At 41.7% G+C, this 71564-nt stretch overlaps 2 protein-coding genes across 5 annotated transcripts; one reads left to right on the top strand and one right to left on the bottom strand.

The window, feature by feature from the left end:
• Window positions 1-22067: 22067 nt before the first annotated feature.
• SMIM20 (small integral membrane protein 20) lies at window positions 22068-28046 on the bottom strand. 3 transcript variants are annotated; one of them, XM_064449249.1, is made up of 4 exons: window positions 27848-28046; window positions 27481-27671; window positions 23909-23965; window positions 22068-22591 (listed from the first exon to the last, which is right to left on the bottom strand). In XM_064449249.1, exons 1-3 carry the CDS (start codon window positions 27954-27956, stop codon window positions 23948-23950), a joined length of 318 nt encoding a protein of 105 aa, XP_064305319.1. In that variant the 5' UTR covers window positions 27957-28046; the 3' UTR covers window positions 22068-22591; window positions 23909-23947. The 3 variants fall into 3 exon arrangements, with proteins under 3 accessions (XP_064305319.1, XP_064305320.1, XP_064305321.1); XM_064449250.1 differs by having other exon boundaries at window positions 27481-27656; window positions 27848-28041; XM_064449251.1 differs by lacking the exon at window positions 27481-27671 and having other exon boundaries at window positions 27848-28012.
• Window positions 28047-28267: 221 nt separating this feature from the next.
• On the top strand, window positions 28268-69936 carry SEL1L3 (SEL1L family member 3). Of its 2 annotated transcripts, XM_064449246.1 has the most exons (24): window positions 28269-28828; window positions 32981-33548; window positions 35224-35350; window positions 38058-38179; window positions 39473-39588; window positions 41274-41329; window positions 42343-42475; window positions 43083-43215; window positions 43964-44110; window positions 44528-44739; window positions 46301-46480; window positions 47612-47731; window positions 51392-51532; window positions 53495-53557; window positions 55722-55898; window positions 57581-57708; window positions 58355-58438; window positions 60820-60910; window positions 61020-61104; window positions 63287-63396; window positions 64668-64795; window positions 66453-66555; window positions 66651-66723; window positions 68024-69936. In XM_064449246.1, exons 1-24 carry the CDS (start codon window positions 28757-28759, stop codon window positions 68188-68190), a joined length of 3336 nt encoding a protein of 1111 aa, XP_064305316.1. In that variant the 5' UTR covers window positions 28269-28756; the 3' UTR covers window positions 68191-69936. The 2 variants fall into 2 exon arrangements, with proteins under 2 accessions (XP_064305318.1, XP_064305316.1); XM_064449248.1 differs by lacking the exon at window positions 55722-55898 and having other exon boundaries at window positions 28268-28828.
• The last annotated feature ends 1628 nt before the right edge of the window (window positions 69937-71564 follow it).

The following is a 71564-nucleotide window of genomic DNA, read 5'->3' as shown; positions in this document are numbered from 1 at the left end:
TAGTGCACTGAACCAAATCACAGCTTGATGGGATCTGCTCCAGCCTCTTCTCTGAAGGGTAGACACTAATGAGATTGATCTTGTTGATTGCTAGCGTCAAAGACTTTTATTTTTCACTCATGAACTCTGTTGAACACAAACCCAGGCTTTCGAAACGTAGCTCAAATGTTTGCACCAGAGCCAGGGCATTGTCACATGCTCTGTCCTCCACCCCGTGATTTGTTGCTAGTTTGTGTCATCCTTAACCTGCTTCTGGTAGTTCGGCCAGAAGAGAAACAAATAAAGATGACAAGTGAGAAAACCAAGCTGCTCTCTGACATCCTTCCTTTAAAATGCTGTTGCCACTTGCTGATTGTGGAGAAGGGGCAGTCGTCTTGAGATAGAAATTGCTCATGAAATCCTGCTGTCATCTGTCAAAGGTAGATTTCAGTCAAGTTGGTCTGAATCCTTAGCAGCTCATGAGGAGAAAGGAAAATATGTCAAATCTTGATCTGTTGCAAGCTAAAGTTAGAAGAAATATATTTACATCTGACTTTTAAATGAAGCCCAGACTTTCCTGTCGCACAAAGCCAATGAAACAACACATATTATTCTTCTTTGCCTCACATTTACAAGACACCTACCGTTTTTATTATTTTGGCTGGCTGGATAATGAGGTTTCCTTTTTGCAAAAATATAAACATTTTATCCCAGGTTAAAAAAAAGAAAAATAAGGAAGAATTTTGGAATTGAATGAAGACCCTGAGAATTTTCACACAAGAAACTACAGAAATCAGACTCATACACCCTCCTCAAAAAGCCCAACACTTAAGAGACTTATCTACAATATTGGACAGATGAATTAATGTTCTTATTTTTTCTAATTCATCCTGAGAACTTAGAACTTGGTCTTGTACATCTCAAAGATCACCCAACTACCAGGTTACTGAACACTATGCAATGAACCCTCTTTTTTATCAGAAATGGCATGCTACACACAAGAAACTCCCCTAAGAGTTTCATCACAAGTACTGAATTTCCAGGAAGAGCTTTAGGTTTTAATTTTAACATCTCCAGCAAAGAAGTTCTTGACTAATTGTACACCTCTTCGTTTTCAGTATTATAACATCCACTCTACAGTTACTATAGCATTATATACTCAGTATATTCAGCAAGACATTAATGCAGAAGCATCTACACAGGCTTTCTATATTGCATTTCTTATCATGGTGCAAGTGCCTCTAAGCTTGCACAGTAAAGGGTGAATCATTAAATTGGTGGAAGGAAGGCATAGCGGAAAGGCATGAGAACTTGTGGGTTTGTGAGAAAGTGGAGGAAAAAAGATCCTCTCTATTTCACTAACTCTGGACCTTCACAAAAAAAAAAAAAAAAAGAACCACCCAACACAATGCTTGGGACTGTTCGCGCTGTGAGCAAACACTGAAATATGACAAGGCATCAAGGCATGTTGCGTTACATGATATGCAGGCAGCTGCTGTGATGGCAGTTTCAATCGACCAACTGGTGCAACGAAACAAATCTGAAATGTAAAAGCTAGATTTCCACCAAAATATTTCATTACTATTACATGCATGTAAGTCAGGGAACTCAGACTACTAATCCCCACAGCTACCCTAAGTCAGTCCTGGAGGACAAAGCAACAACGCAGCTGCACAGATAGGGTCTCAGAAGGTATTCTAGGTTTCAGTTTGCTGACTGGAGCATGCAAAATTTCTCTAACAATGTTTTGTTGGTGTATTTTCTTTGAAAATTGTTGAAGGGGGAAAATACCCATTGCTTTTCTGTGGAATGCAAGTATGAAATGACTGCACACCAACACATGAAGATAGCCAGATATAGCCAAATTTGTATGAACACCTACTAGTGGAAAGTCCCACCCTGTGCAACAGACCTCAACAACGTGCTTTAGGTTGGAGGAGGAATAGAGAGCTGAATCTTCTTCTGTCCTTGATTGCAATTTGGACACCAGTGAACTTTATGGAATATGCCACCCTTGAAACCTGGCCTGTGCTAAAAACAGTCCCATCCCTCCCTGAAGCCCCACCAGCCAGTCTGTCAGCACAGCGGGTGGGCTGCCGTAAGTCCTCGCAAGAGGTGCAGACACATTGTGCACAGCACCAGAGCCTTGCTTGCCCCATCTCAGCTGAAATACCCTGCAGGTCCCACACCATGGAGGGAGAATGACCTATCACCAAAAGTCACCAGCAAGGCAGGACAATGACATACATCCTAGCAAAATAAGAGAGCAAGCAGGAGGGCAGGTTTTGTCAGATGTAGCAAAGCACCTTGTCTTCATGAAGAGATCCATTCAAGCCACTTTTCAAATTTCCAGAGATGAAATCAACTGGGAATGAGGAGAAGCAGAACGGAAAGCGGCATCTGAAGCTGTCCATAAAACAGGGCAACATATGTCTGGATAACAGATTACCGGACATAAAGGGCACCTCACCAGCCTGCTTTCTCCCCATCTCTTCTGTCTTTCTCTCACACACTCACCCACTCTTCCTTGGGCTGGGTGCTTTCTTGAGCACCGAGGCAAGTCAGTTAAAACCAAATAAAACTATAAATATCACACATAGGAAGGAGACTGCCCTCCCAACACTGACAGCTGCTACTGCCAACCTGAACCATGCAGGGGCACTGAGTGTCGTCGCTCCGGGCCCTCCCTCCCGCCGCCTCCCAAGGTGGGGAGATGTCACGTCAGTCTCCCAGCGCAGCATACAAACTCCCCCTGAGCATGACAAGGCAAACTGTCATTTTCCACATTTTCCACCCTGGCTGCCGTTGTGGGTGGTCTGCTTGTATTTGCACAGCACTGGACACTGTGGAGTGTACAAACTGTTCCATATGGCACGGAGAGGGAAACATCCCGTGCAGAGAGAGCCATGCTAGCAATACGTTACGAAGCTGCATTTAGCAGTCACGTTACCATATAGAGCCCCTGGTCTGTATTCGACTTGGCACATCTGAACTATTGTAAGGAGAAATGAGAACAATCATACTTCTCAGTTCATGAAAATGCAGGAAGAGTTGCTACTAGCAAGTCTGTGTGCTTTATCTGAGGGTTTTACCTGTCGCCCTTTCCTTGATATTTGCCACATGTTTAACTGTTTCTTACAATCTTCATTTTTCGTTTAAATAGATTCTCCTCCTCCTTCCTCTTAACTTTCAAGGCCACGTACTTGTTTAATAGCTGATCTTCTCGTGCTAATTATTTGACTGCTATTTCTGAGACACTTTGTCAAGTTATTTACCTTGCTGAAGTGACATAAGTTCTTCCCCCTCCCCTCCTCTCCCTATCCGCCCCCTGTCTGTCTGGTTTCCCCCCTCTAGTCTAGCTGAAGTGACAAACTCTCTCCCCTAGCCAAACATTTGTTTTTACAAGGTATTTTTATACCATCACCTCTTCCCTGCATCTCCTCCGCCTACCCACCACAAACATATGCTGTGGTGGGAGGACATTCTGGTTTCACATCATTTGCAATGTTAAGGTGACAAATTTCCCCTCCTTCAAGTCTTTTTTTTTTTTTTCTTCAAGATCTGGTTTGTACAATGCAAATGGCAAAGGGCTAGTTCTCTTTGCCTTTTTTACCCTGAGCATGGAGATGTCTTTTTTTGCTTAGAACAAATCAGTGGAAAAGAAAGCAAAAAACCACTTGATTTATGTTATTTGAAACCTATTTGTGCTATAAAAAGATTCAAAAGTATACAGAATGAATATTGTCTAAGTTGATAGATTCCTTTTATTCATCCCAAGGAAGACGGGAATGATGAAGATTTCCAAGAAAGTAGGCAAATGTAACCACCCTACTGACTTCATTAGTCTATCACAGTCTGTTTTTCCCTGTATTAAAATGCACATGCAGTCACATTCACACAGTAAAAACAACCTCAAGTGCTCTAAGCATCAGGCTTGGAACCATGAAAAACATGACTGTGGCCTTCATCATACCCAATTAGGGATACGTGCACTCAGCAGTGATTCTGGTGTGGTGGAGAAATGCCTAAGCCAGCTTTAAATTAGGCAGGAACCATCTAGTTAAAACAGTACAGAGCCCAGACTGGGCTCAGCCACTCTAAATATTTACCCTACTCTGAGCTAGAGGTTGCAGGGGCATTGCATACTACCACGACTGGAGAACTTCCAGTACCTACATTCACCACTGCAAAGCTAGGACTGATGTGCTAAACATCCTGGTCATTCTAGCAGCATACATGCATGGAATAGGCCAAATTAAGACTGTTTATAAAGACTGAGTTTACGTGGCAGAATGGCTGAAAAATGTTTTTATACAGAGACTGTATCTATTCAGCACACACCATTAGACTTTTTTGAACCAGGATGAAGTCCTTTTCCCTGTCCCAGGACCAAACTGAATATTGTTCCAGGACGTCAGCTGCATTTTAATTCCCATTTTATGGAGAACTTTTAGTGCAACACACAACAATCAAAAAAAGCTATGCACCAGTAATGCATCTTTGTTAATCTAATCTTGTGATTTTGTCTAATATAAGAAGGGCAAAGAAAGAGAGATTTGAAAAACAAAGCAGGGTGGGTCAACTCACTGCCAGCAGCAGGGGGAACAAAAAGGGAAAGTACTAAACAGTGAAATTTATTTATACTGTGCGGCAACAGACTCCAGAGAACAAATTATTAGCAGAAGGAGCCAGTCACAGCACATGCAAGGCTTCCCTCAAACCAAACAGATACGGCTGTCACTGTGGGCAGCCAGAGAGCAGAGAGAATGAGACAGGAAAAAACCCTCTCCACAGACTGAAAACATTTTGTAGTTAGGGACTCAGAGCAGAAAGTGGGTAGGGCCTTTTGTTTCACTTTGGTTCTAGCAAGGTCATTTGGGGGAAATGTCCGCAGAAAACCACCAGGAGTGAGCTAAGCAAAGGAGATGGGAACAATGCAAGCTGCTCAGTAAAAAAGTACACAGGTTGGAAGGACACGAGCTGTTTGTCCATCCCAAGAATTTTCAGAGATTGCCCCCTTTTGCATGTTGTGGCAAAGTGAGTGGAGGACCACCAGACCACTGCAGAGGAGCCATCCATCAGAATTATCAGGGAATACATGGGAAAAGAAGAGCCACACACACACCCCCCCCATCATCTGGAGCTATCAATCTTCAGGGCTCTGCTGGAAACTGTTCAGGGCAGTGCAGTCCTGCTGGCTCCTAACCCATTGCCTAACCCCTGGCACATACCCAGAACCAGGTGATATTTATTTGGCATCACATTCTTTACTAGAAAAACGATATGAAATCCCTGCTTTAACACCTTGCTGTTAGCTAAAGACACAGTCCTCTTCTGTATGCCACTGAAGACTAACAAGTGACCTCTGGATCTCAAAATAAGCATCCAAAGATGTTGGTCCATCAGGAAAATATGCATATACATGGAAAGATTACTCCTCTCCCTTCTGGGTCACTGGACATTTCCCTGTATTATACATTAGCTGAACATTCACTCAGCAGGTAGACATGGCACAACCTACCTCAACCTATTTTCCCTAGTGATAATCTACTCAGTACTTTACTTTTTCCATTTCCCTCCCCTCAGAAGAAGCAGTAGAAGAGAGATGTATCTTTGTGACTTGTCTTTTGTCTTCAGTCCAAGTCTCAGATTTTTTCCCTCCTAAAAATAGAACAAATGTATCTTTACACTAAAGTGGCTGCAGTTCACGTGTACCCAGCTGAGCTAGCCATGCAGTGGCCTGCTCAGGTCCTGTTACCAACGTAGCTGTGTCAGCATTGGCTCAGCACCGGCTGCAGACCCCATCTTATGCAGCTAAGAAAATACTCAGCCAAGTAGCCATAGCTGTACCAAACTCATTGTAGGCTATATGAATGGCAGTATCCAAAACAGGCAGTAAAAAGCTGGCTCAAATATGTCTGCAAACACTGGCATTAGCCTACCTTTGTTAACACTTTCAAAATGTTCAGAAATTTTGAGTGAAAGATGCTGCATCAGCACAAAAGAATTCCCGCAGCAGTAAACACACTTGGCTGGACCACTGCCTTTTCTTGAGCTCTGATTTACTTCAAGTAAATACAGTCATTTATTGCATGTTTCACCTTCTCGTGGAACATCTGCTGCCTGTGAGGAGCCAAATAGCAGACTCTCAGTCCTCCTGAGATACCGCTGGCTAACAACACGCATAGCTTTCCTCAGAGGCCAGCATGTCACTGAACAGTTGGCTTACTATAAACCAGCGCACGCTGTAGGTGTTTCCAGCTGCCTCACGCTGCATTTGTGTCACAACCCGCGTTCCTAAGAAGCCTGTGCAGTCTGAGCCATGCTTTACACCTACCCTGGGAGCAGTACGTTTCTTATAAAGCAATTCTTTCCATCCACAAACCAGAAAAATAAGAGAAAAATCACTGGTTCTTGAGGGAAGGTCAGGAGTAGAGTGTGAAAGTAAGGGGGTTGAGTGCTAGTAACACTGCTCAGCTTACTAGGAGAACATCTCTTCAGGAATAGGGAAGGATATGAAGAAAATAAATAGAGGAAGATCATGAGGATAGGGCCAAAGTCAGATGACGCTGGATGGTCAAGACACACACAATGAACAAAATGCAAATGCTGACTGAAAAAGCACTGAGAAATTTAAATTTCATTCAAAACATAGTGAGCCAATGAAAACATTCAAAGGCAAAGTTAGATATGACAGAGGCCAAAGGAGTTTTTGCTGTAGGACTGTCAATAGACTGAATGGAAAGTAAAGAAAGTGGAACTGTGGCAGGATGTAGGCATTTGGCTGTGAGAAGCCCAGTCTCAGTTAGGCTGCTCACCATGGATCAGGCAGTGTTAGAGGTGAGGCCTGAGGGCATCATGAGGCTGCAAAAGAGGGAGAAGCTGGAGCAACCTTCGAGTGACATGAGGAAAAGGTAACACAATTTGCTCCTCCGAAATATGGGATAAGTTAAGGTAATGCCCAGATTCTGTACAATGTACTTTAGGAGAAGGTGAGCCTGACTCTTACCAGTTTAGACGTCTGCAGAGTCTGCTTACTTTCACTGTCTGCACAGAAACTGCTCTCAGTTTACACCAGTTTAAACCTTGTCCCCCTCCATACTCAGTGTTACCCATCTCAGTTTTAACCACATAATGGCTTCAAGCAACAGCACAAAGTCATGCTAATCCAGCCAAGAATTCCTCAGTGCTCCCTCCCACCCTGAGAAAAGTTTTGGATATCACACACGGGTAACAACAGATGGTGGCATATAGACCCCTGCACCAAACTAGTCAAAAAGCCCAGCGGCCAAGGCTTTCCCTACATATCTGAGAAGGTAGGCTCACCTCTATTCCCTGTTTCATTTTTTGAAAGTTTCAGGAGAAAGAGTTGGGGTTTGGTTTTTGTTTGCTTGTTTGCCTTAAAAAAAAAAATCTTTAGCCAAGCTGTTTTGTTTTATATTAACATGTTGTGTTTGTCTGGCCTATCCAGTTTAATATAGATACAAGTTTCTTTGTCCCTCCACCCAACTATCCCAGGAAGCTTGCCCACTTTAAAATGAAACAGGTTAGATATACCACTACTTTTTATTCAAGGCTGAACAGTGGGAGCTGCTTCCACAATGGCAAGATACGGCCAACTAAGCCAAACAATGTTATCTTGTATCTGGACAAGCGGCAGCTCCCCACGGTCACTGGGCTCTGCAGCTGCAGAGGTAGGGGTAGCTGCCCCTACCTCACACAAGGCCAACTTGACTGGAGTCGTTTGCCCCAGTGTAAGGCAGCAAATGGTTCTTGCACCTGTACCACGTTGCCTGCAAGAACACAACCAGCTCTAGGACTCACACTACCAAGCTGAGCTCCAAGGAAAGGGCACGAAGCAGGGCACGCTGAGGGAGCCAACATGCAGCAGAACATGCTGAAGTGTGATTCTGGCAAATGGGAAACTGAGGACTCTACAACTTTACATGTTCAAGAAAAAGCTTTTACCCCTTAAAACAGGCAGCATTCAGGAACTGACTTATCCAAAGAGAGGCTGACTCTCTAAATAAGTACATCACATGAAGCGTGAACACAAAGCCAGAAGTGGGCAGAAAGCAACTGTGGCCACTTATGTAGTCTGTACAAGTCTGGTGCATCAACAAATGTATAAAAGTGACAACAGCTTTTGGAGGAGAGAATTGGAGAAGGTGACCCAAAGGCAGGTAAGGTGATCTTGTCACTTGTACGCTCTACAGGCACATGGAAGACTACCAGGGACTAAAACTTGGCTCCTTTGCATCCCCGTGAGTGTCGTAAACACCTAACTATTGGCTAGTTTGGGGGAGGGAACACTCATTCCCACAACTTCGCACAACAAAACCTTCAAAAATTTGTTTCTATCCCCGTGTAAGGGACGGAACACCATTTTAAATCCCAGAATTTCAAGGAAAAGAACAATTGTTTACCACTCATGTTTGTAAAGAAAATAGTCCAGTTGCGTCAAAGTACGTAATCTACCCTTACAGTACAAAGGTAAAGAGTCTTCAAACTAAACCGTTGACCTACAAGCCAACGAGGGCTACATTTTAACCTTGCATTCGGAAAAATCTTGACCATAACTGTAGGGAGGCTCACTTGCCCCATCTACTGGTCAATGGAAAGACTGGATTTACACTACAATTAAAAGCATCAGCACCGAGGCCCCGATGCAGTCGAACTTTCAGGTTCTCATTTCTAACTTTAAACAGATCTGTAAATGCCATTGACGGTAGCATTTCAGTAAGCACATAAGCGCTTTGCCGAATGGGACCCTAAGGCTGATTGTATATCATGGCAGGAATAGGGTAATGACTTCTTTCATTCTGAAAATGCATTATTTTCACAGAAAATACTAGGACAGTGTGTTAACCATGAAAAAAATAGATATGCTTTATTTTGTTCTGAAGCAGTCTAAGGTCATTTAATACTATAAAATAGCAGCCAGCAGAACCAATGTCACAAAATGGCCATATGCATTGCAGCTCAGTAAAGTCATCACAAGGTTACCATGGCTTCTTAGGGATTTTTTTTAAGTAGTATTTGTTTCTATTTAAATATCTATTTAAAGAGCAAGTCCAAATTCCTAACAGCCTGTTAACATTATATTTCCCATCACTGTATGCAGGGCATCTGTCTCTCTGAAGTGGGTCTCTTTCTTCAGGGGACAGGCTGGTGTCTAGAGTGAAAATGTGAAGTTTGGGTTGAGTTGAAGAGGCCTTTTACCCTGCCCCAGGTAGGAGGACTTGTCAGATGTCTCGCTTTGAGCACATGTCTCACTCTCATCCATGTTCTTTGAGGGCAGCACCTGCATTCATTCTGTAACATCCCCCTGCTCCACAACTCCCACACTGGTTGCAGCTCTGACCAGATGTGCCCAGAGAAAAGTTGCAGCCAACAGAAAGGCCAGCAAAAAGCCTGGCAGCAAGCTGCCCACCAGTTAATCCAATATACCTGCAAGCTGATTCACCATGAGATCTTACACACAGCCATGCTCCCTCCACATGACCCCATCAAGCCTCTGACAGTTTGCTTAGACAGACACTCATTATGCAAGTAACTACACCTCCTGCATGACACACAAGTCTCCTGTCCAAAGAACTGACATGTCTTGTAAAGTCTAGGCAGAGATGGGACTAAACTATCAGCATGACTATCTAGGCCCAGGCATGAAAGTCACAGAGGAGTTATTGTCACAACGATGGCAGAGAATAATGACCATCATTCTCAGCAAGCAGAGCCCGACTTTGACTTCAGGAAGCACAGGTGGCAAAGCACAAGTGCAAACACCTATCTTAAGGAGCTATGACTCTAGTTACCCAGCAAACTCTGTGAGAATAAACCAGCCACAGCATGGAAGAGACCATAAAGGAGGAGGAGGAACAGCATCCCCACAGAGGCTCATTCATCTCAGGTGATAAACCTGAGAAGCAATTATGACTACTTCCAAATATATCATTTCTATAGCAGGCAAGGAAAGAAATCATTGGCAGTAGATCTAGACTTCCTGGTATACCAAGTAATGTGTTGCACATGCACTACTCTGAAGATCATCATGAAAGTTTTGCATAGTCTCCTCCCAGAAGTATATTTTGGGCTAAGTTATTAGTCTGAAGGGTATGGTCGACCATTTCTGAAATTGCTAGAGTCCAAGACTCTATAATAGATAAAACAACGGATTATAGTGTCTTGGAGCCCATGCCTGCACAGCCTCATAACTGCAGGCATTTCTAGCTGACACCCCTAGAGAGGTCACAAAAATGGCCACGAGATTTCTCAGATGAAGCATATAATAGCTAGCCCCTCAGTTACCGAGGGACTAGGGTAGAAGAAACACTGTCAGTGTCCAGAAGTGTCTGCAAGGAAAGCCCACTAAAGACAGGCCCTGAGGGCTACCTCCCAGAGCTCTCTGAGCATCACAAGCCTGCTGGGAGATTGCCTGCAGGCATGAACCACCTGGCATACTTGCATTAGACAGCCAGGGAAGCAAATAGCCGACAGCTGAGTTATCACTTAGGACAGTGCACAGAAATGTGAACTACAAGCAGTTCTGGGCACTGCCTGAAGTGTAAGCTGGCTTCCTCAAGGGCAGGTGCTTTGGGAGTCCTGTAGCTAAGCATGCTTGGCTTCCTCAGTAATTCCTCAGCTGTGTAGGACCAGTAGCACAACTTAAAAGTATTTCAGTTCTTCAGCCTATAAAATACTGAGTGATGGAAGAGGGGCCAGAATTTACACCTGAGAAAACAGGTGCCAACTGTGCCTGGGCTTGTGAATTCATATACAGCTCCCTGTGTATGAAGACCCACCCAGAGAAATGCACCTCCCAACAGCTCAGGCTTCCTCCCTCCTGTGAGGACGCATGGTGCTTAGCTCCCCAAGCAGCCGCCGCCAGAGCAAAAGCTTCAACCCTGTTGTGCTGGGGGGACCCACTAAGACCAGCTGGTTGGGTGGAAGCTGCTGGAAAAGGAGCCATTATAGGTAGTTGTGAAAGATGCTGAAAGGATGCCAGCCCAGTTTTACTAGCCACAGAGTAGTATCGTTCTCAAAAGCAGCCTCCACAGAAAAGAGTCAGGCTTCATTAATGCTCTAGTTCCCCATGGCAGACACCTTTGACAGGCCAAGATCTGACTTGTCAGGCTGGGAAAACCCACTCTGTTCCCTATGCAAGGCCAGATTTAGACATCTGACTTACATCACAAGCCCAAAGCTTATTATGTCAGTCCGAGCTGATAAATAATCCAGAAACTGGCAAAAGCAAATGTTTGGCAAGAGCTCAGAATATATACCAGGCTTTAACTGAAAGCTATGACTATGACTGCAGATAAACCATTCAGTCTTTGTTTTTCTATTGCCATCAATGTAAGTAACACAATCCTCCTCATCCGATAGCTCCCCAATCTCTGCCCCATTATCTGTGTTCAGAAACAGTCTTCAATTACTATTTGCATGGCACTCGACATTGAGGACCCTGTTGTTTTTTTTTAAACAAGGTGAATCAAACATCCTTGGTTTTGGTTGTGAATAATTCTATAATGAATTATGCTACTTATATACAATACCTTCGAGGGAGGAATTCTAGCACTGTTCTTCTCTGAAAGATTTTCTTGGTTATAGAATTTTTCTTCCCTTTTACCTTTTTCCTGGGAACAAAGTCTGCATTCTTCAGCTGTGACCACTGGCCTGAGTAAAAAAACTTTTGGTTTTTGATTTTTTAATAATAATGCACAAGAAAAACACAAAGACAGGGTTCCCTAGAGACTGAACCATGTATTTTATATCAAAAGGCAGCTTGCTTTCACCAGAAAATAAGCAGCACAGAAAATACTAAAACAGAAGTTTCATTTTACATTTAGGCACTTAGGAGTGGGCAATTATCTAATTGATTAGTGTCTGTTTTGGAGGTTCTTCTGGGGCGCAGGGGTAACTATATCTTTAGTCACAGACATTCTAAAATTCAGAACAAAAGGAATAGGCAAAGCACCTGATATATCACTTCTTGCTGCCACCACAAGCATTAAGAATATTCTTAAACATGCCACTCACCAGGAAATAAACATCAGAAGGAGCAGGAAATCACTGCTTTGCCACCACTCAGCTTTGACACTGGTACTTTCCACCTCCTTGCAGAAGTCTGGCAGCACCTTTCCAAGCACCACCTGTGTCAGGGCACACTGTAATGTCCCACGGGATCAGCCAGCTCGCTCTGACATAAAACTAGGCTCAGGTGCTGGAATCAGCCCAGGGGCCAAGTCCCAGCTGGCAAATCTAAAATGACTTCCAGCCCAAGGGAAATGACAGGAATGTTTGGAAAGGGTTTGCGTAGCAGGCTTCCAAATGGTAGTAGCCCTCCTTTAGAGAAATAGGAATACCAACTAGGCTGAAGATCAATAGGCAGTTTGGACTGTTTGAGGTGTGTTGGAGGGATGGTTCTCTTCTTGTCCCAGACTGAGCAGCCCCCGTTCTTTTGCTGGTGAGTAAAAGGAGTTCACACAAATGTGACGGTGGCTCTTGCTTTGCTGGGTGGAGAGAGGTGTGATTTTCAGTCGTGCCCCACTGCATGGCTGCCTTCCAGTTACCAAAGCCATCCTGCCAGTGAGGCTGCAAAAGGGAGCATGGCTGGCCAGTTCACCCAGAAATAGCTCCTCACCTCTCCTGAGGGCGCACACACCTCTTTGCCCATTCCATCCATATGCTCACTAGGCGGTAACTGCTGGTTACCACCCCCTCATCTGTGGTGAGAAAATTAAATATACAGCTCTGTAGCTTTTCTTTGCACTATGAACATGTAATAGAGTGTTAATTGGACATGCTCCTGCTCAGGTAAAGGTTGGCTGCACCATGACCCTCCACTTCCCTAAAAATACTGCAGGCTGAATGGAGTCTCCAGGCAAGACAGCTAAATCCAGTCAGTAGCATGTCTTGCCCAAGGAATGTCTTGGGTCCTTTCCTACGCATAATTCCTCTTCGAAAACTCCCTGTCACTTCCTACAACAGCAAATATATGGAGCAACATTGTACTAAATATAGTAATTCCGTAGATGCCCAGCCTCTGCAAATTTAAGTGGATGGGCCCTTCCTTCATTACTTTATATAAAGTATCACTGTGATGTTTTCTACCATGATACAAGATGCTAAATCCATTAGAATGATGAGGAAGACTTTCAACATAACAGCTGGCATTCGACTCAGAAATGCTTATATGAAGCTGACCATAAAGAATACACACTTAGAATATGCAGACAGTTTTAAGGGCTCTCCTCTGTCATGTTTCTGAGAGATAAGTTTAATGATAACAGGTTAGTCAACACATTAATTAACACAAGAGACCAGAGGGTACAACTGTTCCCATCCACGTAATATCAGCCAAGCAGACATCAATATTACCATACTGCTTGTATACAGTAGAGGTAACATTTCATCAGCTGTTTCATACCCAAAGGCAGCTATTCACCCAGAATGTAGTCTTGAAAATATCAGAAGATATTTTCAGGTAGCTGGGATCTGAAAATACCGCTCGGGATCTATTTCAGGGCAGACGGGCCATGAATGAAGAAGGTCCCTATACCATGAGTAGGAACTACAATATCTCCCTTATTTATCTCAAAACTGGCAGAGGAGACAAAATTGCTGAATCCTAAAAGAATGAAGTGGTAAGGAACCTCATACCTGTTGTAGATATTTGCCCCAAGAGGCCGGTAATCCTAAATGCTTCTTCAGAATGAAACTGTGTTTGTGATTAAGCATTTCTGTACTACCAGCAGAACACCTAACACAGACACTCCTAGATTTGGAGCTCTCTGCCTGAAAACGTAGACAGGAAAAATAATCTAGAAGATGAGAAATCTTCCAAAGGCTTAGGGCTAGAATTAGAACCTGGCTTTGAAGATTCACAACAGTCTTGACAGAGAGTAGCATGCAAATTTATGTTATCTTGGAAAACAGAAAATAACAGGAACAAAATACCTTTCCCTCTTCTGAGGCTCAGAGATGATCAGAACTTTAACTAGAACATGCCATCATGGGAAGATTCCTGGAAACGGGTGGGGTGAAGTGACTGACTGTAAACAGGGCATGAAATTGGATAAAATAAGTAAACTTCAGTATTTCTAAGATGCAACAGAGCATACAGATCATATTCCAAGTAGCTCCCAAAGGATGTGAGAGTTCACAAATAAATCACAAAGTACCATCAATATCATTCCACTAAAACCATTGGCACAATTGCAATATTGTGTTTTTACCTTTATCTGTATCTCTTCTGTGATTCCAAAAGATTGGAGCAAAGGAAAACTTCTTATCTTCTTGAAAGCACTCATTATCTGGATGTCATGCCTGCCTTGTCAGGAGCCTTTCTAAGTGATATGCACCCAATGACCTGTGGAAACCAGAACCAGGTGTAAATTCTTTTGCACCCCCCCGAAAATTTTGCTAATGACTGCAGATGTGACAATTCACTTAATCACATTTTGTCAATAAGGCTTGCTAACTGCCTTACTCTTCCACGAGTTTGATGAATGATGGGTTTTCTGACTAAATAAAACCAGCCTTGTGTTCTATGTTTATAGCAATTTTCTATTAGCCAGGCCTGGCTCTTATGAGCCAATAATTGATGACACAGAGATGGGATGAATATAAACTTCTGAGCTTCAGAAAGGAACTAACAGCAGCAAACATCTTCCCTTTCTGTCTGGGGATGCAGGTTGCTGTCATGATGTTTAGGTAGTAGGTGGTTTAGGTAGTTCTAACAGTCTTTCATTTTATATGTATTATGATGCATCCAGACAGAAAGAGTATAAGGATGTCCAGGTACTTCTGGGACTTCTTTTGGAAAACATCTACCTAGCTGCTGTTCTTTCCAGAAGAGCACACAAGAATCATGGCAAACTCTGAAGTAATGAAAAGTGGGGACAGAAATGAAAATTCCCGAAGTAGAACATATCAGAGTATTACCCTTGCTACTCAACTGGGTAACCAGCTTGTCAACATCACAAAAATTCAGGGGATAAATTCCATCTGGACTTTAGCAAAGCATTTGGAACGATGTCACATGGGAAACAATTAGTAGCTGCAAGAATAGCAAGCCAAGTATGGAAGTAGCTAAAGCAGAAATGACAAATGGGAAGTCATTGGCCTGGAGGGACTTTACTGGTGGTGTTCCTCAAAGAACTGTCCCAGGACAAACGTAGCGTAATTGTTTGGCACAAGAATAGCAGCACACTAATGAAATGTTCTGATTCAACAACTTGGGAGGCAATGTCAGTGCAAAAGAATAGCTGGAATAGTAGCTATGGAACAAAATTTAACTGTGCTAAGTGCAACAGGGAATAATAACCAGAGTTTTTGCTATGAACCAAAAGCTTGTCAGCTGAAAACACCTAGGAGGAATTCTGACATATATTAGTAGGATTGCCAGACTTCATATATGGGAATGCCTCCCTAAGATCCTCACAGCTCCTTACAGGCGCCTTCAGCTAGTGGTGCTGCTGGCATCATTGCTTTGATCCAGAGGCAGAGAGAGGTAGGCAGGGAGCAGGCAGCAGAGGCCACAAAATCACATAACTAACCTATATTAAAAACACACAGGAAATACAGGGAGAAGTAATACCCCACCAGTTCTCAATGTGGGACATGGGACTGTGGACCTAACTATGAGATATTCTGTGTTATATGGGACATCCAGCAAGGCTGTGTTAGCCACACACAGGATGACTACAAGAATAACTAGGGAAATGGAGCACATTTCAGAGGAAGCTACAAGCAGACAGTGAAGATTCTGTTACTAAGTTTACCTGCTTTCCAGGCTTCAGAGGACTCCTAATGGTGCTGTTCAGCCAGTAATGGCACAAGTTAAGAGTTCTTGTATGAACCTTCCTCTTATCTGTAGATGGGAGGAGATCTGGATCTAGCTGGCACCCCAAAAGTCACAGATAATAGACCAGGAAGCAAATGCTTCTGGTTAATATCCACAGTAGTTTCTCTTCATCCAGGGTGGAAGAATAAATACATTTCTAAATTGTGCCTGAGCCATCCAGTTCTGGGAGTGAATGGGTGGCTGAGGAGAAGGACTCCTTCCACAGGAATTTCTGCTGAAGCAATGGGTGTACCTTCCTCCTCTACCCTGATTGGTATTCCTGGTATTCACTGTACTGAATTACAGGAACAAGCTGATAGTGAAGGAGGCACCTTTCCCTGTGACCTGAAAGATACTTTTCAGCATGAGGTCCCTTCCAACCCAGGTTATTCTGTGATTTCTGACCTCTAAATGTAGGCTAGAGTGAAGGACAGTTTTATAATTTCTCCTTAGATGCTCTCTTCTCATGATAACCTCCTTGTCTTGACTAGGAACTTTCTTTAGAAATGTTTACCTCTGATCTGCTGGGGAAGAAACAGAAAAGAGGGAAAGAGGTGTCCCAGTTTGCTCTGTGAGCAGCAGAGCCTATGAAGGCTGTATTCCAATGGATTTATGTCCTATGCCCCTCATGCTCCTGCACATTCAACTGACCAGTATACCCTGTCTCCTCTTCATATCCACCGCCCTGCCTCCAAAGTGTTTCTCCAGAGCTACAGGAGGAACACTCTTCCCTGCAGTACCTCCAGTTCTTCCTCACCTCCTTTAACTGCCACCCAGCTTCCCCTGCTCAGTACTTGTACCACTCTCAGAAGACTTTTAGCTACTTTTTTGGCATGCAAAGGTCAGAAAGGAGGACCCATTATTACAGAAGACGAGGGAAGTGGCAAGTCAAAACCCTGAAAATTGCTGAGGCACCTGGGCCAGTAACAAAAGCTGACCAATTTTCTGTTTTTGTGCAACTGTAGTAACATTCATATTGGGTTGCATTTCAACTTATATGTTGAAGTTTATACTCAAATTTGGAGATCTTCTAAAAAAACATTAGTCTTGTGAAAAGCAGGTGAATTTTCTGTTTGACTCCCAAAATATAAAATTTCCATACGCAGAGCATAATATTTCAGCAATATAAAGTCCTGGGAAATTTCAGTTGTTTCCTTTTGGAAAAGATTCTTCAAAACATTTTTAGTTCTTGAAACCAAAATATCTGATTCCCACACAAATCCAGACCTATTTTTCCTAACCAAGAAGAAAACTTCTCAGACAAGAATCAGAAATGTTTTCTAGAGCATCAGAAAAACCCCCGCCCCTGTATTTTCCGTCATCATGCCTTGCAAGGAAGGGGAGCGCTGTTATTGCTATTTTACAGATGGAACTGAAGCTCTAAGGCTAGATTACTTACCTGCTGCCAGAGAAAAGCATGGTGGAATAGGGAACTGACCACAACAGTCCTAATTTCCAAGACAGTGTCTTAAACACTGCACCATTTTTCTTGCAAGGCCCACACAGTCTGCACTATGCACAAATATACCTTGGATCATAGCCTAATATGTGAAAATGAAAGCTTTAATATGCTTTGACCTGCACTTTGTTTTTTGCTCTCTCTTGTTATACATTGTCCACATGGAAACAGTGTATATTCAGCAGCACTTTCTCAGAAGCTGGAAAATAATTTCCTTCCACTAGCAAACACACTATTTGGGCTGTGCGGCACCACAAAAAAAGCCAATGCAGCTTTTCATTTACTGCTGTGTCTGCATGTTAACATGAAGAAGGTCAGTAGGAGTGTACACAGTACTGAGAAAATTAGTAGTTAATTATTGCTAGAGTGCAAGAAGGGAAAGTACGTGATTTATTTTGGTTTAGAAAACTGCAAATCACACGAACTGCTTCTTTTTCTGGACTGTTTTTTGTGGGAGGACATATGTACAGTAAAATTCGCGACAATCGGTTGAGGCTATTCAATACGCTTTGAGTATTGCAGAAAAAAAAAATCCCCTCTTATCAGCAGGAACAATCTCAATAAGCAAAGTACAATATTCAGCAAGAAAAATCCCATTTTTCTTGCTCATGCATATAAGCTGGCAACTTGCCGATATCTTTTGCCACACTCACTCCTCCTGAAGTGTTTGTGCTTGAGGGTTTCATTGCATCAACAGTCTGTAATGCTTCAAAACTAAGCTGCATTTAGACCAAAATGCCAGGTTTGCTCTTCATGGCACAAGTTTTAATAATTTCAAAACTTATCGGCATACAACAGCAGGCCTAACCAGATCTTTCTCTGTTGGGATGTCAAAGCACTGTTTAAAACTTTTCTCCAGTCCTCCGAAGGCTGAAGTTGTATTTGCTGTTCATATTCCAGCTAGAAAAAATATGCAAAATGCTCTCATATTACAGAATAGATATGCTAACTGTTCAAAAACATTCTAAGAAGGCATTTTTATCAAATGTTTTGTCCCAACCTTTCTATCAGAACAATCAGAACAGTTGGACCAAAACTAGCAAATCGGTTCCTGTGCAAAAGACAGACCAGTCCCTCCCAAGTACGAATAATTATATAAACTTATGCATAAATGCATCTTTGTGTGATTGTGTTGAAAAATAATAGTTGTTGCAGGCTACAAAAGTAGCAAAAACTCTGACTTCCAGAGCAAGTTAAGAGTCCCGGGGAACACAACTTGCTATACTCAATTTTACCTGTTACTGGGTAGCTAAGAGAAGGAGAGGCTTATGTCCAGTGTCCACGAGCAGAACAAAGCACTGTCACAAAGCCCAGAAAGCCAGCTGCAGCATTAGGACTTCCCACATGAGCCTCAGGCAAATTTCCAGGAAACTGGCAAATGCCAAAGCAATCAGAAAATTTCAGTGTAAATTCTGGAGAATTATTGTGGTATGCTCCTTGTTGACTTAACAGTTTTATCCAGACAGAATACCAAAAATTTGAAAAAGACATTCACTGTCCTAACACTTTAAAGACATGGCCAATTGGCCCACTTTATTAGATGGAACATGGCAAGTGAGAAGTGATGATCACTAAAACCAATGTACACCATTTTCAGAATTTGGATTCCCTTCAGTAGCATTCAACAGATATGCACTGCTGGAACATCTATACAGGCAATTACAAAACTTACCAAGATTATTTGCATTGGAATGAACTAGAGATCACGACAACAGACACACACAGTTCTATGCATGCTAAATAGCTGAGTTCATGTACTCAAATCACAGAATCATAGACTGGGTTGGAAGGAACCTTAACAATCGTCTAGTTCCAACCCCGCCCACCATGGGCAGGGACACCTTCCCCTAGACCAGGTTGCTCAAAGCCCCATCCAACCTGGCCTTGAACACTTCCAGGGAAATGTTTTGCAACATTTAAGTAATATGAAGGCAAAAGCCTCAGCACCTGCCAGCAACGGCCACTGTTCTGAAACCATCTAACATTTTTCCAGGCAAGATCCAGACTAACCAAATTGCTCAACTTCACAAAGTAAATGAGTAGCAGAGACTGTTTTATCAACTAACTCCAAACTAAGTAATCTAATATCCTCTGTCACATCATTTATCCTGAAACAGTGGTTTAATAATTGTTTCACATTACCATGATGTATGTTTTTTAAGCATTTGTGTCACCAAGTGACAGAGCAGCATTACTGAATTCCCAGTTTCTACTAAAACTCTTTGTTTTGCAGCTAGTTTTTATAGATGGAGTATCCACATTTAAGCAATGCTATATTTCCACTGGAAAGGTATTTTAGACAAAACAACACAGCTGAAACTGCCTGACGCATCAGTACAATGTTTCATTCAAGAAAAAACCCAAGGCTCCCTCATTTCTGCAGTCTCATGTTGAAGAAAGGTTTAAGTGATAAAAACTTCTTTGTTCTTCAGTTTAATTGATTCTTCTTTTCCTAGCAAACAGTGCATTAGCTTTGTGACAGTGTTGCTCTGTGCTATGTAGTGAAACTTTGGTCAACAGCCTTACAGCAAATGCATACGTTCACTCTGACTTCAGCCATCATGTGAAATCACCTGAGAACCGAAAGGAATCAAATATGGTCACATTTTCCTAGCAAGAAAACAAAACAAAATTATAATGCTTACAGCGCAAATAGAAGACTAAAAAAAAATATAAACTCAGAAAGGGAACATGTGTCTGAGTTGGAAGGGAATGACAATGACAGGTAGAAAAGGAACAGCACATAACAGAATGGCAGTTTGGAAAAGAACACTGTAAACATTGAGTCTCTCATCTGTCTTCTTAATAAAACCGTGTGATGTCAAAAAAAAAAAACCCACTAAACAAACAAACATCTGCTAGCTTTATAAATAACACTCACTGCACATACATTCTTCATAACATACATGATCATGCAATGGTCTTTACAATGTTGTATACCATAACGAAGTGCTAAAAATAAAACCAGAAAAGAAGACAGTATATTAAAGTTAAACGTACATGCTACACCTGTACTCAAGAACAATATTGGTCAGGTTACAGACTGTAACTATAGCTTCTAGACTGTTTCTTTCTTTTGAAATCTGAAAGTGGATACTTTATCCAGAACCTATTATTAAGGCCAAGCGCCGGGTCCTGCACTTGGGTCACAACCACCCCATGCAATGCTACAGGTTTGGGGAGGAGTGGCTGGAGAGCTGCCTGGCAGAAAATGGCCTGGGGGTGTTGGTCAGCAGCCAGATGAACATGAGCCAGCAGTGTGCCCAAGTGGCCAATGGCATCCTGGCTTGTATCAGGAATAGTGTGGCCAGCAGGAGCAGGGAGGTGATCGTGTCCCTGTACTCAGCACTGCTGAGGCCTGTGTTCAGTTTTGGGCCCCTCGCTACAAGGACATTGAGGTGCTGGAGCGTGTCCAGAGAAGGGCAACAAAGTTGGTGAAGGGTCTGGAGAGCAGGTCTTATGAGGAGTGGCTGAGGGAACTGGGATTGTTTAGTCTGGAGGAGGCTGAGGGGAGACCTCATCACTCTCTACAACTACCTGACAGGTTGTAGTGAGGCGGGTGTTGGTTTCTTCCCACGTAACAAGTGATGAGAGGAAATGGCTTCAAGCTGCATCAGGGGAGGTTTAGACTGGAGATTAGGAAAAATATCTCTACAGAAAGAGTGGTCAGGCATTGGAACAGGCTGCCCAGAGAGGTGGTAGAGTCACCATCCCTGGAGGTGTTCAAAAAACAGGTAGACATGGCACTTCAGGGCATGGTTTAGGAGGCATGGTGGTATTGGGCTGACAGTTGGACTTGATGATCTTAGAGGTCTTTTCCAACCTTAATGATTCTATGATAATACAGACATCCAATTCGGGTAAAGATTGTCAGCAGGGGCAATCCTTTACGCATTATGATCACCATGAAAAAGTGCTTTTTAAAAAAGATTCTTTAAAGTATCTGCTTTTCTGCCCCAACGGTGGGCACCAACCTCCTGTGCCAGGTGTACCAATCAAGGTTTTGGTAGCAAGGAAGGCAGGCTGCAGGAGTCACCCCATGCCAGGCACAGACTGTTCCAGCTGTCTCTGTGAAGAATCCAGGGAAAGACACAGCTCAGCCCAGCAGCCAAGTGGGTGGCACCTTTGTGAAAACACCAGACGAGCAGAGGAATGAAGGGGAAAAAAGTGAGGAATAGCAGTGTGAACACTGAAGTTGTTCAGAAAAGGAGGGGGAGGAGGTGCTCCAGGCACCAGAGCAGATATTGCCCTGCAGCGGACCACGCTGGAGCAGGTATTTGCACCGCAGCCTGGGGAAGGGCCCACACCAGAGCAGCTAGGTGTTTCCTGACGGAACTGCAGCTCCTGAAGAGCCATACAGGAGCAAGGGAAAAGTGTGAGAAGAAAGGGGCAGAAGAACCACCATTACAAACTGACCATAACCCCAATCCACCGCTCAGGGGACCAGCGGGAAAAGGAAATGGAGGACTCGGGAGTGAAGGTGATCCTGGAAAAAGGGAGGCAGTAGGAAGGTGTTAATTTAAATTTTGGTTTTGCTTCTCACTATCCAAATCTATTTTAACTGGCAATAAACTACATTAGTTTTCCCCAAGTTGAGTCTGTTTTGCCTGCAACAGTCACTGGTAAGCAATGTCCTTGTGTTTATCCAGACCAGCAAGCTTTGCCATCCTATTTTCTCCCCCTGTCCTGTTGAGGAGCAGGAGTGAAAGAATCGCTGTACAGGGCACCTGGCCAAGGTTGACCAACCACAACTACTTACAAAACAAATGAAAAAAATACGCATTGGTTTAAAAGGAAGAAATTTTAATGTACAAATTTACACTACGTTATGTTTTCTGCACAGATCTCTCCGTATATACTTCTATCATGTTTTCATAATAAAACCACAAAAATTAATTCTCAAAATAGGGAGGAAACTGCAGTGGTCTGCATGATTTATTCTAGCCATAATTTATTCTACAAGTGTTTACAGATTAACCACAAAAATACCTCTTCCCTTTTCTCAAGCAAATAAATATCTCACTGCTAAACTCAAGAATCATTCAGCGCTCTAACGGTCTGTGCGCTATGCCCCAGCATCCTCTGTCAAAACTAGCATGTTTTTATCTCTTGAGATTCCAACCAGTAGCATCTGTTGTTCCTCATGTGCCCACACAGCATATTCAGAATTCTTCTCCAGCGACACCCAAAGACACGCTTCAGTGAAAGAAGAAATGGCTGAAGATGTCCATCTTCAGTTTTGCCTTGCAATACACCCAGCCGGCAACTTTACTTTCTTCCAAATGGATCAGACCATACTTTTAACCCTACAAATCAAATATGAGAATACCAGCAGTTTGTAACTAGACTGTTGGAGAAAAAAAAAAATTGGTAGGCTACTCCAGCCTTGTGTACGAAACAACGGAAGAGCCTAACAATTTCTGTACTGAACACATAACTCTGCTTGAGCTTGCAAAAATATTTAGAAACACAACCTCATCTTGATTTTAAGCTTCAGATAATGGAAAAACCTATCACACCTATAGGTAAGGTGTTCTAATATTGTTGAAACAACCATCTAGAATTGTACCTTGCACTTGAACTTGTCTAGATCTCACTTTCAACTAGTGGATCTCACAACTTCTCAGCAGCAGCTAGATTTAGATGAAAAAGTTATACTGAGGAGAACTGGTCATCAAGTACCTGCTTCTTGGATAAATGAGCCAGTCCAGTCCTTTTTAATGGTTAATAAAAAAGGCAGGTTTACCAGACTTCTGTTTCATTATAACCTTCCTACTCCTCTTCAGCATATCACCGCTTTCCTGGAAAGTAATTCCTGCTCCGGTGATTTAATCGAAATGTGTGTTAAGGACATGGCTTTAATCCTATTTGGTTTTCCCCTCCTGCTGATGTTAGGCTTTTCTAAAAATATAAACGGTAACTCGTTCCACATACTCAGATATGGATTGTTTCATCAAGACAAGCACTCTCACATCTTTAATGAGAAGTGCCAACCTTCCATAATGAACAGCCAGTTCTGTTACCTATGAAACAATGAACTATCAAGGATGGTCTGCCATACTTCAATTTTTAATCCCCTCGTATGCTTTTCCACACCTTCTACTGGCAACAACAGGAATCAAAAAGCTATTAGCACTTCTTTCCAAATGTTCCTTTATGTGTAGTGGATTTCTGCCTTACCGCTCCACCCATGAGGCTGGAAGGTACTAACAAAGCGCTCTCAAACTGTCAGCTGAGTGTAAAGCAGTATTCCACAAAACCGGGGTGCAATAGTGGAAATTTTTTTTTTTTCACAGCTGGAGCTTGGCCCACCCCTGGTTCTTGTTTGCTCCGAGCTGGTTCATAAGTTAATTTCTCATGTGGAAACTGCATGCCTTTAAGAAGGTGTGAAGATAACAGAATCTCTGCAACTTATTTGGCCAGTTAAGTCACGTTAAAACAAGTTTCATTAAATCCATAATTTTCAAGTGAAGAGTTAGCCTGAAAAAAATTTTCATGGTAAGTTTATTACATATGTATTCTTTGAATGTATTCAATGTGTTATTCAAATCCATATGAATATTCAGGTCTTACTTCAAGAAGGTCTTTGAAACAATCAATGCAAATACATGAATCAAGTATACCTGCAGGCTGAATATCCTCTTGAACAATACCAGCTCGGTTTACTGACTGTTCTTTCTCTGGAAAACAGGACAGAAAGGACACTACTAAAAAAAAAGAAAATACCAGACATCTCAATTGCACCCAGTAAAATAATATTGAAAGTTTTATTCATTCTGGATGCTACACAGTAAAATTCTGGTGAGTATCCACCTACACAATGCAAATGTAGTATTCACACTTCACTGAGAAACTAACAGCTAGTCTGTTTTGAGAGATTACGAACAACGAGATAATCATCTTAAAGTAATGACTACTGTTTAATCAAAGATGCCAAAATACCTGCCATGATCCCATCTCTTAAGGAATGACTTGTGCTTTTAGGAGCTATCACTCATATGCTCCACATAAAACTCTTCAAAACATTTATTCTTTCCAGAATCAGTGATCTGCATTTTCAGGCCCTGAAAGGTCTTGCATCTTACCACAAATAGACTTCATGACAGCATCTGTAAAATGACTGCTTGTAAACTTTGTGCAATGAAGTATCAGAGGGATACTTTCCATACAATGGGCCTGTCTCAGGCTTTTCTTTTCTGCTGGAAAGATTCAACTGCTTCCAGGAAGAGAAATGGACAAAATGACATTATTTCCCCTTATTAAATGCCCGTCCCTTCCCCCCCACTTCCAGTTAAGTGTTTTACCACTGTGATACTTTGAAGCAGGAAGTCAAAGCTCAGCTGGATTAGCATTTTGCCCATACCTCTGAATTTTTCAAGCCTTTAAAAAATTGTAAGGTGCACATTCTCAGGGGAAACTCAGAACTAAGCTCACCTTAAAACTGAAACTTTTCAACATCCTATCCCACTGAGAATGCACAGGCACTATGTGTTATTAGGCTGTCTAGATATAAGCCTAACGGTACCAGAGGCTAGCAGGCATATCACAATAATTCATTCTACTTGCAAGGGAATGGAAGCTAGAAGCAGATCCAGCTTCTCCAGTTCTGTTCACTGAGCATGGTTAAGTGCCACTCCATCCTTTTTAGCAGACAAAATCTCAGGGAACTGTCTAATTTCGAAGGAAAAGGTACAAAACCCAGACAGAGAAAACAGAATAAATTAGGACAAGGAATCAGACTTATTCTAGGACATGGAAGAGAAAGATACTTAATCTTAGGTGGAGATTAAGATCAGAAGAGAGGTAGAGACCAAACAGGAATCAATCGAGAGATCTCGGAACCCACTTGAGGAGAACAGAAAGAGCTGTTAACTGGTCAGGCAAAAAACGGGTGCAGAGAAGTAACAGATGAGAAATATAGAGATAGGACATGGAACAGACAATAGGGAGACTGGGCTGGGGCCTCGAAACAACTTGGAAAACAGGTAAGCCAAAAAAGGGGCAATGAGGAAGAGACATCTTGATGGGAGGACAACCACATCACACAAGGGGGTAAGAGCTGAGTCTCACAGTTCAGCAAAATCACAAAATCTACTGTGAAAATGCCCCAATATCACCCCAAACAGCAGCTGTCAACGTACCATTTTAATTAATCCAAGTGGAACAGGTCTGTGCTGAAGACCTCAAAGTTTTAACACTGCCACTAAATTATGTATTTCATATGAGTAAACAGTCCTTTTTAAAGCTAGTTACAGATAGGAAAATATTAGAAGCATCAAGGCCACAAATTGAGATACTAAAAACCTATAAAATGATAGCACTTCTGCATGAAATTAAGTTAAATCCCTGTGTGCACAATTTATGGTACATATCAACAATTTGATTACATACAGTTTTGTCAAGTAGCTTCCATTTTATTTGTTAAACTGCTAGGAACTCCTCTGAAGATGTGTGAGAAATGTGCAGAAGCGTCTTCCTCCTAAATGTATTGCACCTCATTTGTGCAGAATTTAGGATATACACAAGAAAAACAAGACTGAAGGAAGAAAAGACAGCATTTCACATTTACATAATTGAATGTCACTCTAGAGAACTGAAAACACCCTTGCCTTTTGCAGGACTACTATGAGATCCTAATCAAAATATGCAACTTCAGACCCAGCGTCCCCAAACACAGAACTACTGAGAATTCACCCAGAGCTCAAGCCAACGGGGGGCATGAGCTTCTACAGAAGTTGCCATACAGCTTATGAGGCTGTACTCTTGAAACAAAAATCAAAATCCCTTGTACCTCAAAAGTTAAAACACTTCCGCTCTAGTACCACAGCTGTGAAATTCCATATTCATATCTGAAATATTATGACAACAAATGCTTGCACTTCCCTCATACTGCAGCAATGAGCGTCGAGAAAAGCACATAGGAAATCAATACAGGTGGGATCAAAGGAGAGTTTGAGCAGCATGCAATAAGTAAAGTTTAGAATCAGGTATTAAATAGCAAGTTTAAGGACTTGCTGACTGCACACTGCTCATCTTATGTGCTAAAGGGAGATTTAAAAAAAAATCCCTAACCTGCTGGGGAACATTAGCTCATGTATTTCACAAGTACCAAAGTGTATGCTGTCCACTAGTTCTGTTCTTCCCTTAAGGCTGAATCACACTTCTAACATTATATTTTTGGAAAGTACACCGTAAGCAAAAATGTCTTAAGAATCAGGTTTTAAAATGGAAACACAGAGTAGAAAACCTATCTTTGTGGGCTGTTTTCAACTTCATAAACATAGCTGCCTTAAATAAAAACTTGCTTGCAAGTTAAATTCTACTTCAGCTTTCATGCAAGGCTAAAGTCCCTCCAAGATGATCAACAACTTTATCACTCTTTTTTTTTTTCCTCCCAGAAATCTCTTCAGTTGTCTCAGAAGATTAACCACATGCATCCTCAGGTTATCACAAACAGCTCGCTCAGCTTTTAGAAGCTAAAGCAAGGGGACAAGACTGGTTGCACCAACTTTTCCACACTTCCTTCGGCAGTAATTAACAGAAGTTTAGGAGTAACAGGTGCTCCTTCTACCATCCCCACAGCATGGAGCGCCCACCTGGAGCTGCTGAGGCTTCACACCTGAAGCTTCAGGTGCCATTGAGTGCTTGAGAGCTCCCTGGTTACACTCAGTTGTGGGCTTTGGCAGGTTTTCTGTGTTCTTGGCAGGAAAGTGGGGTTTTTCTCAGAGAAAAATTTTTCAGCAAAAACTCTGCAGATGGAGTCCAGCTCTAGCAAATCATCGCAATTGGTAAGTAATCTGTTACCATGCTTTAAGTTAAAACTTTTCAATTGTGGCTCAAAAACACCTCGAACAGCTTATGGAATCACAGAATGGTTTGGGTTGGAAGGGACCTTTAAAGGTCATCTAGGCCAACTCCCTGCCGTGAGCAAGAACATTTTCAACTAGATCAGGTTGCTCCAAGCCCCACCCAACCTGACCTTGAATATTTCCAGCTATGGGGCATCAACCACCTCTTCAGACAACCTCTGCCAGTGCTTCACCACCCCCATTGCAAAAAACTTCTTCCTAATATCCAGTCTGAATCTACCCTCTTTCAGTTTAAAGCCATTACTCCTTATCCTATCACAACACACCCTTGTAAAAAGTCCCTCTCCAGCTTTGCTGCAGGCCCCCTTCAGGTACTGGAAGACTACCTTAAGGTCTCCGCAGAGACTTCTCTTCTCCAGCCTGACCAACCCCAACTCTCTCAGCATTTGCTCACAGGAGAGGTGCTCCAGCCCTCGGATCGTAACTTCTTTTAACTGCAGCTGAATCCTATTCGCTGCAGAGGACAACTCGCCGGTGCTCTTAACCACGTGCGGGCCGATAACTCGAACAAAGAGTACTACGAGCTTTAATATTCCTTTTTTTAAGCCTCTCCGGCGAGCAGGCCTCCCGGAGCGGCCCACCCGGAGGAGCCCCCGCAGGCCCCCAGCCCGCGCTGGGCCGGGCTGCCCGCATCCCCACCCCCCTGCCGGGCACACACCCGCCCGCCCCGGCCTACCCCGGGCAGGGACTCACTGTACTCCTCCGGCAGCAGGAGCGGCCGGAAATAGATGGGGTAAAAAGCCGCCCCCACCACGACCACGAAGCCACCGAAGATGCCGAGCGTGCGGGGCAGCCCCGCCATCACCGCCCGTGACCGCGGACCGGAAGCTGTCCGGCTCCCGCTTCCGGGAGGCACCTGCAGGCTCCGCCCCTTCCGGCCTGCCCCGGCGGGGCGGCGGTGGGCAGCGCCCCCTCGCGGGGCGGCGGGACGGACCCCCGGCTCCCGCCCGGTCCCCCCCGGTGATGAACGGGGATGGCGCCGTCACGCGCCCGCCGCCTGTCATTGTGCCGCGCCTGACCGGGCGAACGGCGGCGTCTCCCAGGCAGCCCCGCAGGCGATAGCAGTGAGGAGGCCCGGCCCAGCTCCGTCACGCCTCACCGCCCTAAACCCACCCCGTGGCCGCACCTCGCCCGCCGGCGGGACCGGGGACCTGCCCCGGCAGGGGACCGCACCGGCAGCCCGGGCGGGGGGAGCCACCGCGGGATCCCCGCGCCGCGCCGCCGGGAGGGAGGGAGCGACTCTGCGGCGGGGACCCGCCCGGGGCGCGCCGCTAGCGGTGTCCCGTCTGGTATCTCCTTTATTGGGGTGCCCGGCGCAGAGGGGGGTGGCTCTGGGGTGCCTCACAGCACGGCCGGGGGCGGCACCCCCCGGGGGCTCGGCCGTCGCCTGGCCCGGCCCCTCCGCTCCCCTCAGCACCTGTGGCGGCGGCGCCCGGCCCTGCCCTGCCCTGCCCTGCCCTGCCCGGCCCGGCCCGGCGCGGCGCGGCTCGGCCCTGCCCGGGCGGCGGCCCCTCCTCCAGGAAGCCGGATCTGCCGCATCCCCGTCGGCGGGGACGGCCGCGCATTCCCGGCCGCGCTGGGCAGCGCCGCCCCCGCCGCAGGATGCGGCCCCCGGCTGAGCCCCCGGTCGCGCCCCGCCGCCGCCCCCCTCTGCTCCTCCTCCTCTTCCTCACGGTGAGTGGCGGCCCCGCACCTGCCCCTGCCCTGCCCGCCCTCGCGGCGGAAGGCGTTGGCCGCGGCGGGGCTCCGCGCTCGGCCGGGCCGGGGCCGGGGCCGCGCTGCGCGGGCGGGGCGGGAGGCGCAGCTCCCGGCAGGGTGCCGGGCCCGGGGGCCGGGGGTGCCTGGCCGGGCCCGGGGCCGCCTCCCGCAGCCCCCCCGGCGCTGTCCGGCCTGCTCCGGCCCCCCCTCCCCAGCCCCTAGAGCTGCGCTGCCCCGTCGAGCTGGGGGACGTCAGGTGTTAAGTCAAAGCGTGGACGAGCTTTCCGTCCTGGGCGACGTTACGTTTCTGGGGTTGAGAGAAGGGGGGTGCCCTTGACATCTGCCCACAGGTGCAGGTGCGAGCACGGTGCGGCGCTGCCTTACAGAAGCAACAGCGTTCCAGGGGCATCGGCTAAACTACTTTGTTTTATGCTGCTAAACACGAACTCCGGTTAAAGTGTTTCTATACCCGTACGATATTGATGCTGACTGGGAGCTGATCGACACCCTTGTTGGCGTGTCTCCTTTTCACACATCTTGAAATCTAGCATGACGTGGCAGGCGTTCACAGGTAAAGGGTTATCTTCAGATTTTGTGCAAACAGGTGCAGTCTTGTAGGGTTATGTGGGATTTCTGCAGGGGTGAACTCAGGGAGGGTCCTGCTGAGATCTTATTCCAGCGAGGGTGAAAGAACAGTTTCTCATCATTTCTGTAATACTATGCTACTGAAAATTTGTGCCTTCCTACCAATTGTGATTGCCTCCCACAGTGATTTTTATCCCAACATCTGAAGGGATGACCTGGGCAAACTCAGCTTCAGCAGGTTTTAAAAAAAGATCTTGATCTTGATCAAGAAAAACCCTTTACAGCCGTTGTGGCCAAGTTGCCCCACACAGTGAAGCCTCTGTCGTTCTTGTTGAACTCTGCCCAGTTTATGGTAACGTTTTGAATCCAGCATAGCTGGCCTCTTTACTGTGCTGGGAAACTTTTATATTTAAATCTCGTAATCACAGTCATTGCATAATCCTTTCATCCTCTCTGTAGTCAGAGATGATGCACAATTAACTCTGCCTTGTCTGAGATAACAGGGAAGGAAGAGCTAGGGTTCCTCACTGAGTAGGAACGTTTAGATAATAGGCACGCTCGGCAGAGCGCTTGGGAGCACTCTGTAGAGGCAGCCAAGCAGTAACAGAGGCTCAGCCACAGCCTGCAAAAGTTTACGGTCTGCGGTCTCTGCCACAGCTGCATCAGTGTGGGGTCGCTCTGGGGCCTTTGTACCGTGCTCCATACGGATGAGCCTCCTGAGGGGTTTGTTAGGTGTGGTGTAACAGCAGACCCAAACATGCTTCATGCATTTTTGCAGCAGGTATCTGGGTATTAACCCAGGCACGAAAGAATACAAAAAGATGTTTCTTGAGTAACTCTGGGAGCCATTTAGCAGAACAGGCACCAAGCAGTAAGACCAGCATGGGTGAAGCTAACCTTACACATCAGCAGTCACGGTACGTCGTGCTTAAGTGCTCTAGAAACATCATGGAGTTGGTTCTACAAGGAACTGTCTTTGGGTTGCGGAGCTTACTTCCTGGGATCCCCACCACAAAACTTGCCATTCAGTGGGACTCAGATGGCCACATTCATACAGCAATGCGTCTTTGTTAGTGAACTGTGCCAGACGCAAGCTGTCTTTGCTGGAGGCCAGCTCCCGTGTCTCTGTGTTGGACAAAGCCCCGAGAAATTTGGGGGCTCGCTGTCTGTATTTTGACAGTAAATGTGTGTATGTGGTAAGCACACAGCGGGACCACAACGCTTTGTAGCGTCTGCCTGTTAGGTTTCTACATTTTGGGACTACCCCATGGCATTAATTTCATAACATATCACCATCTTCCCCATGACACAGCCACCGTATCACAAGGATTAAGCTGTTCACAAGTACTCTTTGTTGTAAGATTAAAAATATGTAAGAAATATGAATGATAACCATCAAGTAGAAGAGGTTTAGAATAATTTGTGATTCCTGCCATATGCTTTTAATGCTGTTAGAAGTATCTATAACCAAAGAATAATTATGTAGGAAACATAAAAGAATAGTATCTTTGTCAGGTCAAGCTCTGAAAAATATTCAAATTAATATTAAAATTAAGGTTCTCTCATCCACTTTTGTATCAGTATTCGTGCCTGTGTGTTATTACATGATATGGTGGTAACTTTTCCAATGGACGCCAGCCTCCTATTGCTATTCCTTTTGTAGCCCCTTCCGTACACACCATTTTTAAAATATCCATTTTATGGAATGGGAAATGAGGCAGAGAGGAAGGCTGTCACTCTGAAGAGACTACTTGTTATAGAAAGGCTGGATACTGACGTTGTGGAGTGTTTTGCATTTTTATAGCATTTTATTTGTTCAAAGTGTGTCTCTTGGTGCTTACACAGGTGTTCATGAGTGTTCAGTATCACTGCACATCTGGCTTCCGGTGCCTGTTGTTGGACACAAGACGATTAAAAAGTACTTGGTGGTTGCTGTGGAAAGTGGTTTAAGTGACAAGTTCAGAGAGACCTAGAACACTAAATAAATCTAGTTAACTGGAGATACCCAGCTACTAGCTTTCTCGTCCAAAAGTTCCCTCATTTGGTTATGGCTTACAGCTTCTGCCTTAAATGAAGTCAAGGTCTTGGGTTAAATAGTCTCCCCTCATGCACAGTTGTGTTGCACTTGCAACCCTAGAGCTCTTTTGTGCCTTTAGGGAGGCAGGGATCTGGGGGAAAAATAGCATTTGATCACATAGTTAAATCCAAAATCCTCATCTATAGGAACACAGAAGTAGCATAGGTAAACTTAGTTCTGATTTTTTCTGATATTTACACCTTCACGGGTTTTGCTGGCTTGATGCTTTTTCAGTGTAGCTCTCAAGGAGTGTCAACGTATTCTTATAAAATTAAAAGCAAAATAGCTTGTCATTAGGAGCTCTTACTGATCCCAATACGGAATTGTGGGCAAGGTCTTGTCCTTGAGGTGCATGACATGTAATTCCAGTAATTAGAAATGTACTTACAGCTTGGCTGAAGCTTTTAAATATTTTGAGAATCACAGTGAAAAAGCCATCAATCCAAGGTAGAAATCCAAGATAAATTTCAGTTTGATTTGTTTAAGCCTAGCAAAGTTAAAGGTCACCCAAAAGAGATCCTCTCAATCTAAGCAACCCTAACAACCAGCTTCCCTGGTAATCGTAAGTGACAATTCTGAATATTTTAGATAGATCAGGGGACCTGGCAGAAGTGGTGGCTGGCCGCCTGAGCTGAGTAATCCTCAGTATCCTTGGCAGTGCATCAAGCCAGTTGCTGGCTGCAGAGCAGAAAGAAAAGAAGCTGTTTGAAGCCTTAGAGACAAGAACTTCAGCACAGAGGATAATCCTGGTGTATGTCCAAGCACTTACTCAAAATGTATTATACATAGCTAGAGAGAGCAAAAACTGAGCAAATGCTGCCTGTTGGTCTTGCTGCTCAGCTTTGTGAGTCTGTCTTCAGGACAGGAATGTTTATGTACTAAGCTCCTAAATATTTTATAAACATGAATTCATTCTCAGGAAATCATTGCGAGCTGCCTTAGTTGTTATTCTGCTCTTCAGGTACCTCAATAAGAGGTAACAAAATTAGCTAACTTTAAAAAGATACAGAAACATCAGGCTGTGGCAGCACAAGCAAACAACAATACACAGAATAAATGCTGGTACATTTTAGTATATACGCTTCAGGCTTGATCCTAGGAGGGTGTGTAAATAGCATGACGTGTAAGTCAGTATCTTAGACCGGATTCCAGTTGCGGAAGGGCCGAAGGATAAGCCCTGTAAATACAGTATGTTTGTAGACACGTATGTAACACTGAGAACTTGAGGTAGGGGAGTTATTGCCATTGTTACCAAACCTTGTTACCATTGTCACCAAACCTTGATGGTAGCTCTTCAGTAATCCACATCTACTTGCTGTGTGAGAGTGTCCTGGTATTTTGGAGTTCTAATATGGTACATAAACCTGCTTATGCAGTGTTTTGTTATTGCTGTGAGTGTATTAGTAATCACGTAAACTTAGATTCTCTGGTTAATGTGTTTTGGGTTTTGGGTTTTTTTTTTCCAGAATTTTGTGCCATCCTTTGGAAAGGAGACATCACGGACAACGGCAGTTGCTCCACAATTTGAACGAAACATGGATTATGTGGACTTTATTCATTTAAACATTTTAGAAAAGAAAGTTCTTAACAATTCTGAGGTTTCAGTTCAGTATTTATGTTCTAAGCCTTGTATCGTCAACTTGGAAGCAGTAGCTTCCTCCGAGTTCAGGACTGGTGTACCAGTGTATAGAAGGAGATGGAAGGATGAGAAAAACCTTTATGTTAGCAGAACTCGACAAGTACATTTGAAATTTCCAAGCATCATGGTTTACAGAGATGATTATATAATCAGAAACTCAATAATAGTGCACAGTGTGGTATTATATGCATGGATTAGTCACAAATCAGTTAGTCACTATGATGTTGAGCAGAATGAAGATTACCAGGATGCGGTTGCCAAGAATTACACTTTTTTAGAAGCAGTTCCACCTTTTGAACGCCCATATAAGGACCACAAAGTTTGTCTTCAGTGGGGTGCTGACTATTTGTGGATGCTCCAGGCAAACAGGATACCTCAATGCCCTCATGAAAGTGGTAGGTGTAATGTCATTTTTTTCCCCAAGGAAACTAAGAGGACCCAAATAATATCTTTGGTAAGCTGGTAAAAAATGCATACCTGCAGCAAATGGTAAATGTTATGTAGAATAATTTACTTGGCAAACATTGTTGAATATGTAAGCTTTGTGACTGTGGGGTTAGAGTTGCAAATGACTGAGGCCATCATGTCCTTCAGAGCTGGCTTGTTTCATCACAGCCAGGCTGGAGATTTGCAGCAGCATGGCCTTCTAGATTCTGAGTATATTCAAACAACTTGATTTAAAACCCACTGATGTCAGCGGACATCGTTTCTTTGTCTTCAGAGAGAAGTGTTCAGTCCCTTACTGCGTTACTTCAGGGTCAGTCCTGCCGTTCTTACACACACAGTTGGATGACCATCCGTGGGATGACAGTTGGACTTGATGATCCTAGAGGTCTTTTCCAATGTTAATGATTCTATGATTCTTCATAATTCTCACACAGGTGGTCTACTTCTGCTTAGGATGATGGTCACACACTCAGAACCATATTTTTAAGTCTTTATAGTGCAACAAACTTTATAGTACTTCTTCCCCCACCCCCCCACCCCCAAGCCTTTATGGAAAAGCACTTCTGTTTTAAAAATTAATAGTTTTAAATTTAAAAAATGCATCTTGCCAACTGTATAAATTCCTGAAACTCACAACTCTGCTTTCTAGATTTTTCTGGCAGTTCCAGGTTTTCTTCTGTCTGCCTATCTCTAGCTTTACACCTGCTGACAATGCTTTTTGTCCTCAGTATATACTCAAAGCAGAACCTAAAAGGAAAAACGTTATTTGCTTCTAAAGGGTTGTCTCCTAGAAAATCCCATCATGGTATTTGTGACATTTATTTTCACTAAATTGGCAGTGATGTTGCCACCTTCAGGGGCTCTCTGAAATACTTGTTGGAGACAGCATGTGATCTCTGGCAACAGTGTGAAACATGTGTTATCTAATTCTATTATAGAGGAAAACAGTATAACAAGAAAGAGGAGGAAATAATGTTTTATTAAAATTTTTTTTAAAATAAGCCTGTAACAATTTGTTTGGGGTTTGGTTTTGGGGTGTTTTTTTTTTGTTTCTCTTTTGTGGTTGTCGTTTTTTGTTTTGGGGGTTTCTTTAGGAAAGCTGATGGTATGTCATGGCCTTGAAGATCGTTTTCCTGTTTCTTGGGAGGGGCAGCTTTATCAGATTTATTACAGGATTATGCATATCAGTTAAGAACGGAATTGGTATCTATGCGTACATACAGTGTAAACTGGAAAGCTGAAAATGGAAAGCAAGTCCAAGAGCTGTGGAATAATGTCACGAAGGCATAACCAAAGACAGCATGAGAGTTAGGCAAATAACATTAATGAAGATTTCTTCCTTACTAACTGGTTCTTTAAGTATCTTAGATTTAAATGAGTCTGTTCTTTCCCTGCTTCTAATACCAGCTGGAACTGGACTCCACTGCACTTTCTGTGGGTTATTTGGTCCAAGACTAACACATTTAATAACAGTAAGTGAACTTGTGTTTAAGGACTTACTGAAGGTTTGTGTTAATTTTTAATCTGTTGCATGATTCAAATGTTTGACTCTACAAGTATGAGCTAATTGATTAGTTATCAATGCTTGTTGTCTGGCAGATTAAGAAAGATTGTATTTTGCAGATGGTGTCCAGATTCTCAACTTTATATATGCTTCCAGTGGGGAGAAAACAGGGATCGTGAAGAAATTTGAACAATTTGAAAACAGAGAACTTGAGACAGTAAGACTACATCAGATTGATTATCCCATGTAAGTATAGGCAAATAACTGAAGCGGGCTGTAATTGATTATAGAAGGCCACAGAATGTACTTAAATTCTTAGGCTATACCACAAACTAAAGGAATACTACCCACTAATTTGAGAAAAGGCTTAAAAGGAAACTAGTTAGCAATGCCTTCTGTTCTCTGATTTCAGTTTGGGAGAGGGTTAAGCTGAACCTCAGAAAGAGACAGTACATATTAGTGCAGTGCTGTGTAAGAGATACCAATAGTCAGTGTAATTGAGCAGGTTAGGTAGAGTTAGGAGGGTAAGTTAGCTGTTACGTGCTGTCATGATCAGGCTGCTGTCTCATAACTAGCTAGCCTGGGGTTTTCTGCGTTAGAAAGGGATCTGCATTTCAAACGTCATTTGCAGACCAGGTGTAGAGCAGAGTTTCTTGCAAGGGCAAGCAGTGTGGAGCAGCTTTTTCCCTATAAATTCACACTGTAGTTTATTTTGCAGCTGACAAGTCCTTACTGATAGAGTGCCCTGCCTAGGGGGACTTAAGCTTACACTGTTTCCTTTCATCATCCCTGTGTAAACTCTTCTAGTTGGATCGGAGTAAAACTGCTTAGCCCCTACACACGATTCAGTTACAGAGGAATCACTCTGGGAAGATCATCTTTCTCTACCTTCTGCCCCTTCCAAAACTGTCACAATTCAGCAGTCATATTTTGCAACTTTAGAGGAAAAGTATATATAGAGATATATAAATATATCTCCCTTCCACCAGATGCTGTTTCCCCACCAACATTATTACAGAAGCAGGAAATGATTGCAGGAACTGGAACTTGCCTGGTGGTTTGTGTTTGGCCTGTGACCACAAGAGGAGTGCCAAAGAAGACTTGCCAGATAGCACAGGTTGCATACAAATTACTAGCCCTCAGACTATAGCTCTGAAGTCATAAGTACAGAGCAATATTTAGCCCCTGGCCTCTTCAGGACAGGCAACAGCCTGGTTTGCACAGCCTGCTGCCCTTTGCACACCAGCACAGCTGCCTTCTGCTTCTGGCACTGAGGCACCCAAGCTGTGGTTGAGAATATATGGCATGAATTTGTGCAGCTCTTTACCTGCTCCACACAGTTTGACCCTCTCTTGCCATTGGGTGGTGTCTCTTGTGTTAACATAAAGTGTTGCCTGTGTGTTGTAGTTGTGTGACAGCCTGGGGTAGCTCTGTTAAGAAAAGGAAGAGAGTTTACCTTCAGTTCTCTGTATGTGCGTGGTGGTTCCTTGCTGCACCAAAAGGCCAACAGAAGCAGATGGATCTGACTGAAGTTACTCATTTGACTTCAGTCAGGGGTTTGTAAAGAAAGAGGACTGGAGATAGACAACTGTCATTTGAGGTAGCGACCAGTGGACAGCCTGCAGCAAGGATAGGCTGGGACCACAAGGTCCCAAGAAATTTGTCCAGAACAGTTCTGTGCTCAGACTGGCAATCAAGGGTTAAATTGAGACTGTGGCATTTAAGTTTGCTGTATTGCCAGAGATGAAAGATGAAAGGAGTAATACATAAGCAGTGGACGCACAGTGGATGCCTGTAGGTCATAATAATCAATATACAGGTGATTGTGGTTTACAAACCCTTCTATCTCACCCTTGTACCATCTCTGGAGGATATGGTGTTACTAAGTATTTAAGGTGTAGACTATTTCAGAAAACTTCACTACCCTTGCATTTTTTTTAAGCAGGATAACAGGTGTTAGGCTTTCGGAGCTGTATTGGTTTAGTTTATGAAAAGATACAAGGTACTGTATGTTCAGCAACTTCTGGAGAGAGAAGCAAGGCAAGGTGACCCAATTCTAAAGTATTAAAAACAAATATTCACATTTTTTTTCTTAATTACAGAAATACAAAACCGGAATAATATCTCCTTTTAAAAGTCTCTAAGAAAAGAGAACTTCTTTATCAGATGTGATAAAGGTGCATTGGAAGTACGGTTTTCAAAGGTGTTCAGCACTGGCCTAAGTGCTATGGAAATGTTATGGAAATAAATGGTCTCTCCAGTGCTCTGTTAGGGGCACTGAAGCAGTTTTAGTCTGGCACAGAGGAACTCGTTAAGATTAGATACTGTGGATTAAATTCTGCTTTTAGTGCCTCGGCCAGCTTTGTGCAGAAGTTTCTAAGTAGGCAGTGTTGTTTTTTATTTTGCACTGCTCCATAGTTTGCACAGGCTCCACCTTTATTTATCCTGTGATAGCTCCATGACAGCTGTTCATACCTATCTGTACTACCCAGAGGCTGGATTCTTTTTAACTGCTTCTTTCAAGCACATTTTCACAGTTGGCATTTAATATAGAAGACACAGCTTAGTTTTTACTGGCTTCCACACTCAACATTAGAAGACCATGCATTTGGGGATTTTGTACTGTAGCATGCCTGTGGGAGGTTGGCTCCAAGTTGTCTCAGTCATGTTTTCAGTTCTCTGTTGATGTGGGATCTGGCAGTAGCTCTGACCCACCATTCTGGAATTGATTCAGATAACACTCCCTTACTCTCTTCTCATGTGTTACCACAAAAGTGCATGGTTGAGAGGGGATCACAGATCCAAGACTCTTAAGTACTGTTGCTCTGAAGGTTTTCACTGCAGAGGATGTGTTCCATTCTGAAGATTACATGTGTGAAATGCATGCTTTTCAAATTATATAGGGACATTTCTCATCAGAAGTGGATTTTTTTGTTTATTTTTGCTCATACAGGTTCACCGTTTCAATCTGGCTATATTTACTCCATCACTGTGAAAAGGATCTTTGCGGTATACTCTACTTTATTGATGCAAAAGAAATGTATGGTACTCCCGCTGTATTTCTAAATGAGGAAGGTAAGGGATATTATTAATGGCCTCCAGAAGGGGTCTAATACAGTCCTTATAGGTTTGTGTCTAGAAATAATGTTTATAAATATATTATCAGACCTATTTTGTGAAACTTATCCCTTGCAAAATGCTTCTTTTTTGACTACAGTGTCTTAATTGGAAAGTAGCTACTAAATTAATAGGGTAAAACTGAAGTAGTTGCATAGCATCTAGTCTTGGCTAACTTCAGAAAATGTCTGCTTTGTCAGGAGAATAGGCTGAATTTTACAAGTCAGGAATATACACTGGGATTAAACAGTTTTATCTCAATGAACAACCTTTGTTATTGAAGTATTGTTTTAATATTGTGCTCAATTCTTACATACATACTACATGAAAAATTTTGAAATTTTTTGAAAATTTGAATAGTCCAAATGTTTCAAAGTCTTGCCTATATTGCAGTGTTCAAGAAGCACAGTCTTTTTCCCTGAGCTTCAGCCTCTGATAGAGAATGAAATCAGCAGCTGTGGGGCTGGCTGGTAGGCTCACAGAGGACATGTGAGCAGAGTTTTAAAAGTACACACCTGGCTTTCCCATAAGTCATTATATTTTTTCCCCTTCTTTGCAAGTTTCACATCTAATCTTTTCCTCTCTGTTATTTTTGTTATTTCTATTTTCTATTCTATTTCTATTTTCTATTCTTTTTCTATTTTCTCTGTCTTGTAACTAAAACAACTGGAAGTTATCAGCTTGATATGAGATACTCTTGGAGAGGTTTTAGGGCCAGTTTTATTCCCAGTGTTAGACTAGATTATCATAATAGCCTGTTCTGGTCTTAAGAGCTCAGACCACAAGCCTAGCTTCTGCAGGTCTAAGCAGTGGAAGGCAGAGTCATCTTGTACTTGGTCATTGCACTCTCAAGTGCTAGCAGTTGAGTGTTGACTAGATAACTGTTTTCTGCTGTTCCCCTCTGCTGTTTGCTGCAAGTCATGTCTGCTCTGGTGTATGAGACCAACCCTGGCACGCTCCCTGTTTGCCTTATGTTTAGTGTGTTTATCCCTCAGACAGTTGGTTTTGAGTCTATGGTTTCATGTAGGAGCCTGGGCATTAGCATCTGAGATGTGTAACTGAAATGTGGAGCATGTTTCCCCAGGATTCTGTGAGAGCTGATATATGGCTTGGTGAGTGCCCAGATCTCTGTTGGTCATGAGGAGGAAGAAGACGACAGAATCACTGTGAATAATACATTAGGAAGCCCATTCTTAATGTTGATATTTCTGTGGCGTTTATTTCCTTTTTCTTCTGTTGTTGCTCTGTCAGGTTGCGTGCATATTCAGATGCACCTCATGAGAGGAGATGACCTTGCAGTGAAAACTAGCTTCAGCCTTCCTCTGAAGCAGTGGTTTCGACTGGATCTCTCTTTTAAGGGTGGACAGGTATGCATGCTACTGAATTACAGGATCAATGCTGAGATTTGTCTGATTTGATTATGCGCCTGACAAACCCATTAATAGCTGAGGCTGAGAGAAATACTGTAATCTGTACATGGACACATAGCAAAACAATGAAAAATCTAAAACTAGAAATTGTCTGGGGATGTTCAGACCATTCGACTTTGGGAAATCAATGCAGATGCTTATGATAAAAGCGTAGAATTACTGTGTATTCAGTGGCTATCTTGGCACACAGTTGCTCTCGAGAGACTTCATTGACTGTATACGCAACCAGGGCTCCTGGCTTAGATACCTTACCTAGACACCTTAAGTTACATGGTGTGAATAGCTCTGAGGGACTTTGCACTTGGAGGCTTAGGGGTTTTTACCATTTCAATATGAAAATTTAAGTGCCTGGGCTTCTGTACAGTAGCATGCCTCTTGCCTAGGTGTGATAGCTAACAGGAGGCATGTGCAGTTTCTAAGTTTTGCATACTTGACAAAGTGGCATAGGATTGACTACCATTAAAAGACAAAAAATATTGTAGTATCCCTCTGTAGCTCAGGGGAGACCTTATCGTCCTTTACAACTACCTGAAACGAGGTTGTAGAGAGGTGGGGGTCGGTTTCTTCTCCCAAGCAACAAGTTGGTAGGGTGAGAGGAAATGGCCTCAAGCTGCACCAGGGGGAGTTTAGGTTGGATATTAGGAAAAATTTATTCACTGAAAGGGTTATCAAGCATTGGAACAGGCTGCCCACGGAGGTGGTTGAGTCTCCATCCCTGGAGGTATTTAAAAGACATGTAGATGTGGCACTTAGGGCCATGGTTTAGTAGTGGACTTGGCAGTGTTAGGTTTACATTTGGACTCAATGATCTTAAAGGTCTTTTCCAACCTAAATGATTCTATGATTATTTCAATTCCATTGATTTAGATACATTTAGTCCAGCATGATTTGAGACAAAATATATGAATTAGAGAAGGCTGGAAAATTAAGGCATCAGGAAATCAAGAGCCAGACTTTAAGAGCATCTGAAGATGCAGATGAACCCCTAAAAATACCTATGCACTTGAGAAAATTTTGCACGGTTGTTTTGTGAGTCCTTAAGCAACTTTTTACAATACAGACATGTATAAAAATCTTATCTTGTCTTCCTTCTTGGGCATCTGAATTCCTGTAGCCATTCTGGCACTGAAAGTCTACTGAAAGTACATCTCCTGTAGAAATAGGAGTTGAACCCAGATTATTTTTTTTTATCATGGCCTGTTACATTAGCTTTATGGCCATTTTTCACCTGTAAGCTACAATTTATTGAGGAGACCGATATTCTCTTCATTTAGCATCTCTGCTATATAAAAGCAAAACAGCCTTTCACACTTTGGAAGAATAAAAGCTTCAGCAAAGTACAGATGTCTTGTAACTGAACACAGGAATGAAATAGCTGAGGTAGGCAACATCTGTGCTATTTTTGCTATTTTTCATCGCTCGTGGTTGGCCAGGACAGACCTGTGCCAATGCTTTCCATTAAACTCTACTGACATATATCGGATACATGACAGCATCCTCTTCAGTGCAGAGGAGATGTAACAAGTTGCAGCTGTAATCTTCTGAATTATGAGTTTAAATGGCTTAATAAATGTACCTTGTAATATTTTATTTATTATAATTAATATTTTGTGTTCTTTTAGATAGAAGTAAGCCATGTTGGGAAGAATTTGAAAAGACATCATCATCAGTCTTTTATGTAAGCAGCATTTTCCCCTTTGCTAAGTAATATGCATGTATGTGTTCAGATATGGAAAATGGAGAAGGAGAGCACAAGTTTGTAATCGAGATTCCAAATGATTTTCAGAATGTCTGTGGTCTTTTTCCACTCTATGCTTTCAAAACCAGTTTGCATTACAGTGCTTACATTGAGCATGAGCTGAATGATTTTGTTAATGCCGTGAGCTAGTTGAGTTAACATGCTGCATGATCTAGTACTAGAGTCTCATAACCCTCACTAAAAACCGTTAGGAAGGTCAGTGGCAATAGGATAAGTCTTCAGATGAAGTCTTGGCCTTACTGAAGTCAAGGGAGGTTTTGCTGTTTTTGTGAGAGAGCTAGGATTTCACCGGTGAAATTATCTGCTTTGCTTAGGTAGAGAGCGAAATTTCTACCAAAAATGTTATTGCTTCATCCTTTATTCTAAGAAACTGAATAATTTTTTAAAATGGATCTTTAATTATTCTCTTTCACTGTAATTGAAGATTGACTCTTTCTTGTGCAAATAATGAAAAAAAACCCAACCTTTTAATATGGAAACTATGTAACAGTAAATTGCATGGCAGACTTCAGTGTTGTACCTTCTCTGATATGATTTACAAACCAGAAATTGTAAATTTGTAGATAGTAACTGTAGGAGAGAGATAACTTAGATTTTTATATGCCAACTTCAGAAAAGTGCAAGGGAAAAGTGGAACTGAAATCTTTGAGGTTGTGTAATGATATATAAAACACCAGAAGATACCTACAGGTCAGAAAAATAAAACACCCTGCAGGTTTAATATGTTTGTAGACAAGGGAATTGTTAAATTTACCCCAGAATTTATCACACTAAATTGCAGAGTAGATTTTGAGAGTAAACAGATGAGAAAAGAAGGTGATGCTGGCAATGAGTTTGAGGCTGTCAGTTATGGAAATTCTGAGGTACAAATTTCTTTTTTTCTTTCAAAGTACCTCTTGATAGCCAGCTTACTCCCTTTTCATGTTCTCAAGTTTTAGGGAAGATTTATATTACGATGACACTGCTGGATACTTTGTTCTTGGAGGAAGTGGATATGTAAATGGTATTGAAGCATTCTTTGGACCTGTGAAATACTATCGTCTCAATGTGTTGGAAACAGAACAGGTAAACAAAAGCAGTATTTGGAAATCTTTAAATATTAGCAGCCAGCTGTGGCTGTACTTTTTTTTTTTTAACTGAATCTCTTACCATGTGATAAATTTGCTATACAGCATAATAGTACTTAGTGATTTATAACCAAAATATGTTAATTTTCTGTTGAAATCTAGGACTGTTAGTTACCACTTCAAATTCCAAAAGATAAGATTTTTAGAAGTGGGTATGTAAAACAAGGTTCCTAAATCTATATTTATGTAAGGACGTATTTTCCATGTTGCCTTGTTTCCCATAGTTTTTGATTGTACAATATTGAACACATTTGATTAATTTATGTTTTTGTTGAAATAGGTGGCAAAAGTCGCATAGGCTTGGTCAATTTTGGAAGTTCATCAAGTTCATCCATGGTTTCTTGGATTGTGCTGACTGTTTAAAGTCATGGTATATAGTGGCCAGCATCAGGTTGTCTGGCACATTAACATGATGTGCCAGATAAGCTGATTGTAGTAAACAATCTGTTTCCTTTTGTAATTTGCCTTCAAGTCTTCTTTCTAGCCAAGCATAGACGGTAACAGATACTGTAGATGCCATTTATCTATCATTTGCCTTTTTACAGATTTCTAACCCTCTTCATGACGAAGAAACAGTGGAACAAATTGAACTCTACTACGAGAGATGCATGGACGTTCAAGAAATAGTTTATGAGTACCAATACATTGTAAGGCAAGGAGAGAAAGCACAAAAAAATTGTAAGTGTTGATCTATAAGATATGAATTTTAAACTGTCATCTTTGGAGACCTGTTTTCTTTCCTTTTACCAGAATCTAGATAATGATCCTCAAAAGCAAACTTAAATTCAGCCATGACAAGAAAAAAGCAATTTGAAGAGCTGAGCCTTGTTACTGGTAGCTAAAACTGTGGGTTTGCTCCTGCAGAGAGTTTTGTGCCAGGGAATACGAACTTAAATCGTGTTCTTGATATTTCTTCTCTAGTAAGACAGGTGCATACAGGGGCAAAGAAACACTTTCAAGCTTACATGTAAGCTATTCAATTGCCTTTCTTCCGTTTCATTCCCAAATGACCCTAAAGGCACATGTATTTGAAGCTCTTTCCCAAAAATGGGTGGGTTTTCCTAGAACGTCTCTGCCACACTTGCCTGATGTGCAATAATTGACAGGTTTATACCAAAGCAACCACTTTAATGAAAGAATAACAACATAGCTTAAATGGGTGCTGAAAACTAGCTTATGTATCCATTCAGAATTCGATTGCATGCATTGTGACCAGAGTACGGAAGAGAGTAGAAGAAATCTTATATATTTGTAAGTGGCCTCTGTTAGCTCTGTTAGTTTTTAGCACTACTTTGTGTGAAGGATGTGCTCATCTTGTCCATGAATTTTTAGTGTACCCTAGAAACATCTTTTTTTTTCTACCAGAAGCTTGTTTTAAAGATCAGTCAAGTCAGTTTTTGTGTCTTAAATATATTGTTTTCTCTAGGTTACTATGAAAACTATTATTTGGAGCTGGTTCACAAATATGGAGAAAAATCCAAATGTGATGCCTTCATGTGGGGAAAAGAGCTCAGGGAAAAGTACCACACTTTGTTCAGACTGTTACAAGAGATGGATTTCAGTGCTCCAGATGGTAATCATTTTACTTTATTGCTCTTAAATAACTCCACAATATATGTTTTGTAAGTTAGTGTGCTTTGACTTCAGTTCATGTTTTATACATTTTTTTTCAGATCAGCTAACTTAGTAAAGGAGTGTCATATCTTATAGGTTGTGCTGCAAATGAAGGATGGCTTATTACGTAAGAAGGAAATAGAGATATCCCTGCATTTTTAGTGGTTAGTTACATTGAGACGATCTTTTGGATTTTTATTCACCTTTCCTATTCAATAGTACCTTGTATCTCTAGGAATTTTTGTTGTCTGCATTGAGAATACCATTCAGCATAAGAAATAACAGATTCTGGCTCAGTCCCATTAAATAAAGGAGGGGAAGTCAATTCCTGATTTTAACTCTTGTGATAACTGTGCATCCTATGTTTTATTTTTAGTGTTAGAAGATGAAAGTGATGCAGTTCTAGAAGTGGGCCAGAGGATATTTGAGAAGGTTACAAAGGGTCTGTCCAGCGCTGATGGCCTCAGCAATATAGGCTCCTCTGTCCCTCTCTTGGTGGATTCCAGTTGTTGTGGATACCATAAGGCTTCCTATTTCCTTGCAGTTATATTTGAAACAGGGCTCGGTGTGTCTGTGGATCGTACAAAGGTATTGCGTTTAATATGTTTGGTTATGTCTGTGAAATTAATTACCTTTTAAACGCAATTTATAAATGGGATATATTAATGATCAATTGAATTTAAAAAAAGTTAAATGGCCTCCAGATCCAGGCCCTGGTTGAAGGGATTCCAAAATACAGCTACTCCTAAATAGCCTGATGGCAGTGAAGTCTTTATGAAGTCCTTATGGTAGGAATTGTTATCCTGCTCACCCAAAACTAGGAAATCAGTGCTTTAGTAAGACCTAAAAATGGTGGTAAAGTGAACAGCATGGAACATACTGCTTTTCCCAGTCACTGAGGAGGTTGGATGAGGTAATAACCCTCAAGTCACCCACAGTCATTTTTAGATGGCTATGAAAAAAGTCTCGAGTCAGGCAAATCTGAAGTGGAAAGGTTGTGCAGCACAGTCAGGAAAGAAGTCCCATTTTACAGTATGCAAAAGCGTGGTACTGAGTATATTATAGTCAAACGATTAAAGGTAACCAAAGTAGAACAGTTTTCTTCTGGGAAAAAAAAAACCTGGCCGTGCTTCAGCTGAGCAACTGCAGAGCATGTGAACTGACCTTTTAGGTAGGTTGCAAATAACTGGAGTGTTTCCATGCGATTCCATTGCAAGGTCAAATAAAGGGGAGGTGTTTATATATCACGGGAAGGGGGCTATACTGAACTTGCCAACAGATATTTAATTGTGATATAATAGTGTAATATAAAATGCTCCTAAAGAACAGCAGATCTACCTACTGTGGTTACCGGATACTAAATCAGAAGAACCCCTGAGAGGCCATTCTGAGACCAGCTCACTCCTGCTTCTCAAACACAAGAAACCATAGATAGAAGCCTTTTTTATACTCTAGTTATGGAGTATATCTAGTGCTAGTTATGGAGGCTAAGTAATTTCAGTATTGTATCTACTTTAGATAGTGTAGGAGATAATTCAATATCCAGTGCAGATAGGACACCACTGGGTTTTTTTTACTGTGCAGGTGAAAAATAATAGTAGTGCTGAAAATTATTTTGAAATGTGCAGCACCTAGACTATTTGTTGCACCGACGAATGTGTATCTTAAGGGAGCTTTGTGCTGAAACCCTTGTCAGCCACAAGTCCCATCCTTCTCATCCCGTCAAATCCATAGGGTAAGATTTTCAAGTGCCGGTTGTTAACTTCCATATGTTTCCACTGAATTCAGTGCAAAAACTCCAGCTGACATCAGTGAGTCAGTTAAATCACTGCTAAGTGTAAAAAGCGTCACAGTATATTTAACACTATAATAAAGTGGCATTAAAAATTGCTGCACACTTAGTGGTGGCAGAATAAGTGCACTACTTGAAAAGTATTTAGTGTCTCTAGTTTTTCTTTCAAATCTTTCTGTACATGTAGAAGACATTTTAACTACTTTAGGGCTGTGCTTGATTCTATAACTGTGTTTACATAGTATAGCTAGTATATCAGCTACCACTATGAACACTCGATTCCCTGTAAATCTCCATCAAAGTGCTAAACTTTTGAGATGTGCAGTGAATTCACTTGACTCTGTTGATTTTTGCCAGGGACTGCTGTATAGTTTGGTTGGCGCTCAGGGGAATGAGAGACTTGCTATGATGAATCTTGGCTATAAACATTACCAAGGCATTAATAACTATCCACTTGATTTGGAGCTGTCCTATGCTTATTACAGTAATATTGCAATAAAGACATCGTTGGATCAACACACTATAAAAGGAGAACAGGTAAAAGAATTACAAGTGTATCTGAATTTGTTTTCTGTGCAAATGATTTTTCATATATTAATACTAATTATGTGGCCAGAACATTTTTGTCTTGATTTACAAATATTAGCTCATCTGATTGATGTCCCTGCCTATGGCAGGGGTGTTGGACTAAATGATCTTTAAAGGTCCTTTCCAACCCAAACCGTTCTATGATTCTATGATTGCTACAAAATCCCCCAAATTATATATAGGTATCATTACTCAATTTCTTAGCAAGGGGGAAACCGAATCAAAGTTAGGCTCACATCCTCATAATTGTCCACATGCCTATTTTTCAGTAAAGTCTAAGTCTTATTCTTGGGCCCTAATTCCTCACTCAGAGTTTTAGTTACTAATATAATTAGATGTGTTTATTAAGCAACTGATCTGCTGTTTCAGTAGCCAAACATCATGAAGTTCATGCAAAAGATGAATTGTCCTCTCCATACATATACCTTTTCTATAATAAAATGGAAAGATTTAGCTGTTAACTTTATCTCACCAGATAGGTATTTACAGTAAAATGATGTTAGAATGAGCTGCCTAAAGAGGAGGCAACACAATTTTATCTGTAAAGAATACTCAAGGTAGGCCAGTACCAGGATCCTGGCTTATCAGAAAGAACAATTATTGTACAAAAAATAGAGAGATTTTGATTGCTGAAGAACTAAAAATCAGTAGACAGTCACCTAGATAAGAGTGCTGTAGGGCAGGTCTTCATCAAGCTTTCTGACAGCTTTCTTTTAAGAGAGGTTTCTGTAGATGATACTAAAAAGCATTAAAAGCTTAAAGGCACTTCTTTGCCATTATTAAGTGCATTTAAAACTACAAAGGTGGGGGGAGGGTTCAGTTGTTGACATCTTGGCATATCTTTCCAGTGTAGAGTGGACTTAAGAGTTTTGTGCTCTAACAAAGCAGTAAATGGTTTTTACAGTTCATGTGAGGATGGTTCTTAATGCACTGGCCAGCAGAGGGGTGGTGAGAATTTTAAAACCCAGAACTGATCACAAATCTTTAGGAATAAGTAGGAAATGGGCAACATTTTTGTTTTTGTGGCAGATGTACGAATTCATTGTGTAATAATTTTTTTTCTGTTCGTCTACTCTTTAGGCATTTGTTGAAACTATAAGGCTGATGGATGATGAACTGCTAAAAGCTCAAACAAGAGAAAATGGTGATGTCTTTATGTGGTTAAAACACGAAGCAACAAGAGGAAATGCAGCTGCACAGGTATAAAGTAACACATTTCCCCTTTCTTGGTTTTATACACACATTATGTATTTACATCTATAGATTATGCAGGAAAGTTGTGGAGGAGAGTGAAGCAGACAGACATTTTATCTTTCCACCCAGGACTGGCTCTTTTTTATGAGCTTTTCCTCTTTTTTATTAATTTTATGAACTATTTCCCATGTTTCTGTCTGATAATATCCAGTGACCATGCAAAAAGCTATAACAATGATGCAAGTCAAAAGGGAAGCAGAGTTGTCTAGACTTAGCAACCACCTTCTCTGATCATTTTTCCCTGGGTTTGTATTTGGCACGGTGCAGTTATTGCTGCTGCTCTGAGACCAGCAGCAATATGTTGTAATACTGAGCCATTTGCATGCATCAAATCTGCCTTTATCACTTACCTCTGCACTTAAATCAAGCCAGGCTTCTGTGGTACTGACAGCTGTGAAAAATAACCCTGCTGTAGATTTAATATCAGTACATTTCACTACTGGGAAGCCCTCTGAATATTCCTGGTGACCAATTCTTTTCAAACTGTTGAGGACATATAACTAGTTTCTTTACATATTTAAAATCCATTTAAGACTGCGGAAGTCTGCTCCTGCACTAACATATGTTTGGACTCAATGATCTTAAAGGTCTTTTCCAACATAAATGTTTCTGTGATTTCACAGAATCACAGAATCCCAGGTTGGAAGGGACCTCAGGGATCATCTAGTCCAACCTTCCTAGGAAGAGCAGAGTCTAAACAAGATGGCCCAGCACCCTGTCCAGACAACTCTTGAAGGTGTCCAATGTGGCCGAGTCACCACTTCCCTGGGGAGATTATTCCAAGGGTTGACTGTCCTCAGTGTGAAAAATTTCCCTCTGGTGTCCAATCGGAATCTCCCCAAGAGAAATTTGTGTCCATTCCCCCTTGCCCTCCCCATGTGACTCCTTGTAAAAAGGGAGTCTCCATCTTCCTTGTAGCCACCCCTTAAGTGCTGGTACATGGTGATGAGATCCCCTCTGAGCCTCCTTTTCTCAAGGCTGAACAAACCCAGTTCTCCCAGCCTAGCCTCCTATGGCAGCTTCCCAGTCCTCTGATCTTGGTGGCCCTTCTCTGGACCCCTTCCAGCCTGTCCACATCCTTTTTGTACAGCGGGGACCAAAACTGTACACAGTCCTCCCGGTGTGGCCTGACAAGCGATGAGTAGAGCGGGATAATGACTTCTTTCTCTCTGCTGGTGATGCCCTTTTTGATGCAACCCAGCATCGTGCTGGCCGCCTTGGCCGCAGCAGCACGCTGTTCGCTCATGTTGAGCTCCCTGTCCACCAGGACCCCCAGGTCCCTTTCCACAGAGCTGCTCTCCAGCCAGGTGGATCCCAGTCTGTGCTGCTCTCCTGGATTATGTTTTCCCGGGTGCATGACCTTACACTTGTCCTTGTTGAACTTCATAAGGTTCTTGCTGGCCCACTCCTCCAGCCTATCCAGATCTCCCTGCAGAGCAGCTCTCCCTTCTGGAGTGTCTACTTCCCCACTCAACTTGGTGTCATCTGCAGACTTCATCAGGCTACACTTGATGCCGGTATCCAGATCACTTATAAAGATGTTGAATAACATTGGGCCCAGTATTGATCCCTGGGGGACTCCACTAGTGACAGGTTGCCAGTTTGAGAAAGAGCTATTTACCACCACCCTCTGAGTGCGGCCTGTCAGCCAGTTCCCCACCCACTTCACAGACCACTTGTCTAGGCCATAACACATTAATTTCTCCAGGAGGAGGCTGTGGGGGACCATATCAAAGGCCTTGGAGAAGTCCAGGTAAACAATGTCCACCACCCACCCCATGTCAACCAGGCAAGTCACTTTGTCATAGAAGGCCACCGGGTTAGTCAAGCACGATCTGCCTTTAGTGAAGCCATGTTGCCTTTTCCCAATCATGTGCTTCAATTGACTTGTGATGGCCCCCAGGAGGATTCGTTCCATAACTTTCCCAGGGCTTGAAGTAAGGCTGATGGGCCTATAGTTACCTGGGTCCTCCTTCGAGCCCTTCTTGTAGATAGGGGTAACATTTGCCTTCCTCCAGTCCTCTGGGACATCCCCCATTCTCCATACCTTCTCGCAGATTATGGAGAGTGGCCTTGCGATGATGTCAGCCAGCTCTCTCAACACCCTCGGATGGATGGCGTCAGGGCCCATTGATTTGTGGGGGTCAAGCTTCCTTCACCGATGGTAGGTCAGTGTTTGGTTCAATTGGCAATTTTGTTCCCAAAGCCTGGGACCTGGCAGTGCTGGTAAAGACCAAGGTGAAGAAGGTGCTGAGGACCTCTGCCTTTTCTGCATCATTCGTTATTGATTCTCCTTTTCTGTTTAACAGTGGGCCTGTGTTTTCCTTCTTTTTCTCCTTATGGTTGACATACCTGAAGAACCCTTTCTTGTTATTTATTATGTCTCCAGCCAGTTTCAATTCAAAGTGGGCTTTTGCTTTTCTAACTGCATCTCTGCACTCTCTGGCAATGCCCTTGTAGTTCTCGGCGGACAATCCTCCACTTCTCCATTTCTGGTGTGCTTCCCTTTTGGATTTGAGTAGACCCAGGAGGTCATGGTTGAGCCAAGGGGGCCTCTGGCTCTGCTTGCTTCCCTTTCCGTTGTAGGGGATAAATTGACTTCAATAGAGAGTTCTTGAAGAACTCCCAGCACTCACTAGCTCCTTTGTCTTCCATGGAAGCTTCCCGTCGAATCCCTCCCAAGTGAGCCCTGAGTGAGCTGAAGTTTGCTCTTCTAAAACCAGAACCCTTGTCTTAGAGCTGACCTTCAGCACGCTCAGCAGGATCCCGAACTCCACAATATTGTGGTCACTGCAGCCAGGGCTGTCACTAACCGAGATATTACAAAGCAGGTTATCTCGGTTTGTGAATAGCAAGTCCAGCAGTGCCTCCTTCCTGGTTGGCACATCTGACATTCGTGTGAGGAAGCAGTCCTCTACACATTCCAGGAACTTGGTGGATGACATGCGAGCTGCCGTATTGTTCTTCCAGCAGATGTCTGGGTAGTTGAAGTCACCCATCAGGACCAGGTTCTGTTGGCCAGAAGCTTGCTTTAGTGCCCCAAGTATCGCTTCGTCTGCTCAGTCATCGTGGTTAGGAGGTCGACAGCAGATGCCCACTGTGAGGTCCTGCTTGGAGATGACCCCTTTGACTTTAACCCAGAGGCATTCGATAGAGCAGTCGCAGTCACCATAGTTGACTTCAATACATTCAAGGTGTTCCTTGATGTAGAGTGCGACTCGTCCACCTCTTCTACCCTGCCTGTCCTTACAAAAGAGCCTGTAACCGTCCATTGCGATCCCCCAGTCACTTGAGTTGTCCCACCATGTTTCAGTTACTCCTATGACATGCTACCCTTCTGAGTTGACACGGAGCTCTAGTTCCTCCTGTTTGTTACCTAGACTGTGTGCATTTGTACACATACACTCGAGGTGTTTACTCTTCTGTTTCACCTCTTGGGAGACAGCTAAGGAGCCTTTGTCACCACACTGCTTGGCCTGACTTACTCCCCCGTTGGATGTGCTGGTGTGAGCATTTTCTCCACGGATCCCACCCCCAGGTCCTTTAGTTTAAAGCCCGAATAGATTTTATCATCTATAACTTAGTTCATACATTTTTTTCTTTTAGCAACGATTGGCTCAGATGCTGTTTTGGGGCCAACAAGGAGTGGCAAAAAATCCTGAAGCTGCTATAGAATGGTATGCAAAGGGTGCAACAGAAACAGAAGATCCAGTGTTAATATATGATTATGCCATTGTGTTATTTAAGGTAAGTCATGTTTCATATTTTCACTTAAAAAAGATCACAGAATCTCAGAATCACAGAATGGTAGGGTTTGGAAGGGACCTCTGGAGATCATCTTGTCCAACCTCCCTGCTTGAGCAGGGACACCCAGAGCAGGGGCACAGGGACGCGTCCAGGCAGGCTTTGAATGTCTCCAGAGAAGGAGACTCCACAACCTCCCTGGGCAGCCTGTGCCACTGCTCTGGCACCCTTACGGGAAAGGAGATTTTTCTTATGTTTAGCTGGAACTTCTTGTGTTCCAACTTGTGCCCATTGCCCCTTGGCCTGTCATTGGGCACTATTGAAAAGAGTCCAGTCCCATCATCCCGACACCCACCCTTTACATATTTATAGGTATTGATGAGATCCCCCCTCAGTCTTCTCTTCTCCAGGCTGAACAAACCCAGGTCTCTCAGCCTTTCCTCATACAGGAGATGCTCCTGTCCCCTGATCATCTTGGTAGCTCTCCACTGGACTTGCTCAAGCAGTTCCCTGTCCTTCTTAAACTGGGGGGCCCAAAACTGGTCACAGTACTCCAGATGTGGCCTCACTAGGGCAGAGCAGAGGGGGAGGATAACCTCCCTCAACCTGCTGGCCACACTCCTTTTGATGCAGCCCAGGATACCATTGGCCTTCTTGGCCACAAGGGCACATTGTTGGCTTATGGTCAGCTTGCTGTCCACCAGCACTCCCAGATCCTTCTCAACAGAGCTGCTTTCCAGCAGGTCAGCCCCCAGCCTGTACTGGTGCCTGAGGTTGTTCCTCCCTGGGTGCAGGGCCTTGCACTTGCTCTTGTTGAATTTCATCAGGTTCCCCTCTGCCCAGCTCTCCAGCCTGTCCGGGTCTTGAGCCTGTCCAGGTCTCACTCCTATGACATGGATGTTTGTAAGTTATCTGCAGTGACACACTGTGAGAGTGTATACAAGTGCTTTTAGATTTACTCTGAAAATCAATCTTTATGAAGCTAATGTTGATTTTTACCAGCTATGCACAAAAAATTTAAAAAGAGCAAGTGAAAAACAGTTTAGTCACTTTGTTCCTAGCTAGTTTCAGGATCAACATACCACCTAAACTGTAGATCCTATTTTTCCCTAATGGTTTGGCATCTCAAAAATCTAACCAGCCGGTAGGCATACGCCTTGCTGTAGAGATGGAGGTGAAAGTCCAATCGTTTCTTAGAATGCCCTTTATTAGATCTCTGTGAAGTACTTTTTAGTAGGAATTAAATAGTCTCTGCATGCAGTTAGTTTTCTCCTGCTAGAAGCAGTAGACAGCAGAGGCTAAACACAGGCATAACCTCAGCTGAGTCAAATAAGTTGTATCAGCTAAGCAATGTCACCCTTAAGACATTCAACAAGCAGTACTAAAGGTTAGAGATATTAGTGAAGAACTGTTAGGCCTTCATCTCATTCCTTTGATAGTGGAGGGCTGTTCTCTACAAAATGTTTGCTTAAGTTCTGCCTGTGTTAATTCTGAGCACCAATAATCTGTTTGACCCATGTCTGGAATTAATTTATATGGACATCATCAGCCTAATATCTGTGTATTTCCCCTGGAGACACTCTGACATCCTTTTTCAGGAAAGCTGAGAGCTTATACTCATTGCCAAATTGTGAGCAATCTATGCACCTTTGAAAGCTATTCACTCTTCCTTAGCTGCAAAAAAATTAAAGGTCTATGATTCTATTTACCCAGGAAAATCACTTGGATCAACTGATGAAATAATTTTTCCTAGACTGAATCATTAAAATTTTGTAAAGCTATGAATGAAGGATGAGTACAAAGCTGCTTTTTTTTTTTTTTTGGTTGTAGCTGTTTAAAGATGAATAACACCTAGTAAATAATAGTATCAATGTTAAAATGCATTTTGAATGTGTATATGTGAATTTTCCTCAGCCTGTGTTCTGTACTTGTAAACAGTGATTGTTTCACATATCCATTTCCTAGGGCCAAGGTGTGAAAAAGAATACAAAACTTGCCTTGGAATTGATGAAGAAAGCAGCAGCCAAGGTAAAATGTCATAAGTATTTTATTGTAAAAGTCCTATACCAGGTGCTAATAATAATGAACCCTGATTTATACAAAATACGTATTATAATAATTCTGTGTGAACACTGGTTGCTTTTACCAATGTCTTCGCCATGAATGGTGAAAGCCTTATTTCACCATATTGGGAGACTAGACTACTCAAAATCGGCCAAAATTTCTATGGATTAAAAAGAATTTTCTCTACTTATATCATTTGGAACTTTATGGTAGTTAAGTGACTTACAGAGTGAGTAGTTGATCCAGGAATATGTTTTTGCCTCACGTTCCTAAGCATTTTCTTCTAGACTGTACTAGGTATGTTTTTTCATAGGAGTGTCTACCAGGCTTGAGCTTTTGACATGGTGATCTCTCCGGAGTTAGGCAGAGATAACTGCCGTCTTGGAAAATCCATGCCAGCAGGCTTTGCTATAATAACAGAGCATCTTTAGGTTGTAATGTGAGTGAAAAAGAGTAAAGACCACGGTCTGCATTGTACTTCCACACTGAGTGATGGTGCATTCCTGCAGCACAGGACCTGAATGTGGAAGACTGGTGGCTTCCTGTACCACCATCCCTGAGCTGTGGTGGTTTATGGCTAGTTCTCTCTGCTTAGAGTTAGAACTCCTTCAGGGGATGCTGGTGATTGAAGAAAGACTGTATGTGCTCTCTCTGGCAGCTCTTCTCTACTTCAGGGAGAAGACCTGGGTGTCCCAAAGTTTTCTGTTTTTTCTATAGCAGGGGGGAAACATTGGCACCACAGAAAAGAGGAGCCTCACTCTGGTCCCTAGCATAAAAATAAGAGAGTACCTAGACCTTGAGTACCTTCCTAGCTCTAGAACCTGAACTAGTTAAATTGCTGATAATGACAATAGGACTTCAGTGCTAACCACCATCCGGAAAGAATTGTGCTGGTTCTGTCATTCCTTTGAAACAGGAAAGTCTACCTGTTCTACTGCCTGTTTGGGAAAGGCCTGAATAAACTGAGTGGTTTTCACAGTGTGATCAAAATTCCCTTGACTTGGGATCTGAGGAATAGATTCCAGGAGGCACCCTAGAGACAACAATTTCCTTACTCTCCTTGAATCCAGATACTTATGTTTCTATGCTCAGGTGCACTTTTTCTGTACAAAAATAACACCATAGTTATTGAAAAGTTTGACTGCTTTTGCATTTTAATGGGTGAGCTAGTTAACACTTTTCAAATTTGAAAGGAAAAGAAATCCTTTTCCAGAGGGCCTTTGTAAGTGCTAGCAGCATGCAGCTCTTTCTACAGAGATTAGAGGAGGAGCCTGTGCAGTGTAGAAGCCAACAGTAGCAAGCAAATAACTTGTATTTGTGCACCGAGATTTTTTTAGGTAGTTTTTACCTTATGTCACTGTTCTGGTATGGTTGCTATTAAACGTACATTATAAAGTAAGAGTAAATAGCATGTTCATGTTTATTGGTACAGAGTAGTTTGAACTGCTGGCATACTTACAGCCACCGTATGACCCACCAGTTTATGCAAGGAGATGGTGACTCACTGCAACCAAAATAAAAACTGTAACAATAAGATTTTTTTCTCTTGATCCATAATCATCGATGCAAAGATGCAACTTAGTAATAGCATGTAGCACTGTCTTAAGCAGATCTGTATGGTGTTGGTCAAATACATTTTGAAAACAACATGGCAAAGTTCCATGTTTGTTGCTTCCCATTTATTCTTAGGGAAATGTTCTACTTTAAAAGATGTAGGTTTTTTGATTGCCAATCCTGTCAGCCAAGTTCCGGGTGTTCACAAGAATAGGTGTCCCATTTTGGCTTTGCAGAGGAACCAGGTGAAGAACAGTCACAGTTTGTTTTTGCTCTGGTCAACAAGTACAAATCTGAATGCAGACATGGCTGAGACTCTATAGAACAAGGTGACACTGGAGTCGTATTCCTTGCTCTCAGCATGAGGCCACAAGGAAGAATAGTGTGAAAAAAGCCAGCAAACCTTTATATCCCTCAGTCCCAGATCAGTGTAACTTTGGCTCGATCCTTGTACCAGACCTCTAGATAGGCAAGGTCATGAGAGCACCCAAAGTTGAGCAGCAGGTTGGAATTGCGAAGTGACCCAAAGCAGAATTAAATGAGTGACCTGAGACTGCTCTTATCCTTCCCTAAGGGCTTGCCCCAGGCAGTGAATGGATTGGGTTGGTATTACCACAATTTTAGAAGAGACTACAGAAAAGCAGCTAAACACTGGTTAATTGCTGAAGAATTGGGAAATCCAGATGCATCATACAACCTTGGTGTCCTCTATTTAGATGGGATTTACCCTGGAGTACCTGGTAGAAATCAAGTGAGTAAATATTTAATAGTACTATTTCTTATATATGGGCCCAGTTTAGAAGTTTTTGCTTCATTCTTGAGACTGCTGTTGTTCACTCTGATTGATTTTGATACCTTTTATTACAAAGAAGAGTGCTACTGGGGAATTCAGTCAGATTGTTTAGAGAGAGATGTTACTCAAATATCTCAGTCATACTTAAATGCGTGGGTTTGTGTTCCTTTAATTTAGAAACAAAGCAGGTGCAGGTTTAGCTCCAGGGACTGCCTGTGCTTTCCTGCTTCCAGTGGCACTGGCCAGGATAGTGTGTATTCTCACATCATGTGATCATTCCAGTTTCTCTCAGTTTTAGATTGGAAAGGATCTAGGGAAAGGATGCTTTCCACAGTAGACGAAAGCAGCAGAACCTTGTCCCTGAACTTGTAATCAGCTCTGCTACGTTCACATAGGTTCTGTGAACCTCAGAACTGCAGTAAAACACCTTCAAGCCAGACTTCCATAGATAACTGTTTAACATAGTCCTGATAAATTGTGCTATTTTCATTTTCCTTTCTGTGACACAGTCAATTTACGTAACTTTGCATATGTCAATGAGAAAAGTTATTTTCCCCTTAGGAAGAGAGCTCTACCTAGGAATGGGAAATTCTACTTAGGAATAAGAATAGGAAGGGTGTGGTTTGGTTGTACTTCTTTTAATTAACTTTGCAGAAAATGCTCTGTGTAGGTAGTTCATGACCAACAGCACAAACATAGTGAGTTAGGCTGTAATAAATGCAAGCAGACGTCATGCTTGGAGCTAAAAGATGTTTCCAGTCTGGCCTTTGTGTTCTGAAATCTGGATATACTCCAGACAGCGAGTATTTCTGATGCCAGCAGCAGGAGTGCTTACCAACACATGCATTTGACAAACACATTTTTCTTCCCCGGGGACCAAAATACACATTTTGGAGCAGACTGATTATAACAGTGCACCTAAAACTGCCCAGGTTTCCTGGGAAAAGAAGTACTTTGTTATGGCTGTGATGGATACTGTCAAGTCCATGCTCAACCACAGAAAACATATATCAATGGTTAAAAATTTCATTAAATAAATTATTTCAGGCTGTGTGCTGCTTTGGTTTACATTACAGATTACTGTTTCTGAGTATAAAACATGGAGAGTCACACAGCCCTCCCATTTCTGCAGCCCTGGCCCTGTCTGCTCAGCCTGTGTTATCTTTTATAAGCCAGTTTTGGAGGCTTGAGTACTGCGGTTGTGCGCTGCTGGACATATTGAGCGTTGCCACTGCTCCCCAGCCTTCACTTGGGAATGGCCAGTGTAAAAGTCCCGTTCTGTGTCACTTCTCCAGGATTCCTTATTAATCTCCCTACTAGTGAATAACTAATTTTACTTTTGTCAGTGCATACAAGACTTGTATGCTACCAGATGTTAGTTACACTTTTAGACACTTTTCTATTTGACATGCAATTTACTATCAAAATTTATGTTTTTCAAAACCTTTTTCCAACCTAAATTATTAAAAAGTTAGAAGAAATTACTTCAGTTCACCTAAGTACATTAAAAGTAGTTAAACTGGCTCGCCCTTATTAGCCAATTGCCTCTTTTAATTCATTTGATGAGATGAGTCCCAGGAAACAAAACTCAAGAAACATCAATAATGCAGATTTGCTAATTGTGTCTTGTTTCCTCACAGACAGTTGCTGCACGCTATTTCTATAAAGCTGCCCAAGGAGGACACATAGAAGGGACGTTGCGATGTTCTCTGTACTACATCACAGGAAATATGGAAGACTTCCCTAGAGATCCAGAAAAAGCTGTAATGTAAGGAATGAAACCATTTGTTAAAGGAGAAGATATTTCTGGTGGGATTATTTTGATTATTCGTGATTTTTTTAAGTCTGAGGTCTGAATACCTTGTCCTTTGTGGTGCTTACCTCCTCGACAAAAGGTTCTTCTGCAGTAAAGTTTGATCCACATGAATATGTGTATTATTTAAATGACCAATAGATTTTGAGAGATGCTGAGTAGTTTTAGTGCTTTTTTTTCTGGAACAATTCAGAGGGGCTGTATCTAACAAAGCAAAGCTTGTCTGATTTTCAAGAAATACCAGGCTCCTGATGTGGTAGAACTGGTATTTTGTATGAAGAAAAAAAAGAGATAATTAGTTACAGCACAGATTAACTTATGTTTGTTTTCTTAAAAAAAAAAAAAAGGGCAATTTTGCTAAGAAAAAACATAGATGTCTCTGATATGCTCATGGAGATGAATGGACAAAATGTTCTCATTCAGTCAACAGTGACAAGACTGATGGAGCAATTACTGTGAAATCCCATAGTTTGCCTTATGGAAGAAGTCAGACAGTCAGAAGGTGACCCCATATCCTTTTGTGTCCTTTGAGTTGGTGTGAGTTGGGATAACATTACTGGAGCACAGCTCTTCATTTTTTACTGTTTGTTCTTTTCTACAGCTGGGCAAAACACATTGCAGAGAAGAACGGCTACTTAGGTCATGTCATCAGAAAAGCTCTCAATGCTTATCTAGAACTTTCGTGGTATGTTTGTTCTGTTCTCTTCAAGTTCATTTTCTATTTTTCACTTACTTCTTGGTATGATAAAATAATTAACATTGGGCCATCACCTCAAAAACCACAAAAAGCAGCAACACTGAGATCAGTAGCAAAACTCCCATTTACATAAGGGAAGGAGGAGTTGACCTAAAGCATAATTCAACAGTTCTGACAGAATCAAGTGAAAAAGAGGGAGTTTGCAGAGTGAAATGGTGCTGTATCTGCTGTCTGTGATTTTCAGCCCGTAGTACTGTAGCGTGTAATGTGCACTGGATTAGACAGAGGAATGCCTTTCACTTTTAATACTCCCTCTGTTCCAAAACCCATACTTTGCTTTCTCTCTTTTGTGCAATTCCATGTCATGAAAACTCAGGTTGGTTGATTAGATTTGTTCTTTTGTATATGGTTAATATTATCTTTTCTGTAAAGTATAATAGGAGGCTGCGATATCCAGTGAGCCAACCAAGTGGTTTCAAAATAGCCTCCAGGTTAATGCTCCATTTTTTCAGCGACCTGTAGGCAAAAGCATCAGATACTGTACATGCAGGCATCAGACTGCCATACGTGATTAAGACAATGGCTCGTTTTGTCCTGCAGCCTCCCCCTGCCTAGTACTTAATTAGTGCTTTGGGCTTAGATGATCTACAAGAAACTATGAGTGGACTGTTCTGGAATAACCCATTCCTAGGAGCTGTTTCTTTTTATTAGTTCATCACAGACGTTTCTCCTGAGACTTGACCTCACTTTTCAACACAGAAAAACTCTAAGTTAATATTTTTGTGGCATGTTTTAATGTACAATCCTGTGACTCTACCCAGCTCACTCTGCTTACAGTCACATGGAAGTCCTGCGCATGTGACAGGTAGAGCATTAAGATCCCAGAGGGTCTGGTTTCAACAGCTAGGAGGAAATATCTGCTGGAGCCCCACTTGAGATGCCAGTGACTGGGAGTGTATGGGTAGTTACTTATAAATACTGGTCCTAGTCAGCTCTGGTTTTAGGAGTATGTTCGTGTTGAAATCTTTGCTTCTGAATATTTCTTCCTGTATTGTGCACAGATGTGAATTGTTACACTGCCAAACAGACCAAATAATACATGTTCCTCACTTGTTGGTGTTAGCAGCCACATGTTCTACACATCTGTTAGTCCTTGTAGTTAGATCTACAGAAACTGATTTAAAGGCCTTAAATGTAGTTTCCTTTGAGACTTAAGGATCAGAAGAAAAAACTTCCCAGCTTAGGTATCCTGAGTTTCTTCTGTGGTGGTGCCAGGTCTCCATTGTCCCAGATGTTTTTACAGGGCAAGTACAAGGAAGAATTTCTGTTCTTGCAGAAGCAGTTGGGAAACACCAGCTAATTCTGTAAGGGCAACTACTTTCACATTTTCATTTAAAGTTTCTTTGCTTAAGCACCTACTCTTGAAGTTAAATGCATATTTAACCATATTTACTTCCAGTTAAACAAACCATTGGACCCTGAAACTTGCAATGGTTTTAGCTTTGTGTTGTGGAGAAAATCACTGGAAACATGACCCTTTCATAGGAAGCTTTTGTAGGAAAAAAGTTCACCAAGTTTTTTTTTTTTAATTTTGTAATTTTAAAACCAAACATGATTTTAAAGACTTCCTCTTAATTTTGCTTGCTTAGTCTTTGTAATATTGAGTGGATGAGTGACAAAGAACATGAAGGAGATGCTCTCCTCTGGAATCACAAGTAGTGCTGTACCACTGTACTGCAATACTGAACTGCTATACTGCAAATGTAAAGTTAGCTTTTATTACTTGCTTTACCGTCAGTGAGGTGCCTAGAGCCCATAGAGGGACTGAGACTGTATTTTATTCACACATTCAAATATAATGAGAGACAATTCCTGCTCCAAAGAGCCCATAGTCTAAAAAGACAAGGCAAGTCGTAGAAATAACAGTATAAAGCATACCAAAGAAGAACTCAGAGGAATGATTGACAGATATATACACAGCTAAGTTAATTACAGATTGTTTTTTAAGTGGAGAAGGTAAGAGTCTTTTAAGAATGTTTTATCTGAAACATTTAAATAGATAATTGAGCTTAATAACAATTCAACTTTATCATCAGTCTTGCGCTTGGAGTAAAGGCACACTGGAGACAATCTAGCTTCAACCTAAGAGAGAAGAAAACACTAAATTCTTGAGCTTCACTATGGCTTGTTACACCAAGCATTGCCAGTAGGTGTAGCTGTTGCATGGGTTTGCCAGCTTTTAAACCTTTGCCAAAATTGTGCTCTTAGGTGATTTTTATCAACTTATTTAGTTGGGGTTTTCTTTAACTATATCAAAAGGCATGTTATTTTTGTTAGGTTTTTCACTAATTTATTTTATCAAACGTTAGGCATGAAGCTCTGCTGCATTACGTTCTAGCAGCTGAAACTGGGATTGAAGTGTCACAGTCAAATTTAGCACACATCTGTGAAGAAAGACCAGTAAGTAAAAGTATTCACAACTCATTATCCTGAAAGGAACACTTGTTAATAATGCTGTGATCCTAATCTCTCATCTGCGATATGAATGGATCTATTGTTTTCTTTCCAGGACCTAGCAAGGAAATACCTAGCAACTGATTGTGTTTGGAGATACTACAATTTCTCTGTTTCTCAAGTCAATGCACCCTCATTTGGTATGCTTAAGGAATTATTTTTCAATTTTAATTTTACCTTTTTTTTTTAATTTCAAAGACTATGTTTGTTATAACTTCCATGGGAGTGAGCAAGTTAAGGGAAGAGTAATCACTGCTTATCATACGTTTCCTTTTCAGTGTTTTGATAGGAATATCAGGAGGAAAAAAAGTACTTTAAGTGTTGTATTTCAGCACAGCTTTTCTGAGAATTTCCTTTTTATGGCATAACATGGATGAAATTTGTATAAAACAAAATAAAAAAGCTAAGCTCTGAAAAGGGGCTAGATATGTAGGAGCCTGTGCAATTGACTCAAGGTTTAAGGGAAAAAAATAGCAGTAGACTTTAGGAGCTCATGCTGTTTAGTTTATCAAAGAGAAAACCCAAAAGCAAATATAATTCCATATCATAACTGAGTCATGAGAAACTAATGAAGGTTAAAGAGTCCTTGTCTAATTTATTATGAGTTTTTCTATTAGGGTACAGAGTTTATCAACATTGGCGCAGCTTATCTTGCGGAACTAAAGGATTCTCTGTTTAAAAAAAAAAAAAAAAGCCTTTCTGGAACAGAAGGTTTATTTACATACAGGTTACATTCCTCCAGCCTTAAATTTTACTACATCTTTATGGGTAAATGGCTTTAGTGACTAAGTCATTTTGGTGCCTTTGAAAAAGTTATTCAGTATTTTAAAACATTGATCTGATTGTCTCACAAGAAGGTTTAAGTGCTTTGTAATAAGCACGTGGAAAAGTGGAGTGTAAAAATAATTCAAGCTATTCATTTAAATACACAGTTTCCAGCATGGAAACTGGATACCACATTGATACAGCCTGAAGCCGCAGGAGCTGACAAACCCTGTTAGCTTTCACAGGGAGTTTGTAGATGCCTTAGCAAGGCGCAGTTTGGATGACCCTTTGGCAGATCCACTGGTACAATCTTATATTAGAGAAGATTCTGAAGGTCAGACTCATGGGGTGAGACTGTAATTCCATTCAAGTAAAGGAGAGACTTGCTGGCTTCAACAGGGGAAGGATTTTATTACTTTATCTCTTCCTCACATGAATAACATGAGGGGGCTTTTGTCTCAGATCCTTCTCTGCAGCAGTGGAGGATCAAATCCCCAGTGTAGGGCCTGGGGCGGAGAGTCTAACCCTGGCAGCAGAGATTCCCAGGGCTACTTTATCAATGCGACACAGGGTGACCTCAGTGCCACTGCTTATTATGGGAGTGCTCTCTGGGCCAAGGCTGGAATGACACAGTTGGTAGGGTTGAGGGGAACTCTCTTCTTGATGATTCACTACAGAGTTCATGGCCTTTCACTCTGCATCTGTGCCAGCCTGTCCATGTAGTCTTTCTGTTGGGTCAGTGACTTGCTTCCTGGAAGAGCTCTGCTACAGTCCACTGTAAAAACAGGTGGAATTTCTAGGTGGCTGTCGTAGATGCACAAGGCAAGGTGTAGAAATGTTTCAAACCATTTGGGGAAAACTTAGATAAGTGTAGACATGGTCATGGGAGTTTTTAAAATCTTTAGCGTAGATTAGTGCGATGTTACGCTTATTTGTGTCTGGGTCAATGGCCACTCTGTTGACGCATTTCATTACTGTGCAATATCACAGAAAGATATTTGTAAAGTATTTGCTGGGCTTTGCTTTCTTCTAGACCAGGAAAATTCTACACCTGTTGTTGTCCTGGGTTGGGTTGGATTTGAAACTAATTAATTATCATGAGCAAAGTTCTGTAAGTTTGGGGATGGGTTCTGTACCGTAGTGACAGGTACAGAACAAGCACTTAGACAGCATGTTTTTAAGGCTTATCAAGTTAGTAGGGATAACCTGAATAATAAGGCTACAGGCTGCCCAAAGACAGATTCAGCAAGTGAAGAAGGAAAACAGTATTAAAGTTGCTAAGTCTTAGTTTTTGTAAAAGTAGCAATATCATTCACTAAATTCATTAAAGAGAAACCATGAGAAATTTCAGCCAGTATAAATATTTTCAATAGTCAGTCTGATGTAAGGTAGCCAAAGAGACAACCAGAGACAGGGTAGCTTTTTTTTTTTTTTTTTTTTTTTTTTTTAAGATGCTGCTTTAAATAGAATTACTATTAACTTCCCCATCATAGTAATAGTTGGTTAATTCTATCTCTACATGTACTCTAAATGATCTGCTTCTGGTGTCTTCCACAGCTTATTTGAAGATGGGTGATTTCTACTACTATGGTTACCAGAACCACTCTAAAGACCTTGAGCTCTCAATGCGGATGTACGCACAAGCTGCGTTAGAGGGAGATTCACAGGTGGGTCTGCAGTTGTAATGTGTTTATAAAAAAAAAAATCAAAGTTTAGAACAAGAATCCTCATTCACATGAGACTGGTTATTCTGCTTGGCTACTTCTGCACTGAAGAGACCTGCTAGAATAAGTTATAATTATTTCAAAATACCTTGTGAGTAGGTAGGTGCTGTTTCATGGTAATAGACGGTAAACCTAGCATAGATGGACAGTCCTAGAGTTAGGCTGTTTTGAAAGATAAAGGTGAATGGCCTAATCCGGTGCTACCCTACCTTGACACAATTTAATCTGTTATGACTTTGGTATTTTTGCTCCTACAAGGGGAAGAATTAACAGACTGCTGAGTTTTATTCCAGTCCTGCCCCCTGCTATTTTAGGAAATAAGACAACCGGTCCGGTTCCCTTAGTATATTCGGTGAATCCTAGGGTGAATTTTGTTCACTCCACCAACAAAAGCTTAATCTTAAAATGTTTTATAATGAAAAGATACACCATGTCACACTACCAAAGACATGGAATGTTTCAACACTGAGTGTCCTGCCCTCAGACCCTCCTGAAGTGTCCTGGGTGCAATATTCTGTTCTCCCTGTCCCTATGACAATGTCCCCAGACAGTATCTTGTCTGTGAATTTATTAAGGGTAGCATAGTTGGGTTCTGTTTGGAGGATACTGGGACAAAACGTTACTGCTAAACTAGCAAAGGTAAGAAGAGAGGCATAAACAGTTCTTTAAAGTATGAAAGCCTAACTGATGGAGAATCCCGTAATACATCTCCTGTGTGTTCATCTTCGTGCTTCTGAAAAGACATAGGGTTGCCTAAGACTTGTCAAAACTCTAAGATTAAGGATTTAAATTGTGTGGAGCAAATTTCTGCTCTCAGTTTCACTATTCAGATTGCTATGGATTTACAGAGCTAGGTGGAGGGGAATTTAACAGTAACAGAACAGGAATCCATTTCTGCTTTCAGTCTAAATTTCCCTAGTAGATAAAAGATTACAGTATGATATGTGGCTATGTTTAAAGAGCAAATAAAAAATGAGAAAGCTCAGATCTTTTTCCAAACGAGTGTCACAACAAATGAACACTGATTCAGTATTTAGCTGGGTATATGGTTAGGAGAGAAGGCTCTTGTAATTACTCAAGCAAGATCACATTATACTAAATGAATTTATAGAAGACCGTTATAATTATTTAGATACTTAATGCTTATATTAGACTTTAAATATACATGTGAAAATTTAATGGTTAAAAAGCGTGTATACTTTTTTTATTGTTAGGGTTTCTTTAATTTGGCCCTTGTCATAGAAGAGGGCAATTCCATACCTTCCTACATCCTGGATCACTTGGAAATTGATCGGGCATTGCATTCTAGTAATACTTCACTTCTTCAGGAACTTTATTACAGGTGAGTTTTTTTTCCCCCTAATCAGCATCTTCTGTTTTTCCATGTGAGTAGCATTTACTTGGGAGAATAGCAACTCCTGTAATTATTAACTTTGGTCACTTGTATGATTTAAGGCAGGTTAAGCTCAACATGCTTGAAATGCTTAAACTGCCTAAATATATTTCAGTTTATGCCTGTTTTAGAGATGTGATTGTATGTGGTTACCTGAAACAGCAGGGACTAGATTTAATGATCCAGGAGATATTTTCCAATTCTGTGTATTTAAGTTCCTAAGTTAGGCACTGACAATTTGTATACTGTCCAAAACAATCTTTTCATGATAAATATAGCATAATTTTAATGTGGAATTTAAAAGTATGTGATAGCAGTCCTTCCTATTTATTCTGCAAAAAAGTTCCAGCCTGTTTCTGCTCGCACTGTGCCCCAGAACATCCTGGCACAGAACATTAGATATGTGAGAAGGTTACAGGTCTGCTCTCTGAACTGCCTGTGCCAGCACTGTTCATGCACAAACCACCTAGAGACCTCTGGTTCTGGTACAGAACTTAGGTTTCCTTTACCTGGGTAAAGCAACGTGTTGAAAAGCACAGTGGGAATGGCAAGCTTACACGATATTTGGTGGATTTGTAGATTTGCCTTTCAGATATTTAAAGGAGGAGTTGACGGTTAATACATGAGGCTGTGAACCAAGAATGAGTGGTTTATGTTCTGGTTTTCTACTGAGTGTTGTGTGACCCAAAGAAGTGGAGATATCATCAACGTTAAAACCTCATTTGTCAATTCACCAACAATCCACTGAAACTGTTCTTCACTGCAGCTAGCCTGAACTTGTTCCCTAAATTACCTCCACTCCACATGAAATTACCAGCCAGATAAATAGGGCTTCTGGACCAGCTGCTCCATCTGGGGTTGTAAGCTTGAGTCTGAATTCTGCCTTCACTTGGGCTGAATCCATCTGCTTTGCAGTGAGAATAACTCCAGAGCACTGCAGGGGTTTCCTATCATCATACACGTTTGTCCAGAAGGGCACAGACTTTTATACCCACCCACCTCCCTCCTCAGCTTGGTAGAAAAGAGTCAATTGTAGTTTAAAATAGGTGCCTGCGATTTAGCTGTCTAAACTCCCCTAGCTGGTGCAGTCCTGACTGATGGAACTGAGAAGCAACTCGGCTCACCCCACAACAGATACCTTGTAGCTAGTCAGCTAAATCGCTCTTTAAGCTCTGACTACATCATGTAGTACTTCATTGACTCTGAAGTGGGTCTAGGCACCAGTCTCCTGCATAGGCAAGCAGATTTTGGATGTCTAATCTGGAATCAAGTCCTGCTGCTGTTGGTTCTCATTAGTTAGAACAAAGTATCTTGGGTACGACGCTGTACTGTGACTGCTTGGCAAGGGTAGCCTGGATGCTTAGACCCATTGTTGGCTAATAAGAAAATAAAAATATACTCCTAGGGTAAGGTACTCTGTGTTTAATGAGGTTAATCTGGTATTTCTATGAATTTTTACTTCACCATCCATGAGATAGTGATGATACTATCTGCTTATTTTCTGGGTTACTGAGGTTTGCTGCAAACACACTTGAGATTTCCAGATGACAGATGCCACAAAATTGTAGAGCAGGACTAATTAGTTGTTTTGATCTTCTTGTTGTAGGTGCTGGAATAATAGTAACCAAGAATCAATTAGTCCATGCTCATTAGCATTGCTTTATTTTTACATGAGAGTTTTCTGGAACAATATTTTACAGTCTACTCTGGTATGTATTGCTCCTTTGGTACATGCACAGTTCATTGGGAGCACTACCTTGGCTTTACACTGCTCTAATATATGCTTCTAAACTTACTGTCACAGATCTACTTCATGGGAACCTTTCTTTTATCGATTCTGGTTGCATTCACGGTGCAGTATTTTCAGTCTTTATCTGGTAAGTATTTCTCGTGGTAAAACTGAAGAGGAGTGATCTTTTTATTTCAGTAAGAACTTCAAAATTAAAAGCAGGATTTGGAAGAGCTGCTTTTGAACAGCAACAACTTTGACACACAAGTCATTTTTGATCATTTGAAAGGGGTGGACGAAGCGAGATGTAGGTTTAAACCTATTGGTTTCTGGAGAATTTCCTTTGATAAAGGAGATTCGTAACAAAAACGTTAACTGCAGTAGATTATGACTGGAAATAAGATAGTCTTTCCCTTGTCTCAACATGCAGTATTGTTAATTATATGGCTTTGATTTCATATGTTGTCTCTGCAATATGTGATGAAACTGTGTTCCATTTCATATGACTGGATCTGTTCAGATACAAGGTAGGAGAAAAAGTGAGGTTCGGAGAGCTGGTACATTTGAGTAACTTAGAAGGAGGCAGTTCAGCCTCTTCAGACCAGTAGCAAAATCAGTAAATGCGTTCAATCAGCACTTCAGCAATTCAATCAGCACAGGACTCCTCATGTCCTAAACCAGAAGGGTTTGCTATATTTTCTCTGTTCTGATGGGACAGAGAATATTAAGGGACAGAAAACCAAATGCCAGACTTCAGTCTTTTAAAATTCCCATTATTTTCTCACTGTATTGAAAGAGAGATCAGAGGCAGAACCACTTTGCTCAAGAAAGAGGGAAAAACCCCTACCATCAGATGCAAAAATAATGAGTCATCATTTAAAAAGCATCACCAGCTTCAACCGTTTCACTTTAAACTGCAAGACAGGATCTTGATCAGAAAGTTGTAGAACGGATATTACCAGTTATGAAAAGAATTTCTTCCACTAAATACATTTTATTATGTTGTGGTTTAACCCCAGTAGGCAGCTTAAGCCTGTATCAGAAAACGCTGTTTTCTGACATACTTCTGTAATAAGATACAGAAAAAAAATTACTTTCCACATTGACAACCCACACTATAGGGAATAGTGTTTAAAAATATGAAAAGATTATTAGAATTTTATAATTCTTAGACAGCATTTAAGACATGTAGCTGTGCATAATATGCTGACTGTGGAAAGAATTCTGAAATCCTGCTTTCCTTTCTTGCTAGCTATAATTGATGTAACTTGGGAATCATACTACATATGTGTAAAGTTACAGATATTCTTCTTTTGATATTTCATAACCTTTGAGTATTATCTTTATATTGTGATTTTATATCCACATAATATTTAAATATTGATGAATAGACTTACTAGGCACAGTGGGGTCTTTTTTTAATAATTTCTTTTGATGTTTTTCCAAAGCCCATCATTCTCTGGGAACAAGATCAGAACCATCGTCAGATGAACCTTCTTCCTCAGGCCATACCAACGAGGATGCTACCAGACTAGTACAGCAAGATGAATCTTCTTTTTCAAACAATTTAGCACAGCAGGATTCAAACCCTCAGAATCCTCTTGTTACGAGCTGAAGTGCAGTTTTCTTCAGGTTGACGTTCCACCGGGAAGAAGAGATATGAACAACTACAAAGCTAAGAACTGGCAACCAGCCCTAGTAGTGGCATTAATAATGCAGTCCAACAGCCAAAATCGTAGGGGAATTCACTGATTAATTTCTCTACTATAGAGAAAAAACATCTCTACAATTTATTTAACACTCCAAACAGATAAATCAGATTATCTCACTCTACCCAACACAAGATCATACTGTATTTCATTGAAGGACTGGAGGAGAACATGCAGGGTCTTTGCCTCATTGAAGAATGAGCAAACCTCCCACTGGTTTTGATGAAGAAGAAATTTTACTTGCATACCTAATGTCTTATTAAATTGTCTTTACTGCATTTCAGCTTATTTTATTGGTGAAGTTACCAGAGTTTTCTGAGTTGGTAGCATGGAAGCAATACAAACGTGAAACCCAGTCACCAACAGTTTCCAGGTTCCATGGCACACCTGCCAGGACTTCAGTACACGCAGTGATAGCAATTACTTTTTTGGCATTTTATATTCCATCCTAACTCTTCGATGTGAAGAGTGGTTTGGGAAAAAAAAACACACCAGGAAGATTTGCAATATGATCATAACATAGCAGTTCTGCTGACTAACCCTCGAAACATCAACGTGTCAGCAGTTCCCTGGGAGACACAACAGTTAATTTTTCCTGCTCTGCCAAAGAAAGTCTATTTTCTTATTCATTAGGGAAGATAAGTGTGAACAGGTAACACAAAGTAAATGAACAACTTATTTTTTGATTCTTAGATAGATAACATTGGAAAGGATTCATTTCATGTTCTGCAGTAACTCTTAAAGACACCTGTTTTAATGACAGTTTATTTGGTAAATGTTAGATGGGATATATGGATAAGTGTGGCGTGCAAATGCCTTCTGTCTGATTTAAAGCTGTCAGGTAAGGAAGTGGCTGTAGGAAAGGTCTGACCTTTAAAGCAGGTGTGCATGCACCTCTGCAAATTGTGTAGATCACAGGCTATAATTTGCATCAATCTATGCATTATTGAGGGTTAAATCCACTCTCCTTGCACTACATTATCTACTCCTGTAAATAAAAATATTTTTCTAATTCAGCCTGTATATGAAGGATTTTTTTTTTAAAGCACCTGTCAGATTAAAGTCTCTCTTAACAATAACAAATTGCTGTTGCAAAGTCTCAATACCATTATTTAGGTGTCTGTTTTCTTAGCTTCAGATGGGACAATCGACCTTGCTGTATTCCTCAAAGAAAGCAATTCTCACAGAGCAGACCTGGAAGAGTTTTGGTTTTGTTTTTCAGTCAAGATGTGGAATTTTTCAGTATGAAATTAATTAATTCAAAGGAGGAAAAAAAAAAAACCAAAAAAACCTTCAAGAGAGATTAATATGCATATATAAATGTAGGTATACACGTATCATGAGGGTATATTTCTCTTGCAGAAAACTGAAAATTCAAAAGTGTTTGGAGTTGTTACTTTGAGACAGCAGTTCCATTGAGTAAGCTGGGGGGGAATCCAGCTATTGAAGCTTCACACACACACACACACACAAGCTTATATATGTGGAGAATTGTGTTGCACATTACAATTTTTTAATTTAATTTCAGCAAGGACAGTCCAAACAGTACTGTTTGTTCTTAGTGCAGTTGGATATAGAGGCCATGTAACACATTTTGTTGTGCTTTTTACGCATAAGTTGGTGTGCCTGTCTACGAAGTATTTTGCAGTGTTTGTTAAAAAGGATCTTCACTTCTACATCCTAAGCAGTTGTTGGCTTGCTGAGGCTGTATGCTGTGCTGCTGGCATCCATTGCAAATGGATCAGCAGCATTATTTGGGTTGCAAAACCTTGTGCAACTAACTTTGGTTGCATCAAACTCCTTAACGCAACTACATGGATATTTTAAGACTCTTCTCACCTTTACATTTCTCACTTAATAAAAGAAAACAGGATGCATTTGAAAGTTGGCAGGGTCAGCTGGTAAGCCCAGAGGTCTTGCAGAAAGCATAGCCTTTGAAGACGAGTAGACAGTTTTCACAACACAGGCATGCCATTAGGCACAAAATGGCAGACAGCGTGGTCACAAAACCCCCTAACTGTTGGGGTACACGTACAGCAAATCTTGCTTGTAGTAAGCTACACATGCAAGATGGATTTTACTACATATGTCCTATCTATGTAAGTGACAGTCTCTACACAGGGAGTGCTGCTATTGTTGAAGCCCGTCAAAAAACATTAATCTCGGGGAAGTTTGGTGGTGGTGGCCTGGTTGTAACCCATATGTTGAAATCTTGTGGTTCTTAGAGCAGCACTGGTTTGGGTTATGTAGCTATGGGTCAGAGTTAAGCGTTAGCAGTCAGGCTGACTGACTTTTCCTCTCCAAAAGTAAGCTCATGTTCAACTTTAGTTATTAACTTATTTGAGGAGGTTTGCCAGAAATGTGATTTCACATCTGTATTCCAGAAGACAATTGCTGAAGCTGGAATATATTTCTTGATGCCAGCAGTTCATAGGTCTTTGTTTATTGTTATCTATTACATCAGACGTTCCACTGAATAATACAGTATGTTAAGATAAGCAACTCTTCATAATAAACTGGCAATGTTTAAAGGCTGAAATAATAATAGTTACATTATTATCCGTCACGTCTTATAAGATCTAGGAGACTATTATTTGACAACCTGGAGAATCAAACAATTCCCAGGGAGAGGCTGGTAAGTTAAGGCAGCTGCATAATTCCACTACATCCACAAAAAAAAAAAATCACACCTGCACCCCACAAACAGAAAAAGAAGTGGGCATCCTTATGTGGGTGATTTTGTGACCAGTGCATGATGCTGTTTCCCAGTCCATGCAGTGATGAACATTACATCCCAATATACAGGCATGAGTGTGTGCTTAAAGTTTATATTAATACATGTTGAAAAGTCACACCTTGCAATAGAAATTTATTCCGTGATTAAAAAAAAAAAAAAGAGGCCAATTCATGGAAATTAGTACACTGATTATGATTATATATATGATTATAAGTATATCCCCTATTGGGACTTTTGTATTCCCATTTGAGCTACAGGGAAACCGTAGACGGTCTTTCCAAGCACGTGGGAAACACGGATTATCTGTGAAGATATTTGTTTTATAGCAGACTCCTGTCTGTGTAAGCTGTCCTCATTGACTAATGGACTATGGTATTTAACACTGGCTGTTGACCCTTATCCTGGATGAAATGCAGCACAAAGGTACAAAACAGGTTGAATTAGCTTCAGCCGAGGAATTTCACCCACACACCCTTTCCTTCCTTCCATAAACACATGAACTGCATTAAGAGGCTGGGGCATCGAGAAAGAACAGAAGGAAAT

This window comes from Phalacrocorax carbo, chromosome 4 (genome assembly GCF_963921805.1).
Source record: "Phalacrocorax carbo chromosome 4, bPhaCar2.1, whole genome shotgun sequence".
In the NCBI taxonomy this organism is placed as follows: Eukaryota; Metazoa; Chordata; class Aves; order Suliformes; family Phalacrocoracidae; genus Phalacrocorax; species Phalacrocorax carbo.
Note: the sequence above shows the minus strand (reverse complement) of the source record. Positions and strands in the feature narration are given on the sequence as shown.

What these genes read in the sequence shown, in the direction of transcription:
- SMIM20 (XM_064449249.1), bottom strand. Translation starts at nt 27,956, where the DNA reads ATGGCGGGGCTGCCCCGCACGCTCGGCATCTTCGGTGGCTTCGTGGTC. An exon ending in CCTGCTGCCGGAGGAGTACA is followed by an intron (nt 27,672 to 27,847) that starts GTGAGTCCCTGC and finishes TAAAGCTCGTAG; the next exon opens with TACTCTTTGTTCGAGTTATC.
- SEL1L3 (XM_064449246.1), top strand. Translation starts at nt 28,757, where the DNA reads ATGCGGCCCCCGGCTGAGCCCCCGGTCGCGCCCCGCCGCCGCCCCCCT. An exon ending in CATCATCATCAGTCTTTTAT is followed by an intron (nt 41,330 to 42,342) that starts GTAAGCAGCATT and finishes CATGTTCTCAAG; the next exon opens with TTTTAGGGAAGATTTATATT. An exon ending in GGATTTCAGTGCTCCAGATG is followed by an intron (nt 44,111 to 44,527) that starts GTAATCATTTTA and finishes TTTTATTTTTAG; the next exon opens with TGTTAGAAGATGAAAGTGAT.